Raw genomic sequence first — 72,089 nt, 5'->3', positions numbered from 1 at the left:
ATTTGCTTCAGGGGTACAGGTCTGTAAATCATCAGTCTTACACAATTCACAGTGCTCACCATAGCACATACCCTCCCCAATGTCCATCACCCAGCCACCCATCCCTCCACCCCCTTCCACTCCAACAACCCTCTTGAGTCCTGAGATCGAGTCTCTTATGGTTTGTCTCCGTCTCTGGTTTCATCTTGTTTCATTTTCCCTCCCTTCCCCTATCATCCTCTGTCTTGTTTCTCAAATTCCTCATATCAGTGAGTTCATATGATAATTATCTTTCTCTGATTGACTTATTTCGCTCAGCGTAATACCCTCTAGTTCCATCCACATCGTTGCAAATGGCTGGATTTCCATTTTTGATGACTGCATAGTATTCATATATATATATATACATATATGTATATGAATGTATATGTATATATGTGTATATATATATATATAAAATCTTCTTTATCCATTAATCTGTTGATGGACATCTAGGTTCTTTCCATAGTTTGGCTATTCCAGCCTTGTGTGATTTAAAACCCAAGACTGAAAATGCAAATGGAGAGGAACATCATAAAACATATACCACTTCCCAATTCACATAGCTGTCCCACCACGGCAAATACCTTACCTGTATCTGCCTCCTTCACCACTAAATATCTAAATGGTGCCCTGTAAAAAGTAGGAACTCAAGGAATATTTGCTGAATAAATTATTTTTGTACTGATGGAGAGCAAAATGAAGGGAGGAAGGATGAAAATAGAATATTTGGCCTAGGATAGGCAGGCAGTAGATGCTTGGTGAAAGGCTGGGATTTTTTTTTTCCTCCCAGATGAAGAATTATATAGAAAACTTCAGTGGGAAGTTCAACCCAAGTTTCTAGGCTCTAACCTGGAAGGCCCAGAAAAACCGACACATGGGCCTTCAGGGAAGCCGAGAGAGGCTGGGGAGTTGGGAGGGGACAAAGGAAGTGAAGCGCTCCCAGATTCTGAACCAAGAGTTCAGTTTCCTCACCCCTGAAATAAGAACAACACTCACTCTGCCTGTTTCAGAGGTATTGTGAGGACTGAATGAAATGATGTCGTGAAAGTGTTTCCAAAACTTGAAGACACTGTGTTAATACAATAGGTCCTTTTAAAATCTAATTTTGGCAGTGGAACAAGTGAGCAGGTGCTCACATTATGGTAAACTCTGCACAGAGGCAAGTCACAAAGGGATTATGGCCCTGGATATAAATAGCCCAAGGGCTCTTTAAAGGGTTGCAGTAGGAATCCCAGATACCCTACGTTTTTATAGGGCCCCAAACTTCCTGAGATGTTTTCATTAAAAAAACATGTGTTTATTGCCAGCAGGACTTTATAAGGAGCCTGAGACTCCAGAAGTGAAGGGGCTTAGCAGGCACACATAGTCGGTTAGAGGCAGGAGTAGGGCTCAAGCTTCCGCCTCCTAGTCCAAAGCCCTGGCCACTCCAGAAAAACCCTCCAGCGTGGCTTAAATCCTTTAGCACCAGTTTCCTTTGTTTCAAGCCCATACAAGCTAATGAGCAAGAATAAGAAGAGATGATTTAATTTCCCTGGACTTCTGATATTTCACCTATGAACAGTTTTCACAGTGAAAGTAATGGGCACCATGTTTCATCTAAATTGGTTTCCTTTCTGCAAAGCCACATCCATCTATTTTCAGGACAGAAAAGCTGGGTCCTTATGGCCTCTCTGTGGAGTTCTGCATGGGAAGTTGACATGATAGGAGCCTCATAATAGGCCAGCCTGCCCAGGCTTCATAATGGAAGTGCTCGACCACTATTAGATTGCAGAGGGTGCCCATCAGTTTTCAGGGTTCTCTGCTTGGAGCTAAATTGTCTTCTTTGGAAGCTGGGCGGTACATTGATTTCGGTTGCTATGCTGAAGAGTTTGTCTTCATCACTTCAGGGTGCTATAACAAAAATACCATAGACTGGCTGGTCTAAACAACAAGCATCTATTTCTCAAGAGTCCTGGAGAATGGGAAGTCCGGGATCAAGGTGCTGGTAGATCTGTTTTCCCCTGAGGACCTGCCTCTTGGCTTGTAGATACGCTATCTTCTCCTTTACACTCACAAGGCCGAGAGAGAAGCTCTCCTCTTACAAGGACACTAATCCCATAAATGTGGGCTCCACCCTCATGACCTAATTACCACACCTCCAATTACCATCACATTGGGATTAGCGTTCAACACGTGAATTTTGGGGAAAAACAAACATACAATCCATAGCACAGTTATGAGTGGTTTTTCTTCTTACCTTGCATGTTGGACCTGATGTTGACTCCGTCTGATTTATATCCCTCTAAGAAGTGTAAGCAATAGCCCGTTTTTGGTTTCAATTACACAGACCATTTTCCTTCCTACTGAAATGAGAATAGGATGAATATTGCAATAAAATACATAGTTTTGTGAAGTAAGCCCTCAAATTAATAAAGGCTTGTTTCCTAATGGAGGTGACCTCCTTCCTCCTTCACAGTTTAAGTGACTAGTGTTACCAAGGCAAATTTGTATTATAAACTTTTTATCAGGGAATTACACATGCATAATTTATGTGTGTATACATACTGGTAGATTTTTATGAACCTTAGAAAATCTGGAAATACACTTCATATTGCTTTTGGAGTCTATACCACACGATTAAGCACTTAATTATGCAGTAATTCTTTTCATATGTTAGTTTTGAAAGCCCTTAGAAGTTGAAGGTCATGTACTAAACTTCTTTTATGTCATCCTCCAGACCTAACACAATCTTAAGCATGTAAAAGGTATTCAAGAAATGTTTTTTAATCGGTTGATTTCAACAGATAAAATATTGATTCTTAGGTGTTCACAAACAGCTGGAGAGGTAGGAAGGGTCCTGTGGATGAAGACTTACAAGTGCCGTATCAAAGAAGATATGATGACATTTGCAGCTTAGGAAGATGACTCTGATGGACCCACATGGAGGGTGGGGCTAGAAGGGCCAAAAAGGTGGCAGATGATGGTAGGAGGGAGATCTTTTGGAAGTTGTTGAATGGCCCAGGTGGGAAAGTGTCTAAATAATGGCAAGGATGGGACATAGAAGAGATAAGACAGATGCAAGAGATATGCGTAAATACCATCAGTGGAATCTCACTGGAGTGGAAAAGGGATTCCAGAATGACTTTTAGGTTTCAGGGTTGGATAGTTGTGTCATTTTCCAAAATAGAAAATGCAGCATGATAAATAAGTTGAGAGTGGGAAGAGAGAAAGAATTCCACTTTGGACCTTTTGAGTTTGGGGGCCAACAGAAAATCTAGATGAATTAAATAGTAAATTAAAAATTATAGGGACATGTGGGTGGCTCAGTCAGTTAAGCATCTGCCTTTGGCTCAGGTCATGATCCTAGGGTCCTGGGATCGAGTCTCACATTGGGCTCCCTGCTCTCTGAGGGGAGAGAGCCGGGAGCCCAATGCTTCTCCCTCTACCAGTCTCTCCCCCTGCTTGTACTCATGTGCTCTCTCTCTCTCTCTCTGACGAATAAATGAATAAAGTCTTTAAAAAACACAGAAACTATAAATGTGTGGGCACATCTCATGAAGAGGGAAGTTTGAAGCACAGATTTAGACTTGGGGGGTGTCAGAGCATGGATGGTAGTCGAAGGCATGCGTGTCGATGAGAAGGAGTGAGGAGAGAAGCATGGGCAGCTTTATTGCAGGCCCGTGAAGGAACTTGGGTGGGAAGGAGCTACTCGCAGCATAGGAGAGAGGCAGGGGGCGTGCCCTGAGCCCTTGTAGGGGTGGGTGCACAAGAGGTGTTGGTGATCAATAAAAACAAAGGTCCAAGACCTCCAAGAGATCAAACAGTTGGAGAAAGGTGACTGGTGATTAGGATTCAGAGCAAGCGAATGTCAGATGAAGGCAGTGTCCAGGATGCAGCCAGAGGAGAAGCTCATGCAGGCTGGGTCCTGACACCTCGTTCCTGCACCTTGACCCTTCACCAGAGTCCCAGACTTCCCCTTTGCCCTTTGTATTCACATCTTCCTCCTCTCCCCAGATCTCACCGTTCAACCATAGTCTCACCCCTCCATGCAGTCCGTCCATCCGTTCCTAACAGAAGTTCTGCCAACGGGGCTATATTTGTTCGACAAAAATAAATACACAAATAACCAAAAGAGAAAACTGGGTTTCTGTAGATGTAGAAGAAACCAATGAGCAATTAGGAGGGAAATTATGGTTCAATATAAAAAGACTTGTCTAACTGGCAAAGCTACATAACAATGAGATCATTAGCCCAGTTAGGTGCTGAGTCACCTATGCCCAGAAACATCCAGGAATAGAGGTGATAATATTATCTCTTATTTATATACACTGAATGGTTTCTCAGGTGCAATACAGGGAGACTCCCCTTCTTGGTTTTGTATTTGATGACCTTGGTGATTCTTCCCATCTACTCTGGTCAAGGACTTCAAACTGAAAGCAGATTTTTTTTTTAAAGGTTTTATGTATTTATTTGACACAGAGAAAGCTCACACAAGCCGGGGGAGTGGCAGGCAGAGGGAGAAGGAGAAGCAGACTTCCCATTGAGCAGGGAGCCCAAAAGTCAGATGCTTAAGGGACCGAGCCACCCAGGCACCCCAGAACACATTGTTATTATTGCCGTTGTTTATATCCTTAGTCCTAGCTCCTGTAACAATATCTTATGTCTGTAGTTTCAGTTTGTATATTCAGCGGGATAAGTCTCGCTGCAGATGAGTAAATGAGGAGACGGCTAAAGTGATGGGGTGAGCCATTCCAGCGGGGGGAGCCCCCCAGCTCACCGTCGCTTCAGAGCACACCGGCTAGCATGCTGTTATGAACTACAGAATAAACTTCCGTAAAAGTCAGGGCCAGAGAAAAGGCTCGAACCATCTGTGTCCTTGTATTAGATAATGCTTTCTCTTGGCTTTGGCCTGCCAGTTCAGAAGCAAATGCAGAGACTGACCGGGACCATATCAGTGTAGGCTTTTGGAATTCAAACTTACCCATCTTTTTCTGTTTCTTTTGATCTTCTGTTTCTGTTTGAATGTTTTGATTGTGCCTTTTGTTTTAGGCCATTCCAAAGCTTTTGTAACATAAATGGAGAATGCAATTTAAAAAAGACAAATCAATCAGCCATTGAAGTCTTACCCAGTAGGAAAAAGGACCACAGAATTTTTCCTTTATTCCAGATACTTTGTTGTTCTGCTCTCTAGGGAAAGATCTATTCAGACCAGATAAAATACAGGATGCACAATTAAGTTTGAATTTTGTATAAATAACAAATAATTTTTAGTATAAATATGTTCCCAAGTTGCATGCTGATTTTTTTTTTAAATGTTATGTATTTATTTGACAGACAGAGATCACAAGTAAGCAGAGAGGCAGGCAGAGAGAAAGGGGGAAGCAGGCTCCCTGCTGAGCAGAGAGCCTGATGCCGGGCTAAATCCCAGGACCCGAGGATCATGACCTGAGCCCAAGGCAGAGGCTTAACCCACTGAGCCACCCAGGCGCCCCAACATGCTAATTTTTTATAATAAAAATTATTTGTTGTTTATCTGAAATTCAAGTTTAACTAGATATCCTGCATTTTATTAGCTAAATCTGATAGCCCTAATACAGAGTGATAAAGATCCTAGAAATGTAACTTTGCTTTTGCACATGCATGGAATAGCTAAGGATAAAGCTGCAAAATTAAAACAAGTTCATAGTAATAGTTTATAACCCTGCAGCTGAGTTGGGTACCTTTAAAGCAAGGTTTACAATAACTGGCCCTTGGAAACATTTAGGGTCAGTGTCCATGCCGGGAGATGGCGTGCACTCCTGATGCTGGATCTCACTTTTTGGTACCCAGTACCCTTGAAGACCAGGGAGGACCTGCCTATGGTTAGCACTTGACTGGGTCAGCCTCTCCACGTCTACCAATACAAGTTTTGGCCAGTTTTCCCAACCTTTGATTTGGAATTTTTAGACTGCAAATCTCACTCCCACCTCCATTAGAAGAACTGAATTCTTCCTCTGTCCCAGTGAAAAATGTTTGCCAGTCACTTCTGGGATCACGGCAGGTATCTTATAGGTGGTGCCAGAGTTCTCTTATGCTTCCTCTCCAGGCCCTTCACTGTGGTCTGCAGCCATCATTCATATGAGGGGTGTCTGCCACTTGCAACATGGTCAGTGAGCCAAGGAATATGGCTGCTGGCTCCCTCCATGGCTGGGCCCCCAAGCCGGAGACCCCATGAGATGAGCTCATGATCCCTGCATTTTCTCTGGCCTCACCGCCCTGCTGGGCCCAGGGGGAAATGGAGAGGATCATCTTTCAGAGCTCTGACCCACTTCTAACACAGGCCCAAATCTGGCCTGCTGCGGCCTCCACAAGCCTCACAGTGCCTCACGCCAACAGCTCCTTCTACCTCTTCCTCGCGTCCTCTCCACTGGGCTTGAAGGACCCATCTCTTGAGGCCTGGCGGGGGACAGACATCTCATATCGGCTTCCTTTGCCCCAGAAAGCAGAGCTCAAAGCTCTCTCCCTATAATAGTAATAAAAGCCCTCATGCAAATCAGCTTATGATATGGACTGGTCTTAAGCTTTTCCAGTAGTTGGCTAGACATGCTTCAACTTACTGAAATTCAATGGGGAGTGACCCCAAACCTCACACTGATCTCTTCGCACAAACCGTGCCTGAAGGGGGTGGGGGTAGCAGTTGCAGGGGAGTAGAAGATGGCCTTCGAGAAGGTTGTCCTTGTGATCCCCATCACTTATATCTAGGTTTCAAGGATAGTGGTACAAAAGGAGAACATCAGACTGCCTGTAAGACGCTATTTCCCCTTTCCCATGATGCTGTTCTTTGTGGGGCATGAAGTCCCAGATTGTTCAAGTATCCCCCAACCTGCAGCCAGCAACCAAAGGAGCTTCCATAGGAGTGACCTTGTGTTCAGGGACAGAACGTCCCACTGAGTCAGAATGTGTGCTCCCCTGTGAGGACAAAGACAACCAGGGGCTAAAATAAGGCCTTCACGGGGCTCTCTACAATGATCCCTTTCTCCTCCTATGCTTTCCCCTCTTTCCTCTGGTTCAGGTGCCAGATGACGGTGCTGTGGACCACTTGGAAATTCCATCCCCACGTGCCAGAGTTTCACACCTCAGCACGGGTGCTCTGGCCTGGGTTCGCCTTGCAGGTATCCCTGGATGTCTTTGCTCCATGTTAAATCCTGACCCAAAGGCCCTGAAAGGGAGGCACATGATGCATTTGTCCTTCCTAAGGAAGGCATCTCTCATTTTGTCAGTGTGGTTTTTTCCAGTCCATCTGCAGCCTCAGTAATAATCCATATGCCCTATCAATGAGGTCAGAAGCCCCTTGAGGACACATTCCCCCAAAAGCAGATCCCAAATTAAGGATTTGGATGCAGGTAGTTTCTTTAGAATATGTTCCCAAGAAGCAGAGCGAGTGAGTGAGGAAGTGAGACAGGGAATGGCAGAGAGACAAGAGAGGAAGAATTAACAACGTTCCTGCTGTGGGTTCAAGAACAGGGCCCAGCTCTGTTGGTGAGTCTCAGACAGTCTGAAAAGATCACAGCTCACCGTGTCCCACCAAAAAGCAAGGGAGCTGTGGCACTTACCCACTTCCTCCCTCCATGGGCAGAGGCATGCCCCCGAGCATGGGCCAAGAACCATGGGCAGAGAACACCTGAGGCATAGAGAAGCTGGAAGCCATTGGCCTGGATGGCACCTGCCAGCAGGTAACTTCCAGGACCGGGAGACTGTAATTGAGATACAGTCACCCTCTGTGCAGGTGGCTTCCTTTTCTCTGCATCCTTAGCTCCTAGACAGTGCCTGGAACTTCACAGATGCTCAGGAAATGGTAGTTGGATGAACAGATGAATGAATGAGTATCACATGTGCACAAATGTATTCTAATGGTTCAGAAAATGCTGCTCAGTTGTCAAAAACCACTGGGGACCTTTTGAAACCACCTCAAGTGTCAATGACAGTGGTTAGCAATGGGCATACATGGTATCTGCTTTCAGGGGTGCCTGGGTGACTCAGTCGGTTAAGCATCTGCCTTTGGCTCAGGTCGTGATCTCAGGGTCCTGGAATCGAGCCCCAAGTTGGACTCCATGCTCTGCATGGAGCCTGCTCAGCATTCTTTCCCCCCTCTCTCTCCCTCTCCCTCTGCTCCTCCCCCTGCTCTCTCTTTCTCACTTTCTCTCTCTCAAACATAAATAAAATCTTTAAATAATAATGTGTTCTGCAAGAGAGTTTTATAGAACACATAAACATTCTTCAGGAGACTATTATAACACTAACCCTTGATTTTAATAGACTGGGACTCAGCGTTCAAATGTAATTCAGCAGAGGCCTTTCTTGCGAGGCAGGTCATAAAACCAAATTTATCCTGGCTGGCCACTTGCCTCTTGAACTTTGTAAATGGGATGAAGCCCGGGGCAGTCTGTGGGTGCTGTGGCTTTGCAGAGCCCCAGTACACCAACCCATCTTTCCTTTACTCTGGCTAATAACCTCCCCAGCCTGGAACCTGAGAAGAAGTTGTTTGGACTGAAAAGCAAGTGGGAGTGCCCATCCAAATTCAAAGCAGGGCTGCGGGCAGTGCTCCTCTCAAGGAACTGGCCACGCTTGGCCGCAGTGCTAAGAGAAGGAAGGGTATGTGTCTCTGGATACCATTGGATTTGCAGACAGGCTATGGAATTCAAGTGCTTAGTCACTGAGGAATGGTTGCCAAGAGCCAACGGAATATCGGTATGGCTAGCACTTCTGCATCAGCCACGTCTGTAGGCTGCCTCCTTCTCTTCCAAAGGGAGAGCCAGAGGGATCCTGTCTTGCCCACAGAATTCCTAGAGAAAACAGGCTTCATCTTAGAAATAATGTAATAATAACAACAACAGCAATCATTAGAAGCTGTGCTGTTTGTTATGCCTGCCCTCACTAAATCTGTAAAGAAGGTATTACTCTCACCCTACTATGAGAAAATAGATTGGAAAGTGATCCTTTCTACAGGGTGAAGAGGGGGAGAAAAAGACCTCTGAGACTCAGGAGAGAACCCTGTTCAATTTTCTGCATTTGCAAGACTGGTTTACTTTAACTGGGAGAGGTACAATACCTCTCCCAGGACCAAGTGTTCACAAACTTAAATCACGATTCAGTCCTCACTACAAGAATAGCATCGGATGAATCTGAAGGGGAACATGCCGAGGGCTGCTGTCCACACACGCTTACAATCTAGCTTACACATTAACTGTGGTAGAATATGCCGCTGGAACAGTAGTTCCAGAATGCTGCCCCCCCCCACATCTGTTCTGATCTGCAGCCTTGCAGAGGCTGAATTAGAGTATCAAAGGCCATCCGAGGTGCCTGAGGAGGGGACCTTGTTTTGCACCTGACTGATTCCCTCAAGACAGGGAGGGTTTAGAGGCCCAGTTTCACTCTCCGGGCCTCAGACAGTTTGATCCCGTTGGCAGACCCTGTCCCCGGCACCTATGAATGAGGTCCCTGACTTATCTAGGTATCTGCAGGCCTTTCAGATTGGGGGCGTTCAGAGTGACTTCATCCTTTCGGAGACACTGCCCCGTGTTGCTTTTTTGTCAAAAATCATTACCATCACCCCTCAGGCAGAGAACAGAGGGTTGGGGTGGGCACTGTAGCGTGTTCTCAAAAGGGACAACCCCGGTCAGTGAGGATGAGAATGGCTGGCCCCAGGGGGTGGGGGTGCTTCTCTCCTTAGGAAGGGTGTTCTTGAGTCAGACTTCAGAGCCAGGGGCAGCCACGAAGGGCCACGGCTGTGGAGAAGCAATAAGCCAGCCCTCCACAGGACCACAGAGCCCCATTGCTGGTTTCAGGGCAGCCTGAGATTTCCTCAGCCAGTGCCTCTCCAGTTCCCCCTGTTTTCCAAGCCAGTAGCCTGCACTGTGGAGAGTTCCTCCTTTGCTTTGTGTACTTCGTGCATTTTTAAACAGCAGTTTCTCAGAACAGATGCTCTCTTCCCTCCTTCCTGGTGGCCTTTCTGCACAAACAGCAGATTGCCTGCTTCTGTCATCTTAATCGAGGGAAGGAGAGAAACATGTTAATCATGTTATTTTTCTCTTCCTTCTGCCCGCAAATAGCTATGTGAGCCGAGGGTCCTTTCTCCTTCTTAGCCTGTCCCCGAGCTAAAACCCCAAGCCGGTGATTTTCCTGGGCCTGGCTCACCAAACCTGCTCCCCCTTTGACCGGAAGTATTCTTTTAAAACAGGCACCTTGGTTTCTTTTTTAGATTCTGCTTCCTTTGACCTCCCCCAGAGCCAGGTTGTCATGCAGTCCCTGGTTCTGTCTTGGGTTCTGCTCCCCCTGTATATTAAAGACCCAAGGCTAGGTTGAAGTCTATGGAGACCATCGCATAGATGCCCCATACCCCACCGGGCGGTGTCATTCGCATGGGCTGTCTCTCTCTCTGTCTGATGGTCGTGCACCAGGATGCACAGATGTTGTGTAAAACAAACACAGTACTAAGCCATAAAACAAACGTAACGAAGTGCAATGCCACTGTGGGGGGTTTTCTCATGATAACTGCTCTAATGCTTGTTTTGAAATATCACATAGAGATTCCCCTCGAACACTCTTTGTTTGGTGCCATAAACTCATGAGTAGCCCACCCACCGAGTGAGTCATCCAGCACGGAGCAAAACTACCAGAACGTTCCTTGCACCTTCCCTGCTTTTGCAGATGTGCCCATGTACCAGAGAACTAGAACGGGCGTATTTTTTTTTTTTAAGATTTTATTTATTCATTTGTCACAGAGATCACAAGTAGGCAGAGAGGCAGGCAGAGAAGAGGAAGCAGGCTCCCCGCTGAGCAGAGAGCCGGATGCGGGGCTCCATCCCAGGACCCTGAGACCACGACCTGAGCCGAAGGCAGAGGCCTCAACCCACTGAGCCACCCAGGCACCCCTAGAACGGGCGTATTTACAGAAAAGAGTAAGATGAGCATTAGGATTCGCCTTCTGGAGGAGTAGATCACCATCAAACAGTCTGTGAAAGAATCAGTCGAGGGTAACGCTGTCCCTCAGCCTGGCAGACCTGTTCAACGATACCACCATTCATGGCACCAGTAGGGATTCTGTGACTCTAATAGGTTCTCCATTTACATAATTTGCTCCAGGCTTCCTTTTGGGGCTGAGAAACAGTGGCCTGGCAGGTGTCCTCCCCCTTCCCGGCAAGACGAAAGGTAGACTGTGATGGGGTCCTGGTCAGAGTGCAGGTGGGTCAGCTGGTGCCTTAGCAAGGAAACAGAAACTGCAAAAGGAATTAAAACAGAGAGGATTGAATCCAGGAAATAGGTAATGCAGGTTTCTTGCTTGGGGTCCCCAGGAGACTCAGAGGAGGATTCAAAGGCATGCAGTTTCCCTGGGAGGTGATTCTAGTACATACGAGTAGAGAAGGATAGCTGCTCAACATGTCTATTGTACAGTATAGTAGAAGTACTGTGTAATGACAGCCACAGTTCTTACCAGCTTCGAGTTCAGCGTGTCACACTGGTAGCTTGAAATCAGTTATGGGGGCCTTATTTACACCATGGAAATCGAACAGTGCTCTTAACTCAGGGCATAACCAATTATTTTATTGTTTGTGTAGACTTAGGAGAAAGAGAGAATGTTGAGAATGTAGATTAAACTTCAAAGTTGTCATTCCAAAGACATCGCTCTGGGAATGGCACATACATAGAGATGGAGGAAATATTCCTCCAGTTTTCCAGAATGGCAGTCCGATTCCTTGAAGAAATTACGAACATCACTAACGAATAGGTGAAGTTCTGGCTCGCCTCACGCCAAAGCCCAAAGAGGGTTCGGTGTCATGGATACAAGCCTGTGCGAAGATGAGAAGTAGTTTAACACTAGATTACAGAGCAGAGTAATGAAGGTAAATGTATGGGGAAGGAGACCGAGGGCTGGGGGGCAGCTCCATTTGTTAAATCATGGCTCACCTGCTAGCATAGTTGGGCTGCAGACACAAGAGTTCAGCAAAAATCAGTTAAATTGTTCTGTGAGACTCAATTGGCTACATGGAATTTATAGTAAAGAGTATTGTGCATCTTATTATTATTTGTAATTTTTGCACTGCGCATCCTTTATATCTGTAAAATCCACACTTAACTTACGTACATATAGTATGCTGGATATTTTCTTTTTCCCTGGAAAGCACATTGTTCAACCTTTACCAGCAGGCCATTGGTGAAGGACATTCATTTCAAGGTGATTTCGCCACACACGTTACACTAATAGTAAGACCCCGAACGTCTCCTCTGATCCAGATACATGTCAGTGTAGGGAAGTATTTTCTCTCATCCAAAGAATCACACTCTGGTGTTTCAATTTCATTCACCAAGTATGTATTGAACATCTATTGTGTACTAGAAGAGTTTCATTAAATCTGAAGAACTTGAGGCGCCTGGGTGGCTCAGTTGTTAAGCGTCTCCCTTCGGCTCGGGTCACGATCCCAGCATGTTGGGATCGAGCCCCGCATCAGGCTCCCTGCTCAGTAGGAAGCCTACTTCTCCCTCTCCCACTCCCCCTGCGTGTGTTCCCTCTCTCTCTGTGTCAAATAATTACATAAAATCTTTCAAAAAAGAAAATCTTGAGAACTTAAGAAATCTTGAAGACATTTGAATTTAACCTCATTTTTTAAAATTATTTTTTATTTATCATTGAAGTATAGTTAATATGTAATGTTATGTTACATACAACATGGTGATTTAATCATTCTGTACATTACTCAGTTCTTACTACTCTAAGTGTAGTCACCATCTATCACCATACAACACTATTACAATAGTATGGACTCTGTTCCCTATGTTGTACTTTTTCATCTCTTTGGCTTATTTATTTTATAACTGGAAATGTGCACCTCTTAATCCCCCTTAATCAGCCATCCTTCAACCCACCTCTCCTCTGGCAACAAATTTATCCTCTAAATTTAAGAGTTTGTTTGTTTGTTGGATTCTACATATAAGTAAAATCATATGGTATTTGTCTTTCTCTGTCAGACTTAATTCACTTAGCACAATACCTTCCAGTCTATCCACATTGTCAAAAGTAGCAAGATTTCATTTTTCATGGCTGAGTAGTATTCCATTGTGTATATATACCATCTCTTCTTTATCCATTCATCTGTAGATGAACGTTTGGGCTCCTTCCACATCTTGGCTTTTGTAGACAGTGCTGCAATAAACATAGGAGTGGATCTATCTCTTCCAATTAATGTTTTCACTTTTTTGTGTAAATACCTACTAGTTGAATTACTGGATCATGTGGTGTTTCTATTTTTAATTTGAGGACCTTCCATACTGTTTTCCACAGTGGTTGCACCAATTTACATTCCCACCAACAGTGCTAGAGTTCCTTTTTCTCCACATCCTCGCCAGTGCTTGTTATTCTTTGCTTTTGTAGTAGCCATTCTGACAGATGTGAGGTGATATCTCACTGTGGTTTTGATTTGCATTTCCCTGACAATTAGTGATGTCAAGGCATCTTTTCATGTGTCTTTTGGCCATCTGTATGTCATCTTTGGGAAAATGTCTATTCAGGTCTTCTGCCCATTTTTTAATTGGATTGTTTGGGGTTTGATTTTTGTTACATTTATTTATTTGTTTACTTGTTTATTTTTCCACAGACTTTTTAAAAAATATATAGTTGATACACAATGTTACATTAGTTTCAGGTGTATAACTTAGTGATCTCACAAGTTTATATATTATGCTATGTTCCCAAGTGTAGCTACCATTCATCCCTCACAGTGCTGTTATAATATCATTGACTGTACTCCCTGTGCTGCGCCTTTTATTCCTGTGTCTTATTCAGCCCATAACTGGAAGCCTGTTATCTCCTTCTCTCCTTCACCCATGTTGCGCATCTCCCCATTCCCTTCCCTCTGGCAACCATCAATTTGTTCTCTGTATTTATAAGTCTGATTCTGCTTTTTGTTTGTTTATTCATTTTTTTAGATTCCACTTACTAGTGGAATTACATGGTATTTGTCTTTCTCAGTTTGATTTATTTCACTTAGCATGATACCCTCTAGGTCCATCTATGTTGTCTAAATGGCCTGATCTCATCCTTTTTTATGGCTGTGTAATATTACATTGCATATACATATATATGTGTGTGTTTGTGTGTGTGTGTGTGTATACACCATGTTTTCCTTATGTATTCATTGGGCTGTGAGGGTTTTTGTTTGTTTGTTTGTTTTGAGTTGTATAAGTTCTTTTCATATTTTGGATACTAACCCCTCATCAGATATATCATTTACAAATGTTTTCTTCCATTCACTAATCAAAACCCCTCCCTTCTCCAGCTTGATTCTGCTTTTCAAAGCTCTGCTCTACTAAAGGAAACTCTTCTGATAACATATCAGTCTTTGCATAAACACTCAGAACAAAAAGATCACTCTGTAAGCCCATTTTTACAGTACTTTTCTGATAGATAAGCCTTGAGTCCTCTTTTTTTTTTTTTTTTGACAGAGAGATCACAAGTAGGCAGAGAGGCAGGCAGAGAGAGGAAGGGAAGCAGGCTCCCTGCTGAGCAGAGAGCCTGATGCGGGGCTCAGTCCCAGGACCCTGAGATCATGATCTGAGCCAAAGGCAGAGACTTAACTCACTGAGCCACCCAGGCACCCCAAACCTTGAGTCTTTTTCTTAATTTCTAGTTCTTATTCAACATCAGGTCCTGGTCCTTCTTTACCCAGGCTTCTACAAAAGCAGCTGCTTAGGTCTCAGTTCTCCCTGTTTTACCCACTGCCTGATCCCCTGTGTTCTACCTGTCCCCTGCCAACTATCCAAACACTAAGCCCTCCTGCTATAAATAACACCAGGGCTTTGTTGTTATTGTTGTTGTTATTGTTGTTGTTTTCTAGATTTCAAGATCTCTCAACACACCCAGCATGTTCATGCTTTCAAGAGTTTTCCAAATTATATACTTAATCTAAAAAACAATACAAGGAGCCTTCTATGTGCCAGTCTGGGGATTCTAATTAACACCTTTCCTACCTTCAAAGAATAAACTCACAGCTACCATTGTAGGTGAAACTCCATTTAGCAAATACTAACAATAGAATCTGATATATAAAATAATAGATTTGCAAGGCTCAGAAGTAGAGCAAAGTGAGAAATTACTGACTCTCTCTAGGAGTAGTTCATAAAAGGCTTCACAGAGGATGTAATGCCAGGAAAAGGCTTTGAAGGATGAAGAGGAGTTCACCAAATAAACATGGAGGAAAAGCAGTCCAGGCAGAAGAAACAGCCACTAAAAAGAGTGGCAAAAACAGAAAGATATGAGGCAATTCATGGCAGTTCTGAAGAGCTGGGCAGGAGGCAGGCTGGAGAATGGCAGGATTTGGCCCTAGAAAGATGTGGTTGTGTGCCAGACAAAAGGTTTGTGTGACAACTAAGGAGTGTGTACTTTGTACACACTCCTTATAGAACACACTCCTCCTCTGCTTTCTGATCCTCCAAAAAGGATTTCAGATCATGTGGCATTGTGTCTGCAGTCAGGAGGAGAAAAGTTCTGGTAGAAATTCTTCTTGACTAAACGCTTGTCTTCAATGGAAATGCACACCACTGTTGAGTCAGAATTATGAGCAAGTCCAGATCCTTTGGATGGACACTGAGTAACGGCGAAAGAAAAAAATCAGTCCTCAATACATTAATGAATGTCCTTGGTAGGCATAGGGTCCTTGAATAATTGATGAACAAGACCGTTCAGTGTTTGCTGCTGTACTGGCCAACAGCTGCTCATTATGGGAGATGATTCATTCTGTTCTATGGAACGAATTGTTCCAAGGTCTAACTCCACTTCCTTTGCCTCTTTTTTTAAAATAAAAAGCATGCACCTGTGGAATTCATATGCATGCAGTTGTTTCCAGAATAGAAATGAGATAATTAATTGATGTCCCATGGCCCATAATAGAGCAACCTCAGAGGACCCTGTCAGAGGGCTTAGCATTAGGAATAACTCCTTTCCGCAGAGAGGAGGAAAGATCTAGAAAAGTCAAGTTTTGCTCACTGCAAAGATTTCAAGAGCAGGATGAATTGTGATGAGACCATCTTCCCCAGTAAGGCTTATTATTTCCTAGGTTTGGCAAAGGAGTGATTGGTATTCAAATAGTATGCTTGCATTTTAGACTGTGCATCTGGGAACTCATTTAGTGTGTCCAATTTCTATTAGCCATGTGTTTCTAAGTGCTTAGGGTTGCCTTGTGAATTGGGTGCAAAAGGCAGTTTAATTTTGATCTCAAATTCTGGTGGTTTAACAAGCACATGTTGAAATGCTGTGGCTTGTCTGTATCCCTTCTCTGTCCCCCAAGTTTGGAAATTTCTCATTTTTCTAATTTGTCATTATGATGAAAGATGCCTGTTTGTTTTTTAAAGTGAAGTGAAACCAGCCATTTTGCTGGACGCGTTACTATAGTGTCTACCATGCATGCAGATTCAGCCTGAAGAAAGCCCAGGTGAGAGAAGAAGGTAATGGCCCTGACACAGGGGTCTCTTCATACAACCAGAGGGACTTCAAAATTTAGAGAGTTGGGTAGTCCAGCAAAGCCTGATGGTGTTGAGCCCAAGCATGAGCCCTGGAAAATATCATCCACCCCTTTCTGGTCCACCCTGCAGATGCTGATATGACTTGGCCCCTATTGGCATGCCCATATAATCTAGATTGGGCTGGACTCAAAAGCTGGCCCTAGCCATGGCTGTCTTCTCACTGTCTCAAACAAGGCCTTGGACGGACCCAGGCTCTGAACCCATTACCTAAGGAACTAAATTTCCCTGCCAGATTGGAACAAACCAAACCCTGAGGAATCCCAGACACTCAGAAATGAACAGCTCTGGTGGAACCAGCCCACCATGAATGAAAGCATGGGAAAGGAAGGAAGGAAGGAAGGAAGCAAGCCTTCTTTATCCTCACTCTAATTCTGACCACATTCTTAGGACCGAATGACTCAGTGATCCTTTGCATGTAGGAGATCTTTGCTTTAATATCTTTGTTCTACTACCTAGTTCCAGGGAGATTTTCAATAGTTAGCTAAGCACAGGAGGTAGAAATGTGGAAAGGCAAAGATCTTTTATCTCTACTCTCTTGTTCTTGGGCTGCTGTGGCCTCTACTGCCTGTGGTTGAAATTTGGCCTGGCTGGCAAACTCTTATCGCCCTCTGTGGAACATATTTGGAAGGAATAGTATCTGGACAGCATCCTTTTGTCTTCTGGTTGATTCTAGAGCAGCTGAGGACATCAGTCCAGATGCTCACATCCATCGGCTCTTCCTTTGTGCCCACCTCCAGTGTTGTTTTCAAGCCCAGGTTCCCTTTAATGCCCAGATGTATCAGAGTATCACAGAGACGGCATGGACAAGAAAGAGATGATAGCATGTCCTGGGTAAGAATGTCATGCCAGGCAGTGCTGCCTTCACAGTTCCCCCTCTGCTGGACCAGCCACCAAGACTGCTGCAGAGGCAGAGGACCTCTTCTTTGGCTGAAGACAGGGAGGGTACCTCACCAAGATGACTGCCAAAGGAGTCCCCGTGTTTCCCTAGAGTGGGTCTGCTGTAGCATCCCTGCCACAAGTGGTCACTGGCAGGGCGCAGCCATGGGAGGCATGCCCTCAGTGCAGAAGCTCAGGCTGGTCCTGGTTGGAAGGGGAGAGCTGTGTCCTCAGTCTGTAGCATTTCAATTTAACCCAAAAGTTTAGCTCTGCCTATAATAAAACCCAGTCAATACAAGAGCTCAGAAATTCTTTCCTGAAATCCATTCCCAATTTTCACCCAACCCCAACTAACACATTTAAATAAATGCTGATCAGAATTTAGGAGGGTGGGTTCTCAATGGCAACAGATTATTTAAAATGCCCACAGGTTCAAGATTCCATTATTTCCCCTCCTTGTTTAAAAAAGAAAAAAAAAGTAGCAATTCTGGAGCAGTTGGAAATGGCTTTTTTGGAAAACCTTGCATAAATGGCTTAAAAACATGAAATGGTCAAGTCTCATATTGATTCTTAGTATTGGTATACAGAAACATGACCATCATACTCCTCGGTTTACCAGGAGAGCTCCTGCATTCAGGGCCTAGAGCCTCTGCTTGGACACTACAGACCTTCATCTCTAGCCTCTGGCTTCTAATGTCTTTCTGATGAGTCTGGAATGTTACTGTGGAAAACATTCCCAGCTGGTGCACCAAATTCAGGCTATTTTTTAGGTTTGAGTCTGGCTGGCGCGTACCATCTTATGGCCAGGATTGCTGTAACCATATTCAGAGATTCACACACACAGACGTACACACACACACACACACACACACACACCATGAAGAGAAATCAAACAGGGAAGAGCTTGGGATGATATTCCCTGATCCCCCCCTCCTCAATTGCTATTTTGATAAAATATGAGATCTGACATTTAGAAATAATACGAATCAAAGAATCTACTGCTTTCTCTTACATCCTGTGTGTGGTATGGCCAACATCACACACAGAGGAAGTAGAGGAAGTAACTAGGAAAGAGGACTTCAAAGAAGGAGAATTATGATTTAAAGTGTAGATTCTAGGGGTGCCTGGCTGGCTCAGTGGGGTTAAGACTCTGCCTTCAGCTCAGGTCATGATCTCAAGGTCCTGGAATCGAGCCCCATATCAGGCTCTCTGCTCAGCAGGGAGCCTGCTTCCCTCTCTCTCTCTCTCTGCCTGCCTCTCTGCCTGCTTGTGATCTATGTCTGTCAAATAAATAAATGAAATCTTAAAAAAAAAAAAAAAAGTAAGTGTAGATTCTAGGGTGCCGGGGTGGCTCAGTCATTAAGCTCCTGCGTTCAAGCTCAGGTCATGGATGGAGTCCCCTGTCGGGCTCCTTGCTCAGCGGGAGCCTGCTTCTCCCTCTCCCTCTGCTGCTCCCCCTGCTTGTACTCTTTCTCTCTCTCTGTCAAATAAATAAATAAAATCTTTTTAAAAATTTTTAAAAAAGGTGTAGATTCTATTCCAGTGATGGACCAAAGATCCATACAAGAACACAGATAATTCATTTAGAGGAAAACATGATGATTTTAACATAGTATCTTCTGCAACGACATGGATGAACGTGTCAAGAATACCAAGTTGTGCAAAAGAGGCCACAAATAAAAGAATATTCTCTGCTGCAATGCCATTTATTTGGAGCTCAAAACTAATTTATGGCAATAAAAGTCAGAAATGTGGTCTAAGGTCAGTTGAAGAGTAAATTAACTGGAAGGGACCATGAGGGAATCTTCTGGAGTGACAGAGTGTTCCGTGTCTTGATTTGGTTGGTGGTTGTGTGTCAGCAATCGGCTGAGTCTGGCTCTCATGCTCCGGAGAGGCAATTCCTAAATAATCAGGATAATTTTGTGAGCCAGTTCTTAAACCATGGTTAGCTTGAAATTGGCCATGGTGGGAGTATTTAAACGGTGGAAATCAATAACAGTTACAAATCAGGCTTTGTTTTTTGTCCAGAGAGCCAGCTTATCAGTCTATCCCTGGATACATTCATCAAATTCTATCACAGCATATACCTAGGATTCATGAAATTGCCTGTATATAAATTATGCCCCAGTAAAGTACTAGCAGGAAAAATTTTAAAAGGACAGAAAGGCTAAGACGGTGTCTTCAATCAGTGATCTTGTCCAAGTTGTTCATTCATGACTTTCATACCCTCGAGTGACTTTCTAAGCCCTCATGCAGTTCTGCTTTCTAAAGCAGAGGATCACAGTGACTAACAGCAAATTCCGGGTTTGGCACTGGGTATGCTTGAAGCTGTTGAGCTTGTTTAATTCACATATAACTACTTTCACCACAGTATTTATCCTCATTGTTACTTCCACGCTGAAATATACACATAACATACAGGTGCACCCCATTTTTTTAAAAAGCTTAATACGTAAAAATATTAACATGCCAGACAGCAAATATTATATTACGGAATATTAACTTAGTTCACAAAGTATTCTTCTTAATTAGGTAAATCCCTCATAGCTTTTATGTTTTATTTTCATTATCTTTTACGGGCTTTTTAAGCCATAAAAAGGGCACATTAGCTGCTGTCAAATTCAAACAATACAAAAAGGCAAAAGAAGACATCTTACCCCGGACTCTATTTCAAGCACCACTCTCTAAAGGTAGCCATGGTTAAATGTTAGGATTTTCCTGTCCAGTCTTTTTCTATGCCTGTATTGTATACAAATCAAAATATATACAAATATATGCACACAAATACTTTTCAAACAAAAATGGGATTCGCATAATGTCACATAATGTGGCTTGTTGATTTCATACTCTGTGGTTGTCTTTTCAGTATAGATTAGCTCTACCTCATGCTTTTAGAAGCCTTATAAGACATGTGGCACTATGTATTTAATCAATCTCTTTTGCTAAACATTCAGGCTTTTTCCAAACTGTCATCATTACAAGACGCTACAGTGAACACCCTTGTATTATGTTGAATCATTTGAAATTACTGTTTTTGCATATCAGAATGGTTGACCACAGTAATTTCATATGATTCATGCTATACATTTGCCTTTCTATAGGATACATTTCCTTAAGTAGGATTGGTGAGTCAAAGCATAAGTGCATTTTTAAATTTTGTATCCACTAATACCCCGCCCACCTGGAAGGTTATGCCAGTTTACACTGTGCTAATTTCCCTTTGCCCTTGACAATAATAAAAGCTTTAAATCTTTTTTAGTTTTTTTCTAGAAAAATCACACCTCAGTGTTTTGATTTGCTTTTCTTTTATGATTATTGAGAAGGCTGAAACTTCTTTTGTATACTTATTGCTCCCATAGCATTTAAAATCATTTGGTTCTCCTGCAACTCTCCAGACACACCTCTATTTTAAGAAAGAGAATCAAACCTGTTTTTGAAAGAATTAAATGAGTGTATGCCTATCATTAAAATAGTTTTTTAAGAAGCTGGAATGGATTATTTGTCTGCCTTCAGATTCTCATTTGTTTCTCTTATGGATACACAGACACGTATTGTTTTTACCCAGAGTGAACTCCTTTTACCTCAGTCTTCTGTTTTCTGAATTTGAATCACTTGGAAAATCTTCGAGGAGAAAGGACGCTAGGCTCCCGGCAAGGCTGGTCGGCTTCGTGGCCATGTCGCCTGCCTGCCAGCAGGGGGCGTCTACAGCTCTGCCCGCCTCGCCTCCTGGACCCAGCTCCATTTTCTCACTCTTAAACAGGCTTCATCTATCGCCCCAACACTGAGGCAATCTGGCTTCTGCTTAGGCAGACTAATTTACTGAATTAAAGTCGTTTGGCTTCCACCATAGCAATTAGTATGCAAATTACCGGTATATTACCTGCCGAGTCATAAATTACGTTGACAAACTTAATATTCACAGATTCAACATTCCAGTGTGGGTAATTTTTCTATTTTTCAGTAGTTGTAGACCAGGGCAATTCATTGCCTTATTGAACCGTTACACATTAAATCAACAGTTGAAAAATTAAGCATTTTTCAAAGCATTTTGTTATGCATTTATTTCTTTTCAGCAAGCACTAAAGTGGAACATTAAATATGCAGTGTGTCTAAGTGCACTAAATGGCTGTTGAATACATTTAAGCCTAAAACAGTTTTTTTGTAATTTTAAAAAAGAGACACGACAAAGGAAAATCTATACCATAAAACAACCTATTGAATCTTCTATCATTAGAACCAAATATTTCCTTGTCCAGGTTCCCATAAATATAAAGAATCATTAATCCCCACTATGTGGTTTCAAGCTGCTGCTGCTCACACCTGGAAAATGGGTGGTCAGTGTGATTTAAGTTTCATAAATTTTCACCAAAGTGTTTAGCCATGACATATTTGAGCATTGGTTATTAACTCTAAATTAGTTATACCCACTTTTTTCTTGTTTTGCACAGGTAAGTAATTGAGCCTTAAAATTGAGAAAGGGGTAGGGTGAGTCCTAGTGGGGTTGGAGTGGGAGCCCCAGGGGACAAGAGCACCTGGTTCCTGGGGTCCCAGTCAGACCTGGTTTGGGCCTTGGCTGTTGACAAAATCCAAAGGCACAGATACAAGCCAGTGTGAAACAAGAAAAGAATTAGTTTAGTGTGGCCACCACTAGAAGACAGAGGACTAATGCCTAAAAGGCTGTCTACAAAGTGCTGAAAATACTTCCCAGTTTATATAAGGCAAATGTGGGACAGAGGTCAGTGAGTACGTGCAGGTGGGCAGCGAAGGTCAGGCCAGTCATTGTCTTGAGGTCAATCATGGGCAGGGTCTTGCTGTCACAGGGCTGTCCTTAGTGCTTGAGGGGGTAGTTTCGGTTCCCAGCTCAGGAGGCTTTGCCCTTAGGACCTTTTGCCTGAGTAAAGAGAGAAGCTAGAAGTCAATTAGAAAGTACAGAATCAATCAATTAGAAATCAATTAATCAATTAGAAAGTATAGACTGATGTCAAAATGGAGGAAATTGAAGTCCTCTTTCAGACAGGTCAAGTCCAAGCACACTGACCCAGTCCTTTCTTCAGTCACTAGAGAAGCCAGGGGAACCTGTGTTCTGTGCCTGGTCAGGGGGACGAATCCTATCCCCAGGGAGACTTACGTATTTATTAGAGTCAAAGTCCCTTAGCTCTGTCCCCGCTGCTGGAATAGCACCAGGAGCACTAATCACTCAAAAGTCATGGGGACCCTTCGGCACTGAATTCCTCCCCCTAGTTCCTCTCTGCGCGCTCCAACAAAATAAAACCACCTTTGCTCTAAGGTTCTAACCTTGCTACTGCTGGGTAGCTGGAAGGCAGGCGGGCAAGGACAAGGGTAATTCCTCTTCCCCACCAAGAGGAAACCACCCTTAAAAGGATTTTACACCACCTTAGAAGGAGCCCTCCACCCTTTCCTATGCGGTAGACGTTAGACGTAGACGGGTGACAAAGATCAGATTGGATGACAGGCCCAGGGTGAGTTCATCAGATTAAAACAGACTTCCAACACGCCCCTAAAACCCCCTAGACTTAGAAACTCTGGTGGTAACCCTCTCAGCTGTCCTTCCTGCTCGGGAGCTTGTACCGTCCCTTTGCTATTGCTCAGTGAACCTCGCTTTGCTGCCCACTACTCTGGTCTAGCTCCTCATTCTTCACGAAGTGGCATGACCAAGAACCATGGACACTGTCAAGGTTAAAATCCTGTGACACTCCTAAGGCAGTCGGAAGACATATTTATTGATCAATTAAGCAAGCATATCTGAGAACGGTTGTTAACAGGAATATACTGAGAGAGAGACTATACCGAGAGATGTGTAGACAGTGCCAAACTGTACATAACCCATGCGGCTGATACCTTATATATAGGGCTTAATTTTGAAAAAGGATTCGGTTTCTACTGGGAAATATTTTCTTTCAAATCAAACAAAAATGCCCATGGTGGAAATTGTAGGAGGGTTCATCTTAGACGTCTTCCTGACTGCCTCATAGGATGCGCAGATAACTGGTTAAACATTATTTCTGGGTGTGTCCGGTGAGGGTATTTTCAGAAGAGATTAGCATTTGAATTGGACAGAGTGAAGCAGATGGCCCTCCCTGGTGGGGGTGAGCCTCTTGCAATGGCCTGCCCAGAACAAAAGGAGGAGGAAGGAAGTCACTCTCTGCCTTACAGCTTTAGCTCCCACATCTTGTCTTCCCTTCCAAGCTCCTGGTTCTCAAGATTTCACACCCAGACTAGAATCTGTACTGGCTCTCTGGCTTTCAGACCTTGAAATGATACTGCTGGCCCTGCTGGGTCTCTAGCCTGCAGCTGGTAATAAGTGGAAAAGACCCTGTCCTGTATGTGTAGGAGAAGTGAGGATCGTTATATAAGTGAAAGGAGAAAGTATGACGTGTGCATGTATAGTTTCCTCCTCCTTTCTACAATCAGTCTATAACTACAGCATAGAGTAAGACATATAAGGAACAGGCTTACACCAACCGCAGGTAGTAATGACCCTGCGCATCAGTTGGAAGCAGAGGATATTTGTGCTCTTGCCATATCAAACCCCACTGTGAGCTGTGGTTTATGGCCTGACTTCACCTAAAGGTGAAAAGTGGGGAACTCCCCTCTTTCCTAAGAGGAAGGAAAAATTTTTGCTACCTACAATGGCTCCTGAGATTTTGTCTCAGCCTACAGTAACCTAGGTCCATTATCAGTGTTTAAGATCTTATTCCAAGGGAAAAAGCCTATGTCCTTGTGATGTAGGCAGGCTGGGTCCAACGACCCAGAGAGAGACTCCTGCAGGACTAGCCAAGAAGGTCCTTAGCTTCAAGCAGGATGGAAATCAAATGACATCCAACACGAAGTAAAAGTAGATACGGGCAGAGTCCAGGAGACTCAGAAAGGAAAGGAGCCTGATTCTCTTGGGGTCTGGTCCACATGTCCTCTTGGGCATCCAGGAACTGGTCAGAGCGAGGACAGGGTGCAGGTGTCCTTCATAAGTCGTTCATTCCCTGAAGTCTGGGTACTTGGCGTTAAGATATTTGGAGTTAGTGGTCTTGGAGATTGTTTATGACCACCCTGCCCAGTCGCTCTTTAGATGTTATCTGCTGTGCTGGTAGGCTCCAAAGATACCTTTATCTCGGTGTTCCTCACGGGGAGACCATACGCTATTTGCATTACAAGGCCAGTGTGGAGTAGGGTTGGGGGGTGCAGGCGGGGCAAGATTAGAAGCAATCCAGGTTGGAGCACAAATCTTCCTACGTGATCACTCTCAGCTGTGGGTTGAATCCCGGCCTCGCAAGGTGTAGGTCCAGGGGCTGGAAATGAGCCCACAGCACGGTGACCCAGGCTGCTGAACAGAGGCAGTGATTCAGCAGACACAAAGGGTCGATAACAGCTTGTAAATAATAGTGGTGGTGGGGGGGGGGAATCTCCCATTTCTCTATCTTTACATAGACTGGGCACAAATTTTTAAAATTTGAAAGAAATAAATGGAGTATATATGTTGTAAATAAATATATGAATGAGTTTTCCTTCTGTGTTGTGGAGACAAATTTTATCATCGGAGCTCTGTCCCTTGATCTTTGCCTTGCTTACCTGCTGTGTCATTGATGAGAGGGCAGGAGAGGGAGAGGAATATTTTCACTTTCTCTCCTTGGTCCAGGAGTTGGATTACAGTCACATGGTTCTAGAACTGTGGAACCAGCGGATTTATATTTTTAGAGACAACTGGCAAAGTATATATGGAAAAGAGGTCAAAAGTGGTAGAGGCAAACCGTAGGCAACTTGTGGTCACTTCCTTTCCTGGTATCATCTTACTTTGTAAGTGTTAACCATGTCGGCATTTCTTGTCTCTTTTGAGATGCAGGGAAACAAGGCACACAGCGATCAAGCAACTTGAGGTAACCCAGCAAGTTACTCCCAATGGTTGAGAATTCTGCCTTACTAACTTGCCTTTACCCACATTGCCTCTTTAATGAAATAAACCTTGTCGGGGCTTACAGAGGGGAATGTTCAGAATCCAAAACACATTTTCCGAGAACTGCATGGTCACTCGCTGCAGACTGTTTATGAGAGTAAAATGCCTTTGTTTATCATCTAAAGAAGAGACCGGAACTTCCTGTTTCCCTAACAGTATTTAGTGCTGTCTACCCCTACATAAAGTAAGGCAGTTTTTCCAGAAAGGTGGAGGGATGCAGCCCACATGGTCCATTCATTCAGCGCAGGGTGCTTCATCAGAGGGACACATAGAGTCACAGTAAGGAAGCTTCGTGGATTCACCCAAGGGAGAAGACCTTTAACCAAGTTCTAATATATACTAATGTGCATGTGTACAGTGTACACATGATGCTATATGTAATGAATGTATATATGTTTTATATATAAAATGTGTATATATTATATTATATTATATTGTATTATATTATATTAAATAAAAAATGTATCATAAGAATAAGCAGCAGGGGGGAAAAGGAACAGGAAGATACCCTTGAAAGTCAGGCCATTCCTTCATCACTGTGAGACCAAAATGTTCAAAATTTTGTCTGCCCCTCAGCCTGTCAACAGCTGGACACTGTGGATCCAGCTCAGAAAGAAAGAATTACTATAGCCTAGAGGAGATATACCCACCGTTATAGCTTAGTTGGAGCTAGAGAGAAGTAGGTCATACTTTTGAGGAAACCAAAGGAATGTCAGCTCTGTTCCTGCCTTAGAGAAATTGGAATGGCAAGCAAAGGAGAAGTAAGAGAAGTCAGAGGGTTAAATAGACCTGTTCCTGACTTCTCTCTGAGCCTTAGCCTACAGGAATGGGGGTGTTAATTACATTGAGGGGAACATCGGAGCCAAAGTTATATTCCCTTAATTACCACATTGGATTCAAAATGCCTGGTCACACAGAGAGTGGGTCTGTTTGGCACTCACAGTCTAACCCCAGTTCCTGTAGCGGATGAATAATGTAGTAAGAACCAGCCATAACACCCATGGTGGTGGGACACACTGAACTATGTACAGAGGCTGGGATGAACCACCAGCCCAGGGTACTTGATGAAGTCATAGAGATCCTGTGGTCTGCCTCTTGTGACAAAGAAAGCTGAGTCATCGGGGCACCTGGGTGGCTCTGTGGGTTAAAGCCTCTGCCTTCGGCTCAGGTCAGGATCCCAGGGTCCTGGGATCGAGTCCCGCATCGGGCTCTCTGCTCAGCAGGGAGCCTACTTCCCTTCCTCTCTCTCTGCCTGCCTCTCTGCCTAATTGTGATCTCTGTCTATTTAAATAAATAAAATCTTAAAAAAAAAAAAAAAGAAAAGAAAGCTGAGTCATCTAGAGAGAAATGGAGCACATATATGTCAAAAGAATGCGTCAAAAGTTCACTGGTCTTATATAGCAGTTTTGAAGGGTGCCAGAGCATTCAAAAAGCCTAAAGACAACCACCTGAGAGACCATGAAGAATGAGCTAGAGCAAATGGAGAACGCACGTAAGGCCAGTCATCCCATCTTTGCACAAACCCGTCATAACATACAAATTCCTCTCCCACCGGGATGCCATCTTTGGAATAGAAGCAGAAGGTGAAAGCAACCTTCAGAGACAGACTGTGTATAATCAAATGACATTATTTCCTAGACAAATAGTTTAAATTATTGCATCAGGCACAAGTTAGTGTAAAGGTGTAGTGGAAAAATCAAATTAGCTATTGTCGAGTGCTTAATTACAAAAAATTTAAAGACGTTCTATTCTCTCCATTCAGCTGAGTTGCTCTGCATACTAAAGTTTGCAAATATCCAGTATAGTATGAAGCCTGCCTCTTCTCGGCTCTGTTGTTTTCTTAAGATACTGGCTAATATGGTCTATGTTATTATCTTCATCTCTCATCAGAAGAATGTATACCTACCTTAGAACACCAATTTTAAAAGCAGATCCCAAACTGAAAGCTAATGATGGGATATGCTTTCCTGATAGGAATGCATCTCAGTAGCCTAACAGGAATGAAATGTAGATCTTGAACTGGAAGGACTTACAAAATGACTTCACAGCATTTTATTTCTGTTTTCTTTATGAAATAAAATTATATTGAGCCTGAAAAAGGTTCAACAAATATGGCCATGTGTCCTAAATGTGGTCCAATCTCCTTGTCAAGAAAAAAATGCCTTCCCAGCTATGAAAAGAGCTTGCATATGAGAGTACCCAACGGCTGTCACTGATGTTTCTTTTGAGAAATAGGAAAGCCAGACATAGTCACATGTTAAACAGATGTTCAAAGAGAAGAAGGTCAGTGCTGCAAACTAGAAAGTGGTACTAGTCCTAGGCCAGAGTCTAGAATGGAGGTTTAGGTGTGGCCCACGCTCCTTTAGCACAGGAAATTTTGCTCAGAAAATTTTAAAAACAACATGAGTTCACAGTGAAAAGATCTTGCCAGACCACTCCTTCTTGCTTTTTGTGGCGGTAATGCTAGACTCAACAGAAGCATGCCTTAGAAATTCTGCACTTGAATTTTAGCAAAGGGTTTGGCAAGGTCTTCATGATGGACAAGAGGAAAAACATGTGAGCTGAATCACAGTACCGTGGATTTGTAACTTGATCGGAGTGGTGATCATGCCAATATGCTAGAGGCTCTGGTGTGGACTGGGGGCTCTGTCTTCGGTCTGGTTCTATTTTTTGAAGCAATGAATTGAATGAGAATAGTGATGGCAGCTGATGAATCCCTGTGTGGCAAGAGGTTTTAAGGGAATGGTTAATATATTTAGGGAAAACTCAGGATCCAAAAGATCTCGGCAGGCTAAAAAGATGGGCAGGTCTAACCTGATTTATATTTAATGGTTCTGCTCTTTGATGTTTTCCTCTGCATCCCCCTTCTAAGAAAAGTTAGAAACAAAAACACCACACCAGTACAGAAGGTAGAATAGCACGAGTTCAAGAGTACCTCCTTTGGAGTCAGACTTCCTTAGGCAAGTCTCTACTCGTGTGAACCTCAACCCATCCGCAGTATGAGCGAAGGATACTTACTACGTCATTGGGTTGATGTGGGGATTAAATGAGATGAAAAAGATGCAAAGCATTTAGCACATTGCCTTGCCCATAATAAGCACTCAACAGATAATAACTATATATAGCTATATACACACACAGTGGCTTAGCAGGAGCATGTGTGAAAAAGACTTGTGGTTTTAATTGACTCGAAGTTCAACGTGAGCCAGTGATCTTATGTGGCCCCCAAAAATAACTGATTCGACTTAGGCTGTCTTTAAAGAGCCACAGTAGGCTAAACATGTGAAGCAGTGACTCTTGCCAGATTCCACATGGACAGACCACAGTGTGAGCCCCATATTCTGCTCCCAATATCCCACCATTAGAAAAGACTTTGTAGCTAGGAGAGCCTAAGATAACAAGAGCACTTAAAACCATGGCCTACAAAGAACCAGACTTGTTTAGCCTGGAGAGAAGAATACTTCAGGGCATCATGACAGCTGTTTCAAATATTTTTAGGACAGTCACAAGGGGGAAGGAATTAGTGTTGCTCAGTGTGGAGCCAAACCGGTATAAGAAATCTTTCTACAAAGGAAATACCAGAGGTTTGGAAGAGAGGCACTAATTGACTGAAAATATAAATGATAATAATGAAATAAGAGGTTCCACTCTACTTTGAAGAAAGTCTAGTTCAGCTTTGAGCCATTTTTGTTGTTGTTGTTGTTTTCGTTGTTGTTTGTTTTACCATTAAGCATAGAGGACCATCTCACCAAAAAATCCCTTTCCAGAGATTTTGATCGGCCTTGTGATTAGATACACAACCTCACCATTGCATTTTCAGGGGCTGAAAATTAAAGAAAGGAAGGGCACTTCAGTAATTTTCCCAGTTCCACAGGGAGATTAGAATTCACCACTCCATTTTGCTCGCTCTACACACCTCTACTTGCTGAAATCGATGGGCTTTGATGTTCTTCTCTCGGTTAGCCATCTCCTTGGAGTTAGGAACATGACAGTGGTTCAGGATAACATTCCTTTTCATCTCCTCTCCTTTGTTTAAGCTGAATTTATTTTTATACACTTAATTTTTAAATTTAACACCCGAGAAGAGTGTTAGGAAAGCATTTCGGTGGAGAGGTATGCAGCCAGCTACTATGAAACCCAGAGCAGTTCACAGTGACTTCAGCATAAATGTGCATGGTTTCTCAAATTCTCATTTGTGCATTGCCCTAATACTTTCTCTGTTGTAAAATAAGCTGTGTTTCTTAAAGAGCCAGAATCAAGTGATTTGTATTCTGGTCACAGGATAGGTCTTTGATGGAACAGTCTCAGATCTCTCTCACCTGATCATTGCATCCAAATGAGAAAAAATGGAATCCCATTCACAATGCAAATATTACTGAAAACCAGAAATCATTCTGCCTTATAATCAAAACCAGAAAGCTGTTATTGTAGCTCTATACCATTTCTAAAGACTATTAATTCACTGCAGAAATCCTGTTCTAAAATGAAAGTCTGGGCAGGATGACATTGTTTCTGCTAAAGAACTGCTTTGTCTTAGTGGCATCACTTCCAAAGTCATGGATAAAACTGACAATAGCTGATTAATTTGTGTGCTTTGTCTGCTCACACATTTGTTTGGAAATAAGAAGTTAACTTCAGTCAGAGCCAGACAGAAATTAAGTAATTAGGACAATGACTGCCCTGACGACATTTATTACAGAAGGGAAATTACAGTGCTTTCTTGAGTTAATATCATATTTTATAATCGCTGTGAACCTCCTAAGGTAAATCTAACAACATGACTGTTGATAATGAATATTTAAAGTATTGTTTGAAGTTCCCCTCAGGACTTTTTTTTTTTTTTTTTTACATTTTTTTACAAAACGTTATTTGGCAGCAAACTTCAAAGGATCCAACAGTGATTTTCAATTATATTTATTATTAGCTCCATAATCAGCCAACATATTAAAAAGAGCAAAGGCAGTAACTGGGACCACTTGGGAACTGGCATCAAGTTTCAAAGTTACATTTGACTCTTATAGAAGGCTACAGATTTGGTGAAGATTGTATCCCAGTTCTATTTTTGGTTTGTTTTGTTTCATTTCAATTCTTCACCAGTAGTTTTCCAAGTTCCAGACAGCACTGTTGCCTTCACTGAAAGGTAAAAATCAGATAAAAGTATTTTAGGTATTTGTCTATAAAAAATATTTCATGGGTCCTTATGCTACCAATCTATTTCTGTTATTTCCCTTGGACTTTTCTTTGGGAGGAGGGGTTTAGGATTCATTTTGACACATTATTAGATCCTTTCTAAAACTTTATGAAATTACATTGTCATGAATTTCAATGACGCTAATTGGTAATGACATAGGAAAACACAAAAAATGTTTTAATAACCATAGGTAAATAAGATCACCCTGAAGGGAGAGTCCTAAGGAAATAGGACCAGTGAGTGAGTCAGTGGGTAACACTCCCTTTTTTCAGGGTTTCAAATAATGATTTCTAAGTGTCATCTCCAACTTGAACTAGAGACACCACTTTTCATCTCCTGTCCTCATACTTCAGTGCCATAGCCCTGCTCTGAGTCAGTTTCCCAAAGGGAGTCTGGGATTCATTACACGGAGGAGAGGAAGCTCCTTATACCAACAACCACATCAATCAAATGCTCTGGAATTCAACATAACCATAATGACTTTATTCATGACAGAATGTTATGTTCTTTAAAAACCAAGGCAGTGTTGTTGGGGGGAGGGAAAATAGACAGACATCATGAAACGAAGTAAGGGACAGAGGATTGGGTTTGAGACTGGGATGGAGAGGAAGGGTCTGGGGCTTGCATCCAGTCCTGAGTAGGACTGGTTCAGCTGGTGGTGTCTTTTTCTTTGTGGTTTCCAAGCCGAATAAGGGCTTCATGTAGCCAGCCTCTGATAGAGGATTTCCCTACCTCCCAGTGATTTATAACCAGTTGAGTGGTTATCACTGGACCAGGTCCAGTCGCAACTCTCAAACTTAACCATGTGGCAGCAGCCAAATTTCACAGGCTAGTTACAGAATTCATGCTGCACACTGACCATCCATGGGCTTAGAGTGAGTCAAATGTATTGAAAAATACAGAGAGTGCTTCAGTTTTCATTTGCCCCATGGCCAATGCTCAGGGATAGCTCCAAGGTCAAGAGCGCCTTCCTCCAAGGTAGTTGCCACTGACTCTGGTTTTATAGGCAACCTGTACGGATTCATTGGGAGCATGTAGTGCAGATGGCTTGTCGCATCCCATTTTTCCCCGGCCTCTTCGTACTGTTGGAACGAGGCCTTAGCTCTTCATCCGATTTAAGTCTTGGAATGTGATACTCAATGTACACTAATGTTGAAATGAGAACATTGGAACATTCTTGGTTGTAAAAGGGTAGGGGCAAGGCATTGGTCAGCAAAGTGCAGGCTAACACTTTTTCTCCTACTAAAGTGCAAGATATTGGTAAGTGTGCTGATAGTTCACACCACTTTCTAAGATACACAGGTTACATTTTCAAAGTGTACTTCGCCTGCTTTATTTTCATTACAGACAACTTTATTTACTATCAACACATGCAGGTTGAAGGAAAAAAGCAATATTCAGTTAAACAAGAAGATGCAGACACTAAGGTCAGCCAGAAGCCAGTGCTTTTTCAGTCTCTCTTCCAGGCCCATCAGAACTACCTAGAGAAACCAACCACTTCTCAGCCCTTCCCTCTCTTCTCTCATTCATGTTGATGGTGAATGTCAAGAGCTTTGCTTACCGTGAACAGGAGAGCTCAAAAGAAGGGCCACTAAAAGTTCTACTGGCTCACGTTATTCATTACCATGTGGAAGTATACTTTTGAAAAGACCCTCAAAAGTTTAGATCAACCAAAGTAGAGGTTGTTGCCAACCGACCTCTAGTCTTTGTTCTAAACAACAACAGTAACAAAAACCCTGCAGATCAGCCTGCAGAAAAAAGGATTCTGAATCTGAATTCATCTCAATTCATAAACAGGTCCAGTGGCAACAAATGCCCCCTTCACCATCACCACCATGGAGATTCAACAGCCAATAGAAAACTGCATAAAGTCTACGAATAAAATAAATTGAAAAGGTAAGAGGACTAATAAAATAAGCGAATGCTTAATATTTGTGGTTCATTGAGTTTTCTAGATAGAAGATATAATATAAAAGTATAAATTTATACTTTTACCCATCATTGTCACAAAATTTAGGTGCTTAGGTTGCTCTCTCTCTCTCTTAAAGATGGTGTTCTTGGGAAACATTTCTTTTTTTTTTAATTGAAGTATAATGAACATACAGTGTCATATGAGTTTCAGGTGTACAACATATTGATTTGACAATGCTATACATTACTCAGTGCTCATCACAGTGAGTAGTAGTCACCATCTGCCATCGCGCATCATTATTATAATATTTTTGACTATACCCTATGTTGTATCTCTCATCTCTGTGACTTATTTATTTTATAACTGGAGTGTTGTATCTCTTAATCTCCTTTATCTATTTCATCCATCATTCACACCCCTTGCTTCTGGCAACCACCAGTTTGTTCTCTGAATTCAAGTCTGGGTTTGTTGGTTTTTTTTTTTTCCAATTTATTTATTTATTTTTTTAGATTCCACATATAAGTGAAACCATATGGTATTTGTCTTTCTCTAACTTACTTCGCTTAGCATAATACCCTCTAGGTCCATCCATGTTGTCACAAATAGCAAGATCTCATTCTTTTTTTTTTTTTTAAGATTTTATTTATTTATTTGACAGAGAGAGAACACAAGTAGGCAGAGAGGCAGGCAGAGAGAGAGAGGGGAGGAAGCAGGCTCCCTGCCTAGCAGAGAGCCTGATGCGGGACTCGATCCCAGGACCCTGAGATCATGACCTAAGCTGAAGGCAGAGGCTTAACCCACTGAGCCACCCAGGCGCCCCAAGATCTCATTCTTTTTAATAGCTGAGCAATTTTCCATTGTGTGTGTGTGTGTGTGTGTGTGTGTGTGTGTGTGTGTATGCACATTCACATCCAGGCTATGCAAGGTCTTTTATGCATATCTTCTTTATCCATTCACCTATTTGTGGACACTTGGCTGCTTCCATATCTTGGCTATTGTAAATAATGCTGCAACAAACATAGTGGTGCATTTATCATTTTGAATTAATGTTCTCATCTTCTTTGGATAAGTACCTAGTAGTGAAATTACTGAATCATACCATATATCTGTTTATAATTTTTTGAGGAACTTCCATACTGTTTTCCATGGTAACTGCACAAATTGACATTCCTGCCAACAGTGCACAAAGGTTCCATTTTGTCCACATTCTCTTCAATACTTGTTATTTCTGGTCTTTTTGAGTCTAGCCATTCTGACTGGTATGAGGTAGTATCTCATTGCGGTTTTGATTTGCATTTCCTTGGCGAATAGTAATATTGAGCATCTATTCATATGCTTGTTGACCAGCTATATGTCTTCTTTGTAAGTTTGTCCATTCAGATCCTCTTCCCATTTCTAATTAGATTGTTTTTTATTTTTTTATGTTGAGTTGTATACATTCTTTACATATTTTGGATATTAACTGCTTGTTGGATGTATCATTTACAAATATCTCCTTCCACTCACGAGGCTGCCTTTTTTCTTTTCTTGATTGTTTCCTTTGCTGTGCAAAAGCTTTTTAGTTTGATGTAGCCCCAATTATTTATTTTTGCCTTGGTTTCCCTTGCCTGGGGGCATAGCTATAAATATGTTGTTAAAAGCGATGTTCAAGGGGCACCTGGGTGGCTCAGTGGGTTAAAGCCTTTGCCTTCGGCTCAGGTCATGATCCCGGGGTCCTGGGATTGAGCCTCGCACTGGGCTCTCTGCTCGGTGGGGAGCCTGCTTCCTCCTCCTCTCTCTGCCTGCCTGTCTGCCTACTTGTGATCTCTGTCAAATAAATAAATAAAATCTTAAAAAAAAAAAAAAAACGATGTTCAAAAGATTACTGCCTATGTTTTCTTTTAGGAGTCTTATGGTTTCAGGTCTCACATTTAAGTCTTTAATCTACTTTGAGTTTGTTTGTTTGTTTGTTTGTTTGTTTTAAAGATTTTATTTATTTATTTGACAGACAGAGATCACGAGTAGGCAGAGAGTCAGGCAGAGAGAGAGAGGAGGAAGCAGGCTCCCTGCTGAGTCCCGATCGATGCAGGACTCCATCCCAGGACCCTGGGATCATGACCTGAGTTGAGGGCAGAGGCTTTAACCCACTGAGCCACCCAGGTACCCTACTTTGAGTTTGTTTTGTGTTTGCTGTAAGAAAGTGATCCAGTTTCATTCTTTTGCATGAAGCTGTCCAGTTTTCCCAGCACCATTCATAGAAAAGACTGTCTTTTCCCCATTATATATTCTTGCCTCTGGATAGAGAGCCAGAGGTTAACTGACCATATAGATATGGGTTTATTTCTGGCTCCCTGTCCTCTTTTATTGATCTTTGTGTCTGTTTTTGTGTCAGTATCATACTGTTTTGGTGATGATAGCTTTATACAATGTCCTGAAGTCTGAGACTGTGATATCTCCAGCCTTGTTCATTCTCAAGATTGCTTTGGCTATTCAAGATCTTTTGTGATTCCCTACAAATTTTAGGATTATTCGTTCTAGTTCTGTGACTATGCTATTGATATTTTTTTTGGTAAAGATTTTATTTATTCGACAGAGAGAGAGAGAGTACAAGCAGGGGGAGTGGCAGGCAGAGGGAGAGGGAGAAGCAGGCTCCCTGCTGATGGACCCTGGGATTACAACCTGAGCTGAAAGCAGATGCTTAACCAACTGAGCCACCTAGGCACCCCACTATTGGTATTTTAATAGGGATTGCACTAAATCTACAGACTGATTTGGGTGGTATAGACATTTTGACAATATTAATTCTTCCAATCCATGAGCAAGGTATACCTTTCCATTTGTTTGTGTTGTCTTCAATTTCTTTCATCAGTATATTACAGTTTTTCACCTCCTCAGTTAAATTTATTCCTAGGCATTTTATTCTTTTTGATGCAATAATATATCTTTTTTTAGCATATAGAAGAACAACAGATTTCTCTACATTAATTTTGTATCCTACAACTTTACTGAATTCATTTATTATTTCTAATAGCTTTTTGGTGGAGTCTTTAGGGTTTTCTATGTATAGTATCACATCATCTCCAAGAGTGACAGTTTTACTTCTTCTTTATGAATTTGGATGCCTTTAATTTCTATTTCTTGTCTGATTGCTATGGCTAGGATTTCCAGTACTGTGGTGGGAGTGGACATCCTTGCCTTGTTCCTGACCTTAGAGGAAAATTCTGCGGTTTTCCCCGATGAGTATCATGTTAGCTATGGGTTTATTTTTAATATGGCTTTATTATTTTGAGGTATGTTCCCTCTAAACCCACTTTGTTGAGAGTTTCTATCATGGATATTATATTTTGTCAAATGCTTTTTCTTCATTTTTTGAGATGATCATGTGGTTTTTATCCTTCCTCTTGTTAATGTGATGTATTACATTGACCCATTTATGAATATTTAGCTATCTGTGTATCCCTAGAATAAATCTCACTTGGTCATGGTGAATGATTTTTTTAAATGTATTGTTGAATTCAGTTTGCTGATATGTTTTGGAGGATCTTTGCATCTGTTTATGAGAGATATTGGTGGGTAGTTTTCTTTCTTCGTAGTGTCTTTCTCTGGTTTTGGGATCGGGGCAATGCTGGCCTCATAGGATGAACTTGGAAGTTTTCCTTCCTCAACTGTTTTTCAGAATAGCTTGAGAAGAATGGGTATTAACTCTTCTTTAAATGTTTGGTAGAATCAAATTCTGCATAAGCCATTGGCTAAAACATGAATGCACATTAGTTGTCCTACTGCTAATGAGTCTTCTGCTGAATCACAGAGTTTCAAGAAGGTCCATGTTCCTTTCTAGCCACCAATCTTGGATTAGTAAAAGGAAGGAATTATTCTTTCTGATTCCTTAGTTCCTTGCTATTCAGAGTACTGTACCATTGTTATGGATTAGAGCTTGGTGCCTTATATTTCAAAACTATTTTTATACACTAGCTCTTTTATGTAGGAGGCAGAGACAATTGTCCTAACGAATGAGTTTTAGTATTTTTCTGCAAAAATGTCACATGTTGGAACACTCTGTTGTACCTCCATTTATATAGTGCTCTATGAAATAAGCCTTGCAGATAATAAGTAAATAAGTAAATAAATAAATAAATCATAGTCTTGACTTTGAAGTCATGGGGCCCCAGGCTTTTGTTTATTGGGATTGTTTTGATTACTGATTCAATTTCATCACTAGTAATTGGTCTGTTCAAATTTTCTGTTTCTTCCCAGTTCTGTTCTAGATTATATGTTTTTAGGAATTTGTCCATTTGTTATAGGTTGTCCAATTTGCCAGCATATAACTTCTCAAAATCTTTTCTTCTAATCCTCTGTATTTCTGTGTTGTTCATAATTACTTCTCCTTCTTCATTTCTGATCTTACTTATTTGAGTTTTCTCTCTTTTTGCTTGATCAGTCCAGCTAAAAGTTTATCAATTTTGTTTGCCTTTTCGAAGATCCAGCTCTTGGTTTCTGTAATCTTTTCTAGTGTATTTTTTTTTTAATCTCTATTTCACTTATTCTATTCTTTATTACTTCCTTCAACTAGATTTGGGCTTTGTTTGTTCTTCTTTTTCTAGCTCTTTTAGGTGTAAGGTTAGATTGTATATTTGGGATGGTCCTTGTTTCTTGAAGTAGGCCTGTGTAACTATAAATTTCTCTTGTAGAACAGCTTTGGCTGCATCCCAGAGATTTTGGACTATTGTCCATTATTTTTTTGATGTCCTCTTTGAGGTTTTAATTTTAATTGCAGTGTAGTTAACACACAGTGTTATATTAGTTTCAGGTATACAATATAGTGATTCACCAATTCTGTGCATCACTCAGTGCTCATCATGGTAAGTGTCCTCTTAATCCCCTTCACCTATTTCACCCATTCCCCTACCTATCTCCCGTCTGGTAACCATCAATTTGTTCTCTGTATTTAAGAGTCTGTTTTATAGTTTATCTCGTTTTTCTTTGTTCATTTGTTTTGTTTCTTAAATTCCACACATGAGTGAAATCATATGGTATTTGTTTTTCTCTGACTTACTGACTTTTCACTTAGCATTATCCTCTCTAGATCCATCCATGTTGTTGCAACTGGAAGATTCCATTCTTTTTTATGGCTGAGTAATTTTCCACTGTGTATGTATACCACCTGTTTTTTATCCATTCACCTATCAATGATGAGGTCCTCTGTGATTTCTTGATTGACCCATTCATTTAGTAGCATGTTGTTTAGCCTCCATGTGTTTGTACTTTTTCCAGAGTTTGTTGTTGTTGTTGTTTTGTAACTGATTTCTAGTTTCATACTGTGTGGTTGTGAAAGATGCTTGATATGATTTTAGTCTTTTTGAATTTATTGAGACTTGCTTTGTGGCCTAACCCATGATCTATCCTGGAGAATGTTCACCATGCTCTTGAAAAGAATGTGTATTCTAATAATACAAATAAATACAAATAAAGCTATTTGGGGTATAATGTTTTATATATATATATATATATATATATACACACACACATACATATATATATATATACACATATACATATACATACACACACACACACATATATATGTATATATTCCATCTGATCCAATGTGTCATTCAAAGCCACTGTTTCCTTGTTGATTTTCTGTCTGGATGATCTATCCATTGACGTAATGGGATGTTAAAGTCCCTTATTCTTATTGTATTGCTGTCAATTTCTCTCTTTATGTCTGTTAATATTTGCTTTATGTATTTTGGTGTTCCTATGTTAGGTACATAGATATTTACAGCTATTATAGCCTCTTATTGGGTTGATCCTTTTATCATTTTGTACTGCCCTTCTTTGTCCCTTGTTACAGTCTTTGTTTTAAAGTCTGTTTTGTCTGATGTAAGTATTGTTAGTCCAGGGTTTTGTTGTTGGTTTTTTGGTTGTTTTTTGTTTTTTGTTTTTTGGGGGGTCCTGCTTCCATTTTCATGGTATATGTTTTTCCATCTGGGAAATATTTCTAAGGCTTTACTAGTTTTGAACTACACAAGAAAACCTGAGGGCCCTTTTTTTAAATAGAAACCCAATAGGTTGTCTTTACATTTAGCCTATTATTTAATTTCAACTGGTTTAGCTTCTAAGGTTAGCAGCAATTTTAGGACAATGCCAGTGGGAGGATTATTCAATGTTTTAATTGAATGTTGCCCTGAAAGCCATACAAGTGAACTTGGCCTAAAACTGTCATGTGGGAATCTGATAGTTGCCCTGCAGTGGAAGGGAAAACAATTTTTTTTTAATTACATGCAAGGCTGTGACTAGTTCCATAATTACCATGGCAGAGCAGTTATCTTTCCCTATATAAAGACCATCCTTTTCCTTGAAGAGGACTTTCATGTAAAACTACCTATTTTTAAAATTAAATTAAAAAACTAATGATTTCTTACTCCTTAAGAATCTCATCCAAATACAAATCAAAACAAAACATTGAAATAGTTCTTAGGTTAAGTTTTTTTTTCAAGATCAGATAAGGGTTTGTCAGGCTAGGGAGATGTGAAAGAAACTATTTTAGACTATCATAGAACTTTCTAAAAATAGAAAAGCAATATAGTCCCCACTGTGTGCCTTTAACACTCTCCTCTCGCAGTAGGCCTTTGACTCTTGGGGCTTTGACACAGGCCCATGTAGCTCTCCTAAGGCTAATGTGACACCCTCCCCAAGACGAAGTCTAACTGAGGCATAATTTCTGCAGTTGTCAACTTCCAGTACACAGGAGAGTACAGACTGGCTAATGTATCCCTCTGCCATAAACATCACAAGCGATGACCCTTCCCTGACATGCTTACATCTAATTTTCCCTATTAGCAAAGAAAATAGAAAATGAAAATACAAATCTCAGACCCATGCATGATCAAAGCGCTTGCCTGGTGTTCACTTATAAATACTAACATGCACATACATGGGCAAGATGTCTCCAATCCTGAAATATTTTTGCTTTACTGTTTGCCCATTCTAATCATCAGGAGATTGATGGGGTGCTGGTGGAAGAGGCAGCTACAGTTATCTCCATTGTTTTCAGGTAAACCTAAAGCCAAACAAGTAATGGTGATTTTTTTTCCAGGGTCTCTGAGCTAAAAAATGATAGGAGTCAGGACTTCCTTGGCTCATCAGGCCCTTACCTTACTATTATTGTCTTAAACTTACAATTCACTTTTCCTCTGTTTCTAGTTTTTACTTTTGCTACAGCCTTTAATCCTTCTGGAGTTTTCTCCTTACTGTGAACTAATTAAATAGATTTGAAGGAACCCAGGCTCTCAGAATCTGAGAGATCCCACACCACAAGGTTATGTCAATCAGAAAAGATTTGCATTCCCCTCCCTGGGTCTAACTGCATGCCAAAGTGATGGAATTCCCTCTTGTCTCCAAGTTTAGGTTAGCTGTGCATCTTGTGAGTCACAAACTCCATGCTCTTCCTCCAACATGAAAACTGAAGCAATTCTGCTGGGTGTTGAAAAGCTTAAGGAAAGAATCTCTTAGCCACCACAGGTCAGTAGAAACCCCAGCTCAACTCTGGTGTGTTGATGTATTCAGGAGCCAGAAGTTCATGGATCCACGTGCTGAATTTTCCATGTATAGAGCAGCATGCCTCTTCCCTGCGAGAAGAATTTTAAGGTTGGAGAAAATATTGAGTAATGTATAAGAATAGAGCCATTTTTTTTTAAAGATTTTATTTATTTATTTATTTGACACAGAGAAAAACATCACAAGTAGGCAGAGAGACAGGCAGAGACAGAGAGGGGGAAGCAGGTTCCCTGCTGAGCAGAGAGCCTGATGCGGGGCTCGATCCCAGGACCCTGAGATCATGACCTGAGCCGAAGGCAGAGGCTTAACCCACTGAGCCACTCAGGCACCCCTAGAACAGAACCATTTCTGAAAGAGAAGTCCATTCTGAGGGTAGAGAGCACCATGCTGGTCACGCAATGGTGTATCTGAGAGCAGTGACTCTTGTGTGAATTTCTGAGTATTAGACTCAGCCATGAGCTAGTATCTAACTCCTTCTTCAGTTTTAAATGCCACACAGAGAAAATTGCTAATAAGGATGTGGGTGCCATGCCCCCCTCCTTCTTCACCACCTGCTCCTTGAGGCAACAGCTTATTTGTGGGAGCCACCCCTGCCAGCAGGACTGTCTGTGTAGAACCCCTCTGTGGCAGAAGGTAGAGAATGGCCATCCCTTGGGCATTTTTCACACTGTGTTTTCCAAGCTGGCACTCCTAGGAGAAAATGAAACATTGATTAGCTTTCCTAGGTATAGTCAGAGATGAATGATACCAAAGGGCCAGGATTGTGGCATCTTCTGCTAAGTGACACCTTGCTGTGAGGAGTCTCCTGGCCTAGTTAGCATGCCAGCCCCAGACCCCCATCTCCAGTGGCAGTGCATCCCAAGGCCAGGAGCTTGAAAGCTTCCATGGGCCTTGCTTATCAGATTTACCCCTTAGATGACTTCCTTCTTAATAAGCAGAAGCAGGCCAGGCATACTGTGCTGCGTGTGCCCTTAAAGGTGAAGGAAGCCACAGAGATCTCCTATGAGCTGTAGACAAACCATATTGAAATCAGTTTTAGTATTCCTAGTTAACGTATAAAATAAATTAACATTTGTATAAAGCCCATGTCCAACCCCTTTCACAAGCACCACGCTGTAACTAGAGCGAATCTCACTGCCCTCATGTGAAGGCTGCGGCCAGCGGACATGGAGGTTCTCCAACGCCCCGTCAGAGCTGCTTGTGCGCATGCAGCCCATGTGATTGTTTCTTAACATTCGGCTTACATTTTCATTATCCTGCTAAAGGAATTTTTCTCATCTCTGTTCTCTCTCACCAGCTGCATTGTCCCGGACTCCCACACATGAAGCGTACAGCCAAACAGAAGGGCACACTCCTGGAGATGGGAGGTGGGTGGGAACTAGATGCTGCCGCATTTTCTGCTGGCTACCTTGGGGTAACCCTGCGGGGCCTCCTCTCCTGTGTCAAGTTGGCAGGTCCTCACCATTACCAAATGAATAGGACTAGCCTTTTCTGAGCTATCTCCTCCGGCCCCCAGAGCATGCTGGAGGTTTTAAATGGATTGCATGGGAGGGAATGACTCACATGTGGGATGGTAATGAAATTTTGGAAATGAATACCTAAGAAACGCAGAAAAACTGCAGGCCTGCAGCACATACCCTGATGCAAAAGTATTATGAGAACTCTCAGTTTAGACTTATTAAATAAGGGGTCTAGGAAATCATGTAAAATCTATGGCACAGTAATTTGCTTCTTAAAGAGGCTCTCTTTCACTCTCCCCTTCTTTCCTGTCTCCGTCTCTGACTAGCTACACACACACACACACACACACACACACACACAGATATGCACGCTTGGTAATTCTATTACCAATACAAGATGAGCTCCTCTCCTCTTTACTGTAGCCCAAGGGGAATTTTAGCATAACGACTAAGGTAACAATTTTTGAATAATAGTCCTTCAGATCTGAAGAGTGTCTTGTTTCCAGATTATAGACTCAAAGCTTTGGCAAACAGTATGCCATTCTGAAATCTTCTCAAGGGTTCTATAGGAACAGACAACACATGTGGTGACCCATGCTGTGGCAAGAGAGGTTGGAGAAAGTGCCAGGCTGGGAGTCGAGAGGGCCGGGGTCTGGCTCCAGCTCCAACCGCCCCCCCATCCCCCCTGCCAGCTGCGCAGTCTTCATCGAGTCTCTGGACCTCCCTGGGACTGAGGGGCTCCTCTGGCCAAGGTGATCGCCCAGCTCTCTTCCAGTACTAACAAGTGTGAGAGACATTTGAACTGTGTGTTTCAGTTTACAAAGCCTGTAACGTCTGTTAACCCAGTCTCCACCGCAGCTGATCTTATAAACTGAGGAAACTGGGGCGCAGAGAGAACGAAGGGGATTGCAGAGCCAACAGCTAGGAAAGCCAGGTGTGAGATCCGGGATTCTGACTCAAGAGCCACGTTTGTGTCATAACCCTGAGCTGCCTCAGACAGAAAGGCCCTCTGTGCTTTCTACAGTAGAAAAGTGAGAGTTTCCAACAGTAATGAAAACAAAACAAAACAAAAATGAGTTTTCAAGTTTACCAATCCAAATATTATCGTCAGTCAAGGGTAGTAACTTTCTCTTTTTTTTTTTTTTTAATATTTATTTATTTAACAGAGCGAGATCGCAGGTAGGCAAAGCGGCAGGCAGAGGGAGAGGAGATAGCAGGCTCTCTGCCGAGCAGAGAGCCCAATGCGGGGCTCAATCCCAGGACCCCGGGATCATGACCAGGGGCGAAGGCAGACAGATGCTTAACCGACTGAGCCACCCAGGTGCCCCAAGAGCAGTAATTTTCTGAGAGCCAGACCACAAACACTTTCAGAGGAAGATAAGCCTTGACCTCACTGGAAGTGAAATGCCCTGGAGAAGACCAGTGAAATGTGTGCAATCCACATCCATATATCCCTGCATTTGGCTTTAGGTAATGGGGTAACCCTGGGAATGTTCTGTTTATGAAAATCTATTGGTATGTCAAGTCATATATTTTGAACACACAAAGCTCACCCACACTTTAAAGTGGTCAATTTGGGAAATTCTTGCAGAGTTTAAAAAGAAAGAGAATATTTCCTAATTCGATAGTGCTCTACCTGGTCACATTCCCAGCTAAGTAACAGAGCAAGTAGGCAAAACGGGGAGACTTCGAGCACGGGGGACAAATAGGACCAGCTCCCAGCAGTCATTGCCGCTCAGCACACCTTCAGGACAGAAGCACTCACTCCCACAGCTGCTGCTGATTGTTGGGTGTTGCTAGCTCACAGCTGAGCCCCCATGCCAGCAACTGCCCAAACAGAAGACAGCTGCCCAGCACAACGCCACTCCCCAATTTCCCGGGTGCAGCCTGGTTAACCATTAATACAAAACAGCGTAAGATCCTGGACCCTTTGCCCTGACTGGGGATGACTCTGCAAGGCCAGGCCAGCTCTAGAGCCCCACCATGGGACAGGCTGAAGTCTCCGTCTTGGCTGCATCACAGACCAGATTCTCTGTCTGATCCTCCTTCCCTCACTCCCCATAAATATACTGCCCCCCCAATCTCCACCTCACAGTCTGCCTCACAGAAACTGACCTGTCATGCGTATCTTCTGTCTCTCAATTGAGCCAGAAGGCTTTCTAAAATCTCCATTTCTCTTTAATTGTTAAAAGGAGCCATCTGGCAAGGACTCCAGAAGTGGAACCCAGGATAGAGGACAGGGCATGGCTGTTTGAGAGTACTGATCCATGGGGACATATAATTTTGGAAATAGAGGATAGCCTTTCCAGACAAAGCCATACGGGGTGCCTGGGTGGCTCAGTGGGTTAAAACCTCTGCCTTTGGCTTAGGTCATGATCCTGGGGTCCTGGGATTGAGCCCCATATCGGGCTCTCTGCTCAGCAGGGAGCCTGCTTCCTCCTCTCTCTGCCTGCCTCTCTGCCTAGTTGTGATCTCTCTCTGTCAAATAAATAAATAAAATCTTAAAAAAAAAAAAAAAAGACAAAGCCATTTGGAGAGAGGTGATTCGGCCTAAAAAGTAGCACATAGATTGATGCTGCCCTTTATATCAAGGCGGAACCCCACTGTATGTCCAGGAACTTCCTCAGACGCAAAAGCCTGTCTGACTCTTTCCCGAGGGCCCACCTTCTCAGGCCAGGCCGTGTCAGCTATAATATGATGGCAGACACGCCTTCCGTCTTTCGTGAGCACAACAACGGTGATGACTTCACTGATGATGTATCCTCTGCCTGAATTCTCCACCCTAAATATCAAGGCATTTGTGTTAGTCATTCGATCAGCTTACTGTGCTATGAATTTTCCCCCCTAATTGTGAAAGTAAATTATTCGGTTTCAGAATCTGAATAAGTCTGCATAAAGCTAGCTATCTCCTAATTTATAGTCCAGCTGTGATAAGCAGCTCCCATAATCAATAGCATTTCTCAGGATCCTATGTTCACAGATAACCAAATCATTCATGTGATGGGCAACACAACTAAATTCAAAGACAGTTGCTGTGCATGGGAAATTACAGGAAAGTATATTAAAAAAAAAAAAGAAAAGAAAAGAAAAACAGAAGGAAAAAAGTGTGCCAGGCTCTAACTATGAGGTCAGTTATAATTTAATTGTGAGAATGTTAGATACAAATTGTGACGTGATTTGGAGAGAACTCTGAGGTGGAAGTCTGATTTTGCCTGTTGGGTAAGCAGGTTGAATTATTAGCGTTGAATGGCTGGACTCTCTCAGAAAGTACTGACCACTGCACAACAGGTTTGCACATCAGTGAAAAACGAAGGACGAGAGAACACAAGAAGAAGGACCGGTTGGGAGGATCACTTACAATGAGCATCCCTCTGGAGCCCAGTGGGAAACAGAAAGGCATCCACCTGAGGATGTTCCAAGGATGGGCTATTTTCTGGAGGTGTGTGCAGGGCATAGGGAAACCAGAAAGAATAATCCAGAATCCCAGGGCAAGGGGCAGTGGAGCTGCTGCCACTCTGGAGCAGAGTGAGAAGAGAGGGGAAGGAGTGCTTATTGGAACCCACAATGACAAGTGGTGATGAGAAGCATAATGTAAGAGAAGACAGAACCTTTAGTCCAGAGAAACAACCAGGCTGAGGGGACCCACTGGGAGGAAGCAGGAAGAGGTACGTCAAGCCCCACCTCCTTCCTCTCGCTAATCTCCTCCCTCTCTCTCATTAGCCAAGACCAAATGGAGCCCCTTTATGTGGTCTAAGCAGATTAGCCTATGGGACAGAAAGAAGGAAATTCTGGAGGGACAAAGGAGGATACACCCTACTCCAAAAAAATTGGAAGCCACTCAGGATGCAACAGTGCATCAAGATTTGATCATGAGCATCTTTTTTCCCCCTTTCATTCCAACATCTGTTTAAAAAAAAAAATCAGTTAAGAAAATCTTCCTGGAAGGAAGTTATATTTTAAGAAAGAAGAGGACAGAGGTGCCTGGGTGGCTCAGTCAGTCAAGCGTCTGCCTTCGGCTCAGGTCATGATCCAGGGGCCCTGGGATCGAGTCCCACATCATGCTGGGCTCCCTGCTCCGTGGGGAGTCTGCTCAGAGAGTGCTTGTGTGCACTCTCTGTCTCTCAAACAAATAAAATCTTTTATAAAAAAAAGGAAGAAAAAAGGTACCATGGCTAGGGCTCTTCAAGAAGACTGCAGGAAGAGATTATTGATGTCACTATCACCTTCATCTGGTATTTCAAACACAGTAAAAATATATCATCTGGTATATCAAATACAACGAATCTACGTGCTGTCATCTTCCACATAGTTTTTGCTCTATCTGAAGGCAGGTGTCCCAGGGACAGGCCAAAAAAGAAAAGATGAAGTAGAGCTGCCTTTCAAGGAGCTGCTTTACCTGTGCTTCTAATACCATATGAAGGCAGAACTGTAGCTCTGTGAAGTCAGTCTGTCCACCTTCTGGAAACCAAAGGGCAGGCAAGTCCTATTCACTGCCTGTGGGGCTAAACATCTTCTTCAAGTCCTGGCTCTAGAATTCCATAGGCCTCTCTTGGTCTGCATCCTGGCTCAGCCACCTAATAGCTCTGTGATCTTGGGTCAAATTCTGTAAGTTCACTAAGTCTTAACTTGCTTATTTCACACCTGAGGACACAGTAGCCCCTCCTAGTATTGTAGTGAAGATTAAAGAAAATAGTGGCCCTGTAGTAGTCAAAGTTATTTTGTTGCAAATAATAGTATCTGGTTCTGGCTAGTTTAAGCCAAAAAAAAAAAAAAGAGGGAGGGAGGCAAGAAAAGGGGAGAAATGGAGGGAGGAAAGGAGGGAAGAAGACACAGAAAGAGAAGCTGAGTATTTGTTAACACTCGGGTATCTCAGTGCTCAAGCAAGAAGCGAAGAGTAGATTAAAATGTTCATGTCACATACAGACCTCACCATAGTTCTTAATGACTTCAAGCTTGGCAATTCTTCCAGAGGGTAGGACCCAGGACCACTCTGGGATCCCAGCAGCAGCTGTTGTGTCCCTTCTTTCTAGAACAGATGGATATGTGGCTCAGTTTCAGTGGTTACAGTCCATGGCGTTTTCATTCCCAATGCAAACTTAGGATGGGGAGAGGCCCCAGGGTTCAAAGGGGACACAGCACTGAAAGTCCCCCTATGTGTGTCTAGAGGGCAGTCCTGGGGAAGGAGGAAGCTAATGAGCCACTCAGCCCCCACACCCACTGAAAAGCCATAGCATATAGGCCCCAACACACAGAAGTCGTCATGAGATGTTAGCTATCATTATTTCAGTGGTCGTGACAGAAACGGCATTTAGAAATTTTAAGTTTGCTTCTTGTCCCTGAAGATCTTTTGCAAGCCATTAGCTGTTACTGTTAATACCTATACATTTAAAATTTTGGATTTATCCTCTATCTCTCATTAAATTATAAATCCATGAGGAAAAGAACCATTATTTTTCCCACTATCTCTCTCCATCCTCATATTTAGTGAACGGTGCGTGCCCAATAGATGTGGCCTACTCCCTAAAACTCATCAATCTCTACTGATATCAGAGCTTCTAGAAGCAAACTGTGCTCACATTTGCCCTTCCTTAAAACCTAAGATATTAATCAGCATCTGTTCAATGAACTAGACGTTTATTTGGTTTATATTACTTTAAAAAAAAACCTCCTCCATATTTCAGTTTGAAGAAAAAAATGTATCATTTCAACCCCACTCAACATTTTAAAAATTATTGGAAATGGCTTACAACAAGTGCATGTCTGCTGCCAATTGTGATCAAATGGTAAGAGTTGCCTGGCGCTACACTGAAAGGGTTTATGAGAAAGAGACTGAGACAGAAAGAATACCGTCATCAATTATTAATGTCTGACGTGGACACAGGATTGGGAAGTGGCAGCATACATGTTAAGTATTTAGCATTCTTGGGCCATATTCAGTAATTAGAATAAATATGAAAATGTAAATTGGAATTTACATAGAGAGAACTAAGACCAGTTTGAAGCAGGAATGACGGACATTATTGTAACTGTGTCCTCAGTGTAGAGACGATTTGAAGATTGATTTAAGGTAGATTATGTCAAGGCAAGATTTATGCAAATCTTTATTTATATAGATCTTGCCTTACTACTGGACATTATCATAACCACTGTGATTATTTAAATGATAATAAAGCAAGCGATGATTATCAATATTATAGTTAAGTGATTTTTTTACTTACCACTTATTAAAGTCATGAGTTTCCAAATCTGGCATTTAAGTTAGGTCAAATGAGGGGGACACCAGGGTGGCTCAGTCAGTTGGGTGTCTAAATCTTGATCTCAGCTCCGGTCTTGATCTCAGGTCTTGAGTTCCAGCCCTGCATTGGTCTCCACACTGAGAATAGAGCCTACTTAAAAAACAATGAAATATTGGATTACTGTATTTTTCTCTCTCATAAAAGTCCCAAGGCAGGCAATCCAAGGCTGGTTTGGAGACTCCACAGTCATCTGTTAATCTGATTGTCTTCTATCTCTGTTCACCTGCTGTAGCAAAATGCTTCCATCTTCAGAGCTGCCTCATTGCCCAAGATAGCTGCCCATCTTCTGTGCATTTTAGCCAGGAAGGGAAATGAAGGAGAAAATGGCAAATGGATGAGTTCCACTGTGTCACTGTGTTTTAAATAGTTTTCCCAGAAGCCCCACTCAGTGATTCAGTTGCATCTCACTGACCACTTCAGGAAGTAAGGAAATTTGGGAACTGTGCTCTCTCAATAGAACACAGTGCCATCTAAGGAGAGGAGGAGAATGGATATTTGATAGGCAATGAATGGTCTCTGGTACAATCTGCCTATTAGAAACTTGCTGCCACTGAGTGCTTGTTGATTCCACTAGACCATACACTCTCTGGGGGCAGGGACCTCATCTGTTTTGTTCATTATAGAACCCCAAGCCACCCCCTCAGCACCCAAACATTGCATGAAACATAAATAACTGACCCAAGGTTAGTCAGCAGGTAAGAAACTGAGTCTCAATTAGAACTTTGGGCTGCCCCCAAATTCCTTTGATATTCCTCCATGTTTTGAGGATGTACAAAAAGATAAATGGCAGAGCTGGAGGGGACAAGCTGGAGGGGTGACTGGAAGCCACGTAGTGACAGTAGTGACAGTGACAGTCCTGAACGTCTTTCTAGCCGAGCTTTCAAACACAGATCCCACAGGGAAAGTGTAAAGAGAGAGCATGAATTTGAGAGACAGCTTTCAGGAGCTCCAGGATGAGAGCCGTTGGCTACAGGGAGAGGGAGACAGCAGAGATCACAGGCCTCCAGTTTAAGAGGCAGTGTAGATTAAGATGACATCTGAGGTAACTCATAGGGGATGCAGCAGGTTTTCAAGGGAAGAAGCAAAGAGTATTTTTCCACAGAAGAACCACCAAAGGATAGCCAAGGAGCCCAGCGAAATAGCCTAATTCAGCCAACAGAGTGGAAGAATGTGCTTGTTTCTAACCTCTTCTGGTTATCACATGTGTATTCCTCAGTCTTTTTGTGAAGTTGTTTCTAGTACAGGCTGAACAACTAGAAAAGAAGAGAAAACATTCTAGGAACAAGCTCAAAGGCTCAAGTTCCAACAAAGGGGGAGGGAAAGCTGCATCTGCAGCCCCTCTATGACAACTGTTCCCAGCTGAGAGTCACCCTAGAGTATGAGCTCTTTGACCACAGAAGCCAAAATGTGTGTAAATGTAGCCTTGCAAAACCTTCTGAGAACCTGAAAGTTTCTACTCTTCCCTTCTGGTGATAATTATCAGGGTTTGTTTTTTTTTCTTCCTTTGAATGCCACGAAACTGCAGAGAACCGCCATATTTAGCGCAGTAGAACATGCTGGTGGCCCATCTAATCCAGAAGTCATGCAAAGTTAAAGATGGGCAATGCATTTGGAAATATCAGAGGCCCAGATTGTTCCCGTTACATCAGACGTCCTTGTGGCCAACCACTGACTCCCAGTTCTCTGGGATCATCTAAACAACTCCATATTCACCAAATTTTATTTGGTAACAATTATGTGGCCTGTATTTTCTTTCTAATTATTGCTTTATAGGCATTTTGCAAGGTTATTGAAATAGGAACAAACTCGATTTATGTAGTGGAATCTCAAATCAACTGTTAATTTAATCATGGGACAAAAATGCATATGGAAATGTTTAAAAGACATTTCCATTGTCAATTAGTTCTTGAAAACAAAGAAAATTCAAAATATTAAATATAAAGAGATGCATAGTAAACTATGAAAGGATATTTTAGGGCCAACAATATGTAATTTATTTCCTTTGTTTATTACTGCTCCCTCCCCTGCCAAGAAAACAAAGAGAAAATCTTGCAGCTAAAATGTTTCAAAAATATTTTATTGTCTATTTATTTCCCAAATTGAATTACAACCTGATGGATTAGTTTCATTAAAATGTTACAAAGAACTGAGAAAAAAAATCCAATAGAGATATAAATAGTAAATAGTAAAGTATACCAATGCAAAAAAATATTAAAGACAAGTAGAAAAGGAAGCAAAATACTCAAGTTACCATAATCTATATGACTCTTGATATCCCTAATTTGAGTGATTCATAACCCATTTCTAGAATACAGCTTGGATGTCCAATGAATTCATTACCAATTCAATTTTGTTTTCTGCTAGTCCCCTTAGAATTGATGGGTCAAATATTCAAACATAGCAATTCCTGGCTTCTGTCTTTGCAACTTATGATAGCCATTATTCGGCCTTGTTTTCTCTAAAGACTCCCTTCAGAATTGAGGATATAATTGTTCCCACTTCATTAATTTCCTAAAAAACAAGGTATTATTCTAAATATATTGAGGTTTCTGGACTTTTTTGTTTGTTTGTTTGTTTGTTTAAGCATTTCCAGTTAGGTCTTGCCTGCCTCTCTCAGTCCAGCTCTCAGGACCTGAGAATTCAGGCAGGAGTGGTCTTTGATGCCATCATTAATATTCGTCAGGTCATGTGACCCATGCACTTTAGAACTTGAAGGAAACCAATAGGCTTGAAGATCTATCTGGTATTGTAAGATCTGTGGTCTGACTCTCTTTGATGTTTCCCTGGGTGTCATTGAATACTTAATCCTATTCTTTGGCTGGGCCATATCTTCTCATAAACTTTCCAAACGGATAATCCCCGATCTACCCAATGCGCCATTTCACTTCCCCTTTTCAAAGGTGGATTTCTGAAGGAAAGTGACACCGTTTTTGAAAAATTTGTCCAAATTTCCCAGCATGTTTCTAAGCACTTCAAGGTTATCCTCCAAATGTGACCAGATACCCTTTTTCCATGAAACTCTAGAAGCATCCAAACTTCAGTTGTTATCCTGATGAACTACCTCCAGCCTTCACCCAGGGAACCTAATCTACATCATCACAGCTCCTAGGCTGATGGAAAATGACATGGAAGTCAATATCACTAAAGAACTTCTGCTTGCTTACTGCTTATAGACTTATTTCCAAAACACAGTAGTAAGCTATAACCCACTCTGAGCTCCCACTGAAGGCATAGATATAATTTCAGCCAATACATCACTTAGCCTGAAAGCCAACTTTGTCACAATAGTGCTATTCTAATTCAAACCACAAATCCTTCTCTAAAATAAAATCCTCTCTCTTGTAGCTGCGGGAAAAGAAAGTACATTCTGGGCACGTTAAAAACCCATTGGTTTCTGAGCATCTGCCAGCTCTGCTTTCTTTCAAACACACACCAAAAAACCCCAGCCCCTCCACAAACTCTCCCATATATTGGCAGCACTGAAACCCAATGCCGTGGCCACCAATCCAGACAGGCTAGCACCATGCAGCCCATAATAATCCATTTAAAGAAAAAACTATCATCGTGCATGCTTAGTCATTTATCTTAACTTATTTTTGTCCTGTGAGAATTTGTCCTGATTCTCGAACACATCACATCTAAAGATGCTGTATTTCTTTTACTTTCTTCCCTCTGGGTTCCATAGTCCCGGTCAGCAACACCACTTCTAACTCTTCCAAGACCCAAAGTGCCATTTGATGGGATTTCTCACGTGTGAAGGTATTTCATAAAGACTGAATTCGAATCTTCTTGTTTCTTAACTAGGGAAAATCAAAGCAAATTGATACATGCACACAAATTACCACTGCTTTGCAGCTTCCAGCTCCCTGGCCCTCTGTAAATCTCGACTTCAACCAATGTAACTGACAAGAAAGATCAGGGCTTTTATTGAATGGGGGTGGACGGCTGCTCTTCGATTATTTCAGTAATCTGTGATCAAGGAACACGAGAATGGTATTACCTGCCTGCTGCACGGAAAGGGTCTCTTTATGTGTGTATTGGGGGTAGGAATCTCGATGACAGTGTCTAGTTCCTGGCGCAGAGCCCCAGAGTCTAACTGCACACTCTCAGATCTCAGCCCCACCACTTCCATGAGGGATATTTGGCTCCACCGACCTCAGTGTTCTGATGGTGAAACGGGCACCGTCCTCATAATAACACACCTTACAGGCTATGGTTAGGATGAAATGAGAGACGGCAGCAATTTGGGCAGGGGAGGTTGAGTGAATTGGGCAGACAGAGACCTCTGTCTCTGGCCCCTGAGTATCTCTCACCCATGTCGTTGTTTTCCTGCTGCTCTTTTAAACCAGGGACTATTTGCAGGTGTCAAGGTGAAGAATTGCTCTGTTGTCTGAGCATTTACTCCATGTGCAGTCGGTGGGTCATGCGGTGAACTTATGGGATTTGGCAAGTCCCATTTATTGCATCCACAGCTTGAAACATCCTTGTAAAATATAGGATTCCATGCACCCTGGGGTTCTTACTGAACAAGGCCTCCAAGGCTCTATGTTGGAGTCTTCCCTATTTTTTTTTTAAGATTTTATTTATTTACTTGACAGACAGAGATCACAAGGAGGCAGAGAGGCAGGCAGAGAGAGAGGGGGAAGCAGGCTCCCCGCTGAGCAGAGAGCCTGATTCGGGGCTCGATCCCAAGACCCCTGGGCTCATGACCCGAGCCGAAGGCAGCAGCTTTAACCCACTGAGCCACCCAGGTGCCCCGAGTCTTCCCTATTTTTACATGTCTCCCTCAAGGCCATTGACAGTCAAACTCACTCTCATGACTTCACAGACAATCTACAGTTAAGGCTACCATTATTAAGGGCCCACTACACACCAGACCCTCTATTTATCATTTATCTTACATGCAACTACAAGATGGGCTTTCTCTTTTCTTCCTTTTAACTCATGGGAGAAACAAAATGCAGAAACATTAGTAACTTGTCCAAGACCACGCAGCTAGGGAAGGGCTACTAAAAGTTAGGTGCAAGTCCACTGTACAAGAGAAGGCAAATACATTTTACCTCATGTGCCGCGTTGGATGCATTGGTAGTGGGGGAGTTCTGTGTTAAGAAGCCTTTTGAGGCTGGGCCTGAGGTCGGGAGAGAGAGTCTTGCTAACAATGAACAATGTCTGCCATGAGCTCTGGTGGGGAGAAAGGTGGGGGTTGGTAGATGTCAAGTTGCCTCCCGACTATCATGTGACCTGGAACCACCTTGTATCTACTCACCAGAAAGAAGGGGTTCATTTGCCTCCTTGGAATACACTTTATACCTTCTAGTACTTTCTTGCACCTTCTTCAAAAGAAAACATCCCTTTTTTGAAGGTTTTAACCCCGATGAAATTGTCTTTCCTGCAATTCCCTTTGTTTTGTGCAGATTCTTTATTCTCTGGGCTGCGCGGAGATCAGAGGCAGCTTGATTTCACACCTCTCTTCCATCGGGGTGTCTTCCCTTCTCCTGAGCACTTTGCTGTCTAGTTTTCTGACATGGGTGCCTACCTCAGCATGAAGCAATTAGATTTATGTCCTGGACAAATTGTTTAATCCCTCTGCACTGTAGTTTCCTTACCTATCTTTTTTTAAACTGTGTGTGTGTGTGTGTGTGTGTGTGTGTGTGTGTCAGAGAGACTGGGGATGGATATAGCAGGTACACAGGGATTCTCAGCCCCATCTACACACCTGAATCAGCTGAGAACCTTTATAAACCTGCCCATGCCTGGGCCCCAGTCCACATCGATTGGGTCAATGTCTAGAGCTGGGACCCAGGGATGAGTTTACTAGAAGCTCCCAGATGATTCTACTATGCATCCATCCAAAGTAGGGAGCCACTGGCTCCCACTAGATACTAATACACAAGGAATTGACTAACATCACTTATTAAATAAACCACCTGGCTTAGGGTTCACTCCCATGCCTCTTCTAAGGGCTTACTAGCCCTTTTAAACACATACCTACAAGTTTTTAAAAACACAGATCTTAGACAACTTTTAAATATACTGGCTTTCCCATAATTACAGAATTAGACTGCTGGATTTGTTATTCTTCCTCGTTTTGCAATGTGTAGTGTTCTGACTCGGTTTATGATTTACTGTGTTTGTTAAATCAAGAGTTTCTCGAAGTGTGGTCCGTGGACCATCTATCTCAGAACCACCTAGAAAAATGAAGATTCCCAGATGGACATGGGACCTCCTGGATCAGAGCCGCGGGAGGTGGTGTCTGGGAGTTGGGGTTTTCAGCCAGCACCTGTAGCGCTTTGTAAACACACTGGAGTGCAAGAGAAGAAGATTGTTCCGTTTAGACTAATTTGAGTGTCAGGTACCATAGCCCCATAGCACGGGACATATCTGGGAGTGTGACAAACACCACTTGATCAGTGTCACTGACTATGATATTTGTGTGTAGTCCTTATATTGCTATTAAAAAAAAATCTTCCACTTTTTCTTAATAGTCTCTTCTAAGCAAACTACTCTTTAATTGAGGAGAGCTGTCAAGTTTGTGTTTTTATTTGGTTTTGGGTGATCCCCTCCTTTTTAATCATTTCAGTTGAATCTGTATAGATTTTGAGGTCAAGAACAAGGGCTCTGGGATGCCTGGGTGGCTCTATTGGTTAAGCCGCTGCCTTAGACTCGGGTCATGATCCCAGGGTCCTGGGATCGAGTCCCGCATAGGGCTCCTTGCTCGACGGGGAGCCTGCTTCTCCCTCTACCTCTGCCTGCCTCTCTGCTTACTTGTGCGCTCTCTCGCTCTCTGACAAATAAATAAATAAAATCTTTAAAAATAAAAAAAAGAACAATGGCTCTTCTCTGGTGAGCTTTGTAAACAGGCTTAACCTTGAGGACTTCTTCCCCTCTACCGAAAATAACCATCTAGGTATTGGGTGGGGGAAACAACATGGCCCCAGAGTCTAGGTTTGAATCCAGAAACCCCACTCTGATGTATATAACTAACTTCCTACTAATGAGCTCAGAGAGCATGTGCAGATCCCTGGATTTTCTGGTACTTGGGTTTGCTTGGAAAACCTGTCTGGTGTCTAGTTCATAAAGCTGAGTCATCATTAGTAAGCCAGTGGGTACAAAATCTTTTTAATATCTGATGTAAAGCCCATTTCATGCACAGAGCAACCCTCGTATTGCATTAGTACTTAAGTGACTTGTTTGACAGATCTAGAATTCAGTTGTGATGTTTTCTAACAGGCAGATTTTACTATGGAGGTTTTCAGGAAATGGGAACTTACGAGTGAGAGATTGAAGTAATGACAAAATTTAGTTTCCATAAAGCATGTTTCCTCCTTGAGCTTGATGATCACTTTAAACTAGAGAGGGTTTGTAATAATGTCAAAAGCTGGCTTTCTGTTGAAGATGACTAGCCACCTCTAGCTGGCTCCATGAGGTCATATTTTCCTGTTCCTAGTGACTCTGGGATGACTTTGAGTCACTTTTGTAGTCTTGAACAAAATACAATTTTTGGAAAGGATTCTCACTTTTACTTTGTATTATATAAAGCAAAGAAACGAAGTCATTAACCTTACCATCCATATGTGCACCCAAACACATTGCCATCAGCCGCCAGATCCAGCCATCCGATGCCCCTTGGTTTCAGCTCATGTGCATTTGAGACAAATAGCATCTGGTTTAGGATAAAATGAGCTCATTCTCCTGGACAGAGGAAAAAGCAGGCTTGCCAATCCTGGTCCCGATCTCACTCTTACATCATTATGGTTCTTCAGCACAACCATGAAATCCTGGTCTACTTTAGAATTCAGATGTCAACTCTGGAATGCTATAAAGATCGTGATAATAATCTTGATGATAATAATAATTTCATAGTCGTCATTTCTAGAAAGAGCTGGAGAGATTGTCCATCGTGTGTTCTGCACACAATAGCAAACTTCTGGAGGCGCCGTGTATCAGGCATTTTGCAAGTCCTTCATCTCCATTATTTCAGCTAGTCCCTCACTAGAAGCCCCAGAGTCAGTACTCTTTATGACCCCATTTTATAGAAGGGACAGAAGCACACAGGCATGCCACAGGCAGCCACGGTCAGAAGAGCAGTTTAAACAGGTCTTCCTGACCCTAGAGCCCAGGCTCTTCCTACAGGATAGATTAGGTTGCTTTTCTAATAAAATAAAAATATTGTGAAAACTAATATTAATAGAGCACTCGCTATGTGCCAGACCCCGTAGATGTGCTTTACATGTAATAACTCATCTTAGTAAGAAACTGTCATAACCACCATTTTGCAGATGAGGAATTGAGGCTGTCAGGGATTAAGTAATCTGCCCAAAGTCTCCCAACTAGGAAGTGGCAGGACCAAGTTCACTGGGCCGGCCTTCCCCCGCCCACCAGTGTTCATCTTCCAGTCATCTGTGCTCTTACAGCTGTGGAATGACTGTCAAGAATAACAGAGTCTCGGGGCACCTGAGTGGCTCAGTGGGTTAAAGCCTCTGCCTTCAGCTTGGGTCATGGTCTCAGGGTCCTGGGATCGAGCCACACATCGGGCTCTCTGCTCGGCAGGGAGCTTGCTTCCCCCTCTCTCTCTCTGCCTACTTGTGATCTCTGTCTGTCAAATAAATAAATAAAATCTTTAAAAAAAAAAAAAAGAATAACAAAGTCTCAGAGATCCTGTGGTCGTGGCCCAGCGAAAATTCAAATGGTCAGTGATGTGCAGCTTTCTCTCCCGGGCACACAAGAGGAACAGGGCTCTCACCTGCGGCTCTCACAGCTGAGACGGACATGAAAGAGAAGCAAGACTAATTTCCCTAAAGCTGCAGGGCAGGGACCTGAGGCACAGGCTAAGGGTCAAACGCAACAAAGAAATATGGGGACAATGGATAGACGCAGCGTGGCTGGGCAGAGAGGAACAACCCAGATCTAAAGCAGAAGGACTTCATTCGGGTAGCAAGACAGAGGAGGCAGTTTGGGGAAGAGAGCCTCCAGCAAGACCCCAAGGCCTGGGAGGACGGAAGCAGAACCCCCTCGCTATTTAGAAGAAAACCCGTGGAATGGCGGGGAAGGACGAAGCCCCACGGCTGAGCTCTCCAGACTCCGGATCAACAAAGTTAATCCATCCCTGACTAAATAAAAATCATGATCATCTGGACTTTATTTGTAATCTTTTCCCTATAGAAATAGATAAAGAAGTCTCATCCTCCCTTGCAGAGCTCGCTCACACTCCCATTTGCCATTTACCCGATTTGCTTTGACTGGAACCGCCACCCCCTGAATTCATTAAAGGTTTCTGTTGTGAGACTGTCTTGACTCTGGTTAGCGTCTTCAATAAAACATGTCTCACTTTGTTCTCTCTCAGTCAATCTCCCTGGACACCCCACATAATCATCCTTTTGTAAACAGAGCTGGCTTTGAAGCCGCTAGGAGTCCTGCAAGGCGGGGAGAGAGCGAACGAGCTACGGGCTCCCAGGTGGAAACCGGAGACTGAAAATCTTTCATAACCTTCATTGTTTTTCCTGATTGTGAAAGGAGCGAGTGCTCTTTGTAGAAAATACACCAAAGCATCGAGAAAAAACTATTATCCTACAGAGACAAGCAAACATAACATCTGGTTTCGAGCATTTGGGAGGGTGTGTGTATATATTTTTTTAATTTTTAGCAGTAGATTTGGGGCAGTTTTATTTCCTGGGTTTTTTTTTTTTTCCTTGACATAGATGCAAAGTGTTTCCCATGTCACATCAATTTCACTCTAAGCATTTTCAGTGACTCCGTATTACATTTTTTATATGTATATATCTCTCACCTATTCTTTTGAATGTCTGGTACTTTACATTTAAGGGCTTCTTCTTTGCCTTTTTATATGAGGTTGCTGTGTTTGCTCCATGGTTATATGTTCAAACCCTGCCTTATCCATTTCCTCTCTGGCTTTCTGAAATTTAAGACACTAGCTCTGAGACCCCGAAGGCCTTGCTAAACAAGCACAGGAAAATAGAAATTCTAGGTTTTTGTCTTGAGTTCTGCCCACAATTCCCTCAGCAGCTGTGGCCAAATACCTCTTCTCCGTGTGTCATAGTCCACATCTGTCATGTTGCACTGTCTAATTTAAACCAAACAGCACTGTGGTAAATGAGAAAATTCCACCTGGCCAGCCACGGCCCTGAAGGGCAGAAGAGCCAGGATTTCCTGCAGACAAACAGGACGGCACGAGCCGGGCATTTCTCCTAAGCACAACGCACCCATTACCTCATTTGGGGCTCCCAACATTCCATGAAGTGGAAACAATTATTATCCACATGTGATAGAAGAGGAAATTGAGGCTCCCGGAGGCAGAGGCCTAGCAAGTGACAAGAGGGGCCTCAAACCTAGCCTGGGCTCATAGGCCCCAGGGATGGCTGAAGCTCCTACCGGGGTAAAGAACTCTTCCCAAAAGACTTCAAGCTCTGTGACTACATCCTGTGAGAGAGTGTTTGACCAGCTGCTTTTCAAAGACATATGTCTGTGCAGTTTAGAAGCCAGTGGAAGGTTATCCACGAGGCACGTTTTCTTCAATGTTCGAATCAGGTAGGAAGCACTGAAAAACAGACTTGTGACATGCGGAAGAACGGCCCTTCAGACACAAGTCTGGAGAAATGAGACAACTCTAGGGCCCTTTTTTTAAAAAGATGTTATTTATGTATTTGTCAGAGAGGGAGAGAGAGAGAGAGTGAGCAGGGGGAGTGGCAGGCAGGGGGAGAAGCAGAATCCCCGCTGAGCAGGGATCCCAACGCAGGACTCAATCCCAGGACCCCGGGATCATGACCTGAGCTGAAGGCAGACGCATAACGGACTAAGCCACCCAGGCATCCCTAGAATCCAGTTTTTAAAAGACGCCCAGATCCTGACCTTTCCGAGGGCCCTCGTCTTCATGATCTGTCCCGAGTATTTTGACTGTAAAAGCACGTACCTCTTTAACATCTGCTTTGTCCTGCTCTTCCTCTGCACAAGGAAATGGTATTTTGAGTTTTTGTGACCAGCCCACAGACACAGGTCTATTTCTGTGATTCCAGACGCACCCCTCCATTTTCCCTCAACACCACTCCTCCCATGTGTCAGCACCTCCCTCCCACCCCCACACACGAAGGCCCTCAGGGCGGCTTCAGAAGAAAGCAGTTCACCCAGCCCACTGCGCCTGCCAGCCTCCCTGCCCCCACCGTGACTCATTCCCAGAGCCACCAGCACAAAAGAGAACGTCCCAGAACCAGCCATTTGCCATCCTTCTGTCTGAGCTTCCACAGTCACTACCACCCCTGCAACTGACCCCTGCGGGGCCTGCTACTATCTCTGCTCAGCCTCCAAGGGACACCCACATCTTTCGGGAAGAGGAAGAAGATGGGGAGCAATGGCGGACAGCTTTGGCCTGCTGGAACAAATGCCGTGCTGCCCGAGTCAGCAGCCGCTAGTCCCGTGTGGTCGGGGAGCACTTGAAATGTGGCTGGTCCCAGAGGAGGTATGCCACACCTGTACAGTACACACCACATTACAAAGATTGTACATGAAGAAAAGAATGTAAAATACCTCAGGAATAATTTTTAAATTCTGTATGTGTTGAAATGATAATGTATTGGGTATGTTGGGTTCAATAAAATATGGTATTAAAATCAGGCTCCCCTGTTTATTTTGACTTCTGTAATCTGGCCACTGAAAAATGTAAACAGTGTGTGTATGGCTGATATCACACGTCTGTTATATGTGTCTTGGGCCACACTGGAGTTGTTAGCACTTCTGATGCCTTGAGTAGATAAGATAAGACTTGAGTTTGCTGCCTCTGTCTTGGCCGCCATGGGGCCCGTCCGATCTCACCTCAACCCAGCTCTTGTCTCAGGGGGTCAGTCTTTAGATACATCTGGATGTGTTTGAAAGGAACCTGTCTCAGCACCTAGCAATTCTGGCGCATTAGTCTTTATTTTCAGAAACTCCCTTCTTCATGGTGGACAGATAACTCCCATATGGCCTGCACCCTAGCCCTGGATCCTTCCAGTGCATTTTCTTTTCCTTTCCTCTTCCTAAGATAGAAGGCCACCTCTTAGGGAGGGATCTATAAGGGAAAGAGACCTCCTTTGGCCAAGCCCACCATCTCCTGATCTACAGTAAGAGCATAGGAGTCAGTAATACCCAGCAAAAGATGGCAGCCAGTCAGCAGCAGCTTGAGAAACTTCCTGGTCCCTGAGCACTGTCGTGCCAGGCCCTGGCACCGGCAACATCAACCCTCTTGGACATGCAGATTCATGGGCTCTACTTCCAATTTCCTGAATTAGAATCTTTACTGTAAACCCCAGGATTCTGTGTCTAACAGGGTCCCCAGATGACTTGTGTGCATTTTAAACGATGAGGGATACTGCTAGAAGTGACCTCTGTTGCTTTGGCCTAGTCCACTCCCACTTAGTAACTCCCGCAGATGTGCTTTAGGAAAGTTCCTGTCTCCCGGTCTCAGGATGTTGAGCTCTGACTGCCCTGTTCCTTTCTTTCCAAAAAGTGCATGTGACCTGGCCCTGGCCCTTCACAGCCTCGGGAGCATCCATAATCTGTGCCAGGTGATCCCTGGGGTGGGCTGAGAGGACATACACAGGGTATCAGTAGAACCTGCACAGTCTCCCCCTCAGATTTTGTGCGGATAAAGTTTCTCCTGCTGATGACACATTGGAACATCACTGGTCCAGATGACCTCCAGCGTCTCTTGGTCCAGCCTCTGAGGGACAAGCAGATCTAGGAGACGCTCCTGTGTCCTCAGAGAGAGAGTTAAGTGTTGTCCTCTCGGGAAGGCAGTGTCCTCTCTAGACTCCTGTCTGCCCACTGGGGGAAGGTTTCTGACACAACTCTAACCTCTTTAGATGCCACAGGCTGAACACAGCTGGGATAACGCTTTCCATGACTGTTCATCCTAAAGTACAGGCCTTAGAAAACAGCCTCAGATAATGCCAAACGGCTTACCGAAGCCAGCTTTCTAGGCCTCCCTTTATAAACAGTATGAATCCTGGGGTCTTGTACGTTACTGAGTTGGCCCCCCCAAGCATTTCTCACCAGGCAATGTGTGGTAAAGGGAAAGATCCTGTGCAATCGGGCCTGAAGGCGAATACCCTCTCCCCATCCCTCTCCCCCACCCCTCCCCCTCTCTCTCTGGCTCTATCTTCTGTTCCCTCACCTTCTCAGAACCTCAAGCACACCAGAGCCTCCCAGCCTCGGGTTCTGCAGAGTGTCACAGCTGCTGTCACTTAGGGCTGTTGTGAAGATTAGGATAGAATATGGAACGCTTCTGGTGTGTGGAAGATACTCAGAGATGGGCAGTAGCTGCATTCTGGAGCATCTGCGGTCGGTGTGGAAGGCTCCAGATTACTGGGAGAGGTCCTGTCCTGGCTTCTGCAGACAGGCCAAATACCTCCAGGTCTGGGGAAACCAGTCAAGGAGAAAACGGAGGACAGAGCAACAAAGAGAATGGATCATTAGGGTTTATCAATTTGAAGCCTCAGAAAAGAACTATCATTCAGGTGACCAGAAGAGAGGATTTTTTTTTTTTCTCCACTCAAGAGAATAACTAAATGGAGCCAGAGAATATAGGTTCTCTCTGTGAAGAGGGACCCTTTCAAGAACTTGATTAGTACCAGAGAGATTTCAGGAAGAGCCATCTCTTAAACTGACCGAAGCCAAATTTTTCTATTTCCTACATGTACCTGTTATTACCTGCCTGCCTGGTACATGTCCTCTTTCCTGATTGAAGCTCTGTTTCTCATGCTTGAGACAGCTACCCTGAGACTTTGTGCCTAACTTCAGAGGAAGCCCCTCAAGGCGGAGGAAAGAAACTTTCGGGTTACGCCACTGGATCTGCTTTTTTAACATTGTGGCCTGGGGCAACTCATTTCACATGTCCCGACTAGATTAAAAACTTCTATAAAATGACTAGCTTAAGCCAAACGATCTCCAGCGCCCCATCCAGCTCTGTCAGGATTCCAAGTGCAGACCCTGAAAAGGGGCCAGTGGGCAAAACTAATGGGGCAGCCGCCAGCAGCCCTTATCCTGCCGAGCCAGAGAACACAGCCTCTGGGAAGCAAGCCTCAGGGGATCAGAGCCACGCCCTGCTCACTTCCAGGCCTGTTTGAGCACAATGGAGAATGCCAGCCAGAAGCCCCCTTAGTGCAGAGTGGGGCTAGAAGGCACCAACGCCTCTCTTCTTGGGCTTCCAGCACAAAAGTTCTGAGCCCTGAGCAGGTTTCCACAGCCTTCTGCCATGCCCACCCATTCCCCTGGAGCCAGCGACAGCCTGGAACTTGGAACTGAGAGCCTGAGAAATGACCGCTCCTGCCAGAAGGATGAGGCATCCTCAGCTTGTGCTGAGGACCATCCTGCTTCCCCCAGAACCAGGCCTTTTTAGGGGACATGGGGACCTCTTACAAGCCCTCCCGTCTCTCCCAGAAGAGGGAGCGATACACAGGGTCTCTGTAAAGGACATCCACCATGCATCTGGCCCTACACAGAGAGGCTGGAGCAAACCACATGTCCATCCACCTTCCCCTGAAAGCCCGGATGGTGTGCAGTTGGGCTCTGGTGAGAAGCCACGCCTTTCTTAACACAGCTAAGGACAAGGGACAGCTGAAGGCTAAACACTGTCCTTCAAGACTCTTGCCTCCTGTCTAGAACCTCGAGAGCAGAGCCGGGAGTGGCTGGTTGTTATGGCTTGAGTGTCTGGCTATTCAGACTTGACTCTTCATGAGAATAAATTCCAAATAATGCCCAGCGGAATGCACGACCCAAAGCACGCATTGAACTGTGGTACCACTGAGGAACCCACGAGGAGATTGGATATGGCAGCTCTAAATTCTTTTCTAGCCCCACAAGGCCAGAGGCTGCCCAACATTTAGGGCTTAGAAATTGCTTCTGGAACTGCCCAATATGGCTGTGGGTTTCTCTCCTCCCTTGGCTGGGCTGTTACACTGTCTTTATGGGTTTTTACACAGCCATATGCAAGTTTTTGGTGAAGTTCTGATTTTTTTTTTTTTTTGGTAGTTCCTCCTTCTTTTTTCTCTACTGTAGCCACTGAACACAAGAAACAATGGTCCAAATCCCCAGGAGGATTGAGAACAGCATCTCAAAGAGATTATTTGTACAGCCATTTTCGTAACAGCATTATTCACAATAGCCAAGAGGTAGAAGCAATCAGAGTGTCCATGAAACCGATGAATGGATAAGCAAAATGTGTGTTCATCAATGGAATACTCTACCGCCTTAAAAAGGAAGGACATCGTGACAAACGCTACAACATGGATGAGCCATGAGGGCATTATGCTGAGGGAAATAAACCAGTCACAAAAAGACAAACACTGAATGACGACACTTACATGAGATATCCAAAATATTCAAAGTCATAGAGACGGAAAGTCGCATGGTGGTTACCACCGGTCGGGGGCTTGGGAATGAGGAATTGTTTAATGGGTGTAGAGTTTCAGCTTTGCAAGATGAGAAGAGTTCTGGAGATTGGTTGCACAACAATGTGAATGTTCTTAACCCTGCTGACCCCTGCACTTAAATGGTTTAAATGTCAATTTCAGGTTGTGTGTAATTTACCACAATTAACAGTTTTAAAAAGAAAGAAACAATAGTGGCAGTAGATGAGGTACAGGATAAAGCGAGCCCTGTTGGGGGGTGGGGGTCCATTTTTATGCTTCCCAGCTGTTCTAGTGGCAAGGCCACGTACAAGAATACTTGACATTCAAGTGTGTCTCAGCCTGAGCCTTTGCAGAGGGGAGCCGTTCTGCTCCACGGCCCACGGCGGCACCCAGTGTCTGTCGGAATGTACCGTTTCCCACTTAGCTTCCACCCGGGTCACTGAAGGCTTCTCTGCGTGAGACCCCTGAGCCCACGCCTGAGTGACCCACTGTCAGCACTGAGGTATGAATACTTCGTGGTGTGTTACCCGCTGTAGGAAAGTTCACAGACAGCCCCTATTTCCACTGACTGGTTCAGACCTACAAGGAAACTTGCCACCAAGGAAGCAGTGGATAGAATCTTGTCCTGCCACTCACTCAAGGCCACAATCACTGCAGAATGCTGCTGCGAATTCTTTTTCTTTCTTTCCCTTTTCTTTCTTTCTTCTTTTTTTTTTTTTTTTTTTCATTTCTAACTTCCCTCCGGGCCCCCCCCCCAAGAAATAGCACAGCCGTAGAGTGGTTCAGAATGGCTGCCAAGGGGTCAGGCTCTGGAAGCCGCTGCCCTGCCCTTTATTCATTGTTTTGATGTGAGCACATTCTTTAACTCTTCCAACATTCGTATTAGCTAAGGATGGTGATATAGGTCCCTGTTTGGGTTTAGGGAGGATTAAATGAGATTCTGCTCAGGAGCCCTTACGCCAGAGCCTGCACACAGGAAGTTCTTGATAAATGAGGACTGATGCTCTTCTCTGTAGCCAGCTGAATCCTGCCCACGTTCCAAGTACCAGCTCCAGCCCCTTCCGCTCTGTGACGTCCTCCAGGAGCCCGCCGTGAAACAAAAGCCCACCAGGAATTCTTCTAAAACACAAGTTATCTGCACCTTCGTCTTTTGGGGCAACTCTTCAGGGCTTAGGCTTCATCAGGCCCTCCATACAGCAGGGTACAGAGCACTGAGAGCTTTCATTCTTAGAACTCCCCAATATACAAGAATCATAAGTAATAGCTTGTGGATTACACACAATCACGGATAATGCGGGGGCTCAAAACATGGCCTTGTTCATTTCTGTAGCTGGGATAAACTTTCTTGTATTCTATGATTCGAGGTATACCAGAAAAGGCTGCCACTCCCCACACCTGTGTAGAGGTCCCTTTTTGGGTTCATCTGTCTCCCTGCTCCCTCTTCTTTTAAATGTAAAATCTTTGCAGCAAGAGAGTTCATGCTCGCCTTAACCTTGAATGAGTTTCCTGATTTTTCTGAGATAGTATTTTTTAATTGCAAATTAAAGCAAGGGAGATGAATCCCAGAGAAGACCTAATCTACTTTATAATCAATCTGTCTGCTCATTCTGCCCATTTGTACACTCGTTTAGTGAGCATTTCTTGACTATCTGCTGTGTGCCAGGCACTGTTTGCCCCTGCAGGGCTGGTTCTGCTGGGAAAGCCCTTTCCAAGATTCTGAGCAGGGAATTCTCCAGTCTTTCCAATGCTTCTTTGTCAGCCAGTGTGTCAAATATCTCTGAATGGTTATGAGGGAAATACAAAGACATTCAACTGAGCAACTTTAATTCAAGGGCAGTGGTTTATTTATATCTTACCCTGAGTACTTCCTGTGTTTCCGTGCATATGGTAGGTTGGTAAGGTTAAGTGGATGGATGGATGGATGGATGGATGGATGGATGGTTGGTCGGTTGGTTGGTTGGTTGGATAGATGGATGGATGGTTGGATGGATGTTGTAGATAACATGAGTGTTAATTTGAGCTCCCCAGAAGCAGATTCGGAGATAAGGATTTGAGTGTAAGCAATTTATATGCCAGGCAATCCCAGGAAGTGCTGATAAGGGAGATGGATAACAGAAGGAGGCCAACAAATGGTGTGTTATCAGGCAGGTTATCATTCCGATAAGCATCTGGAGACTTACCAGGCGTTGAACACGGAATGTCTGCCCTGGCTTCCTTTCTCCCTGCTTAAGTGAATAGTCATGGAATTCAGATGTTCTAAACAAGGATGAGAATGCACAAATATTATACATGTTTGTTGCCTTCAAATAAGGGAGCATCTTTACCATCCTTTAAGACCAGGGACTTCCTGGAGTTGGCCCAAGATCTTGGGTGAATTCAGTATGTTCTACGGCAGGTTTAAGCAAAGTTTCTAGAAAATTTATCTTTTTCATATACAAAGAAATAGGTTTGTTCAAAGTCACTCACATATTTCAGGACAGTAGTTACTTTTAACACCATCTGAGTTCATGTCCCATCATCACTTCTTAGCTCCGTGACCTGGAGCAGGCTACCTGAACCCTCTTTGCCTCAGTTTTCCCATCTGCAAAATGGCAGTAATAATATCATGTATCACAATAAGGATGTTGAAGTGATTAAGTGAGGCTACACTTGTTAAGTATTTATGAGCCACTGGCAAAGAATAAGTGCTCAGTAAGTGCAAACTATTCTTATTACTGCTTGAAATGCATAAAAATGTGTGCTGGGTGAATTTAAAAATTCTAATTCTTTTAACATTATTAAGAACACAACCATAATGGGAACATACAGATGGATAAAACAATCTGGGCTTCTAATAAACGTTTTGAGCATTTGTTGTAAGCACTCTACTAAGAAAAAAGATGATTCAGGTTCATCATCTAATGTCGACAAAGCTGAAATAAAAAACTTAATTCTGTTAATTTAATCCTCTGGTGTCAATCCTTAAAGAGACCAAGACTTAAGGGTATTTCAAACTCAGCTTTCTTAGGGAGGGCATACAAAGAAAAGGCAAGATTGGGGCACCTGGGTGGCTCCGTCAGTTGAGTGTCAGACTCTTGATTTCAGCTCGGGTCATGATCTTAGGGTTGTGAGATTGAGCATCACATTGGGCTCTATGCTCAGCAGGGAGTGTGCTTGGGATTCTCTCTCCTTCTCTCTCTGCCCACCCCCAATAAAGAAATAAATCTTCTAAGAAAAGGCAGGTTTAGAGAAAAAAAAAAAAAAAGAAAGAAGAAGAAAATGCAGGTTTAGTCAGCTTCTCTTCGTATACACTGGGAAAGATTGATGGGTGTCTTGTGTTTGAGCATTAAATTCTCATTGGTTAGCTTTCCATGACCTTCACATCTTGACATTTAGGGGGAAAAATTAGATCTTTTTCTGCACTGTGCTCCACATCTATTCGATAGATCACCTAGAAATTGTATTCAGCTACTAGGAACTGTGACTTCAAATACTGTTCTAAATCAAACAGATTTTTTTCCTCTTACAAAGTAGGTATGAGGTTAAACAGTCCAAAGCAAATATGGTGACTCCAAAATATCATGAAGGACCTAGGCTCCTTCCAGGTCCTAAGGTATGATCTCTGTCCTGATGCCCATGACATGGATACTGGAGCTCCAGTCCTCACTTCAGTGCTCCAGGTAGAGAAGGGTGATGCAGGGAAAAGACAAGTGGGACCTTCCGGCTGAGTCATCCCCCTTAAAAAGCTTTCCCTGTAAGCCCCACTCAGTGACTTCTGATTATATGTCATTGCCTATACACACCTCTATAAAGAAGGCTGGGACTTTTTAGTGGGTACCTTACCACACCCAACGATATAGAGATTCTGTTAGTAGAAAGAAAGGGAAAGATCATACTGCTTAGAGATCTAGCAATCTTGGCTAGTCTGAGCTCTTAATAAACTTGTTCAGAAAAAGATAAAAGGACAGGCACCTGGGTGGTTCAGTTGGTTAAGAGTCTGCCTTCGGCTCAGGTCATGATCTCAGAGGTTCTGGGATAGAGCTCCCTGTCAGGCTCCCTTCTCAGTGGGGACTCGGCTTGTCCCTCTCCCTCTGCCCCTCCCCGCCCCCATTCATGCTATTGCTTTCTGTCAGTAAATAAATAAAATCTTTAAAAAAACACACACACACATAAGTAGGGATGCGAAGATAGCTCTGTCAGGTAAGCATCTGACTCTTAATCTCAGCTCAGGTCTTAATCTCAGGGTCATGAGTTCAAGCCTGCATTAGGTTCCGTGTCAGACATGGAACTTATTTAAAAAAAAAAAAAAAAGGACAAAAGGAGAAGGAGAATAAATAACCTGCACACTCATACCTTTGGTTGAGCTTCTTGGGGCCAGAACTGTGTCCTATTCATCATTGTGTCGCCAAGGCCCACCTCAGTACCTAACACACAGTAAGTGCTCAATAAATGGGAGTTTGATGATTGAACTAAAGACTGAAGTATGGATATAAGATGAGACTGATTGTACACCCTTGTGCACAAATCCATCTCCTGAATCCAGATACTTGGCCTTCAGTGAACTATTATCACAGCTACTCAACAAGAGAGCATTGTAATTATCCTCATTTCATAGATGAGGAACCACAGGCTAAGTGAACGTAAGTGATGTGCCCGAGGGGAGACATTCTCAGGGCGGGGCCTGGGTAACGCCAGGTGGAATGTCAAGCAAGCCTACAGAGGGCTCCCATCAAAGTGAAAGTACCCGGTGCTCACCAGGGAGGAGTAGGGCAGCCTCAGCAAAGCAGGGCAGCTGGACAGCTTCCTGCTCTCTTAATCCCCTCAGCCAACCTCACTGCCTCCCACACGGCCCTGGCCTGCGTGACCACCAGCCCTGCCCCACAGGGCACAATGAGTTAGATGGATTAGCTAATTTTCTTCCTGTTTGACAGATGAGGACATTGGACTCCCACAGAAGCTAGGCTTCTTATCTGGGGCCGAACAGCTCAAAGAGAGGAAAGTGGAGATTAGAACCAGGGGTACCAATTCCCAGTCTGGTGGGAAATGGGACCCCACGTTTCCATCAGCGCCAACTTCTCAAATTATCAGTGTGATTGTCTGGAAGCAGGACCAAGATGAATATTGCTCTGCTCAAGATACATCTTTCCACCACCCCCAGCCAACACATTCCACTCCTGGAACGTTTGCCACTGAGGGTGCCCAGTAGGGTTGCTGGCCGCAGATCTCACTCAGTAGCACTTGGGAGAGAGGAGGCATTAATAACAATTTGGGGATGAGCTGCATTATGGACATCGCCACCCCTCCATTTGCTCCTCTAGGAGTAAAGAGCCCAGCCTTGGCCCCACAAATGGAAGATGCCAGTAGTAGTCGGGTGACCAACCATCTTGGTTTGCCCAGGTCCATCCTGGCTTAGGACTGAAAATCCTGCATTCCAAGAAATTTCTCAGATCCCAGAAAACAAGGGCAGTCATCCACCCATCATACCTCGGTGGTTTCTCATGGGCCATACATTTAAAGACTTTCAACGGAACCTGGGAGAAGGGGGAAACAGGGAGGAACCAAAGGTAGCTGGTCTATCCCATTGGATCCAACCCAGCAAAGAGTGACTTCTTGAGTGCCACATTGATGACAGGCACTGTACCATGTCCTGCCTGGATGTGGGACAATCACTGTTCCCTGAGCACTCACCCCACACCAAGTGGAAGGGCTTCTTGTGGGTGGACACATTAGTCCTCACAGCACCCCTAAAAGGTAGAGCCTTATTATTCTTCCACTCGCAGAGAGAGGTCTGAAGCACAGGGAGATGAAGGAGTGTGCCTGAAGCTAAACGGTGGAAACACGGTTTGAGCCTGGCAGAGGGACTCCAGGGTGTGTGTCCTCCCTTCTTTGCACTGACTCCCAGAGGGGAGATCAAGGCTCCCTTGTCACTCAAGAAGCCACAGCCTGGTGCTTGCTTTGGCAGCCCGTATACTAAATTTGGAACGATACAGAGAAAATGAGCATGGCTCCTGAGCAAGAATGACACGCAAATTCGTGAGGCATCCCATATATTGTGTAGTTCCCCAGGGAGCTGCCCGCCTTTGTGGATCAAGTCGGAGGAAACGATATGAGTCAAAGCCCAACATGTGGCAGTGAATCATGCAATTGTGACATTTCACTGAAAGAGTATTCCTATAAAGCAGTCTATGACATGTGAGCGAAGCTGAGTTACACCTGAAATTTTATTTTTTATTTATTTAATATTTTTTATATTTTATTTTTTCAGTGTTCCAAGATTCATTGTTTATGCACCACACCCAGTGCTCCATGCAATACATGCCCTCCTTAATATCCACCACCAGGCTCACCCAACCCCCGACTCCCGTCCCCTCCAAAACCCTCACTTTGCTCCTCAGAGTCCACAGTCTCTCATGGTTTGTCTTCCCCTCTGATTTTCCCCCACTTACTTCTCTCCATCTCCCAATGACCTCTGTGTTATTCCTTATGCTCCACAAGTGAGTGAAACCATATGATAATTGACTCTCTCTGCTTGACTTATTTCACTCAGCATAATCTCCTCCAGTCCCATCCATGTTGATACAAAAGTTGGGTATTCAGCCTTTCTGATGGAGGCATAATACTCCATTGTATACATGGACCACCTCTTCTTTATCCATTCATCTATTGAAAGGCATCTTGGCTCTTTCCACAGTTTGGCGATTGTGGCCATTGCTGCTATGAACATTGGGGTACAGATGGCCCTTCTTTTCACTACATCTGTGTCTTTGGGGTAAATACCCACTAGTGCAATTGCAGGGTCATAGGGTCATAGGGAAGCTCTATTTTTAATTTCTTAAGGAATCTCTTAAGATTCCTGTTTTCCAAAGTGGCTGCACCAACTTGCATTCCCACCAACAGTGTGAGAGAGTTCCCCTTTCTCCACATCCTCTCCAACACTTGTTGTTTACTGTCTTGTTAATTTTGGCCATTTTTAACTGGTGTAAGGTGGTATCTCATTGTGGTTTTGATTTGAATCTCCCTGATGGCTAATGATGATAAACCCTTTTTCATGTGTCTGTTAGCCATTCCTACTACGTCTTCTTTGGAGACGTGTCTGAAATTTTATGTGCAAACATGTCATTTCTACCTCTCTCAGAAATGAGAAAATATCAACTTAAAAAGAAAAGAAGAAGCCAGTAGCCTGGGAGGCAGGACAAGGCAAAGGCTCAGATCCCTGAAGGAGTAGTAACGGTGCTGTGTTGGTTGACATTCTACAGAGCAGTGGTCATGGACCAGGTCTTTGCTCAAGCTCTAAGAAAAATGTCTCATTTAACCCTTATTAGCTGGAGCACAGGACTGTCATCTCCATTTACAGAGCATTAGGCTGGCTGAGAGAGGTCAAGCACCTTACCCAAAGTCACACAGCAGGTGGAGCCGGGATACAAAAACAGAAGTCTAATCCCATGAGTGGGCAGAACTGGGCCGTAGGTGGGATCCCAGGCTGTTACCCATGGGCAGGCTAGGTGAGGGCCAGCTGAGAGCCACAGACTAAGTGCCCTGGACATCTAGCCATCCCTGTCTTATTTTTTTCTGTGTCCGCCAAGAAGTACAAGACTCCAGTCTTGAGCCCTGGGCTGTGCTCGGCTCGCAGCCCCCAGAGCCGCTGGCGGCCACCATTGTTTTGCCAGGCGATGAACCAGAGGCCACCCTGAGAGCTTCACAAAGCAGCACAGAACTCTCGGTCCTGCCACAACGTTATTTCTTTTAAGAATAAATGCCACAGCATGGTGCTATTTTGGGAAGCAGCTTTCCACACCCACCCCAGCCTGTCCCTCAATTGTTGGTGTTCGCTTCCTGCTCCACAGAAAGGCTGAAAACACATTCTCTACCTCCACACAACTGAAGCAGGGAGGAGGCCTCGTCAGGCCCTGCCCTGTCACGAAGCTGCACGCTCGGGTTATTAGCACTGCATAACCGATAGGCGTGATTAGTACAGACGTATTCCAGAAGCAACTGGTTTAAAAATCATTCACGGGGGGGGCTGCTACCTGAGAGCACGCGCTGCTTTTATGCCCACAGAGCTCTCCTGCCTGCCGCAGTTTGGGAGCTCCGCCTCCCCCTGGAGAGCTGCACTGCAGGCCTGCAGGGCACAGGGAAGCTTTTCTGAGAGGATCGCTTCTCCTTTATCAGCTTGTACTGAGTGAGAGCATAACTGAGGCTTCTAGACTGTGGGCTGGTCTCTGAGAGGGGCCGTTTTATCCAACCATCAAGAAGGGAGTGGGCTGGGGTGAGAACTGGGTTCTTTAGAAAACAGAAGGAACCCCACTGCTTCACTCACAACCAAAAAGGGGGAGGTTAGACCCAAAGCAGAGGGGAGAGTTACCTCTCTGCAGAGAAATAAAGCCACACTTGAAGGTACTAAGGCCATGAAGGACCCTAACCTAGTGTGTATTAGAGATAGAGAATCTGGCAGAAAATCAGTGATCTCTGCCCTGATCGAGCAGAGAACACCAGAGCTCATGTGTGATGCTGACGGTGATTAAAAGCCATGATCAGCATTATTTACCACACACCGGGCACTTATCTGATTAGTTGACACATGCGTTTAATATTTGTGACAACCCTGTGAGGTTAAGTTTTATTAACAGCTCCAATTTACAAATGTGGAAAGTAAGGCATAGAGAGGTTAAGTTTGTTACTCCAGATCACACAGCTGGAAAATGACAGAGCTGGAATTTAAACATGGGAGGTCCGGGGAAAACTGTGGGAGCAGGCCTACAGGGTATTTTTAGGGGTGAGTATTATAAAACTGTGAAGTGTTGTAAGGTTCTCGGTGATTACTAGCCAATTATAGAATATAAGTGTTGGTTTTCCTTTCTTATAACAAAGCTGCCTTCAGGGCCCTGTACACAGGTGGCCAGAGGCCCAAGGCAGTGCTCAGT

Source organism: Martes martes (assembly GCF_963455335.1).
Source record: "Martes martes genome assembly, chromosome: 5".
NCBI lineage: Eukaryota > Metazoa > Chordata > Mammalia > Carnivora > Mustelidae > Martes > Martes martes.
The sequence above is the reverse complement of the archived record's forward strand: the minus strand, read 5'-3'. Positions refer to the sequence as shown.